Source organism: Bombyx mori, chromosome 24, assembly GCF_030269925.1.
Source record: "Bombyx mori chromosome 24, ASM3026992v2".
Classification (NCBI taxonomy): Eukaryota; Metazoa; Arthropoda; class Insecta; order Lepidoptera; family Bombycidae; genus Bombyx; species Bombyx mori.
The window spans coordinates 12803128-12854024 of NC_085130.1; the positions used below are offsets into that span (position 1 = coordinate 12803128).

The following is a 50897-nucleotide window of genomic DNA, read 5'->3' on the forward strand; positions in this document are numbered from 1 at the left end:
ATATCGGGGAGAATAACCTCACCCAGAAGGATGCCGAAAATCGGGCAAAGCGGAGAAGTTGTAAGTAGGAAAGCATACTTTGGCATTAGACCGCGAAATCGCTAAGAAGAATAAGAAGAAATAAATGGCAAATAGCTATATTGGTCCACGAAGAAGCCAGTAATTAGTTATGTGTTAACTTGTTAATGATTCTTTTAATTAAACTTAAACCGCTATCGAACAGGGAAGATAATTTAAATAAGAACTCGCCTTCAATCTGTCTGTCTTTGAATTGTGTTTTAATCTAACAAGTTTTCTTGTGTTCCCAATATTTACTTACTTTACAAACGCTTGGCAAGACCTTTAAATATACCTTATTGCGTTTCCTGGCGGATCTTCTCAGTGGTACGCGATTCCGATCCGGTGGTAAATACAGCGAAGCAATGCTCTTGCTAGGATTGGTCTTTGCAAATTCTCTCAAGTTCACCTATCCGTCCGCGCGTAGTTCGAACAGCCCCTTATACTACCAGCGAATAGGTGGGGGTTTTTTTTAAGATCCAAAAAAATTCCCAGTAATACCGATTTCACAACGTCCGCCATAGATAGCGGAGAATAGCAACAAAAAAAAACAAAAAAAAAAACACGACCCTGAAACTTCGTTTACAATACAAATAGAAACTTTCAAATCGAAATCTTATTTTATTGCGTCACTCTTCGTTTTTGTACGACGACCCAGTGCCTGTGCGATGTTTTTTTCCGTTGAGTCGACGCGGAGGCCCGGGCGACTAGTGGAAAATTTTTGGTTCGCGCCCAAAGGACGCGTGCACAATGAGAGCTATCTATTAGTCTTCTCGGATTAAAACTGGTTAATCTCAAAACTTACTAATTTTACGGGAGAGTTTTTTAAATGTTTAACATGTGATATCTATCTATATACACATAAAAATGAATTGCTGTTCGTTAGTCTCGCTAAAACTCCAGAACGGCTGGACCGATTTGGCAAATTTTGGTCTTGAATTAGTTATGGAAGTCCAGACAAGGTTTAAAAGGTAGATAAATATAAAGTGCTTGGAATTAAATAAAAATAACAATTTTGTTTTTCCTTTGATATCTCGGACGGATTCCTTTTGTTTGTTTTAAGTTTATTTTATACAACAGTTTAGGTCTTTTATTTATCGATTGAGGCACTACGAAGTCTGCCGGGTCAGCTAGTTTTTAATATTAATCATCTTTGCAAACATTAATTTTTATTTTTTTACCAGTCACATTATCTGCCTTTTAAAGTAAGATAAAATTATGTATGAATTTTGTTAATAGTATTCAAAACATAGACAACTAAAAAAAAAAACTAAAACTAAACTACGCTCTTTTGACAATATTTATGAGAAAAATACTGGTGATACCAAATGATTCCGCATATTAACTCAATTTCGAATATTTTTGCAAGTTGTACACTTTTTATGCGAAAAGACGTATTGTGTTGTGTCTGGTTTTTTTCCTACGTATTCTAGTAACCTTGGGGGCTTAGAATTGGTGGCTCAATCCAAAATTGTTTTTTTTTTTTTAAAAACGCAAAAAATTTAATTGAAAAATTGTAATTTTTAATTTTCGATTACAATACTATAAAGCTTTAACGCTTTTAAGCCACGCTTTTTTACAATAAAATCATTTTTTCTTACACTATTTTTAATTAAAATTTATTAAAATTTATTTTCTATTTTTTAGTTGGATTTTCTATAAAAGCGTATTTTGTTAGTTTTTTTTAACTATTATTTATTTAGCTAAGCTACTTCAATTCTAAATGTGCGATATGCCAACGTTTGACATAAATAATAATTTGATCTGCGGAAATGATGTTCTATTTTATTATTATTAGTCCTACAATAATCTTTTTTTTTTCCTCTTACCTACGCTGATAGCCTTGAGAGGCTTGAGAGCCTTGAGAGCCTTGAGAGGCTATCAGCGTTACCGAGCGAGTAGGTGAGCTCACGGGCCTCAAACCTGACGTTGTTGCTAACACTGGCCCTAGCAAGAGCAGTGCTTCGCAGAATCTACCACCGGATCGGAAACGCGACACACTGAGAAGAGCCGGCGAGAAACTCAGTGGGCTGTGTCTGTGGATTGATTTACTCGCCGAGCCCTTTGTCGCAAGCAACGGATTCGACGAGAACGGTGACCGGCGCTTGAGGTACCTAAAAGCACCGTTAGTGGATCGGGAGGATCCGTAATGACGTGTTTTGGGCGACGTCGACTGCTTGCCATTCTGTTCGCAGGATCGGGAATGTAGTTACCGGCGGCCACGATGAGTGGGTTCTCGTGTCGTGAAATGACGCACTGATGTCGACTGCATATACTTACAGATGGAATCTAGATCCAACAATCTATATACATATCTTTATATATAACATCAAGTCGGGTTTGTTCGCACAACTCGAGAACAGCTGGACCGATTTTCATGGTTTTTGATTTGTTTTATATTTCTCCGTCCCGAACAGCAGACTAACTATTGAAAACATTGGAAAATTTATGAAAAAAATAGATAAAAAAATAAACATTTTCTCATACAAAATGTTTTTGGATTTCGTAATTGTCAAACATTTCATGTTCAATCCGTTGATACGGTAAACTCTCCCCTCAAATTAAAGAACGTATTCAAATTAAGTTTTCGACTCGACAAGATATATCCACAATATTGGGATAATGGCGTATTTTAGAATTTAAAAATGTAGAATAATGTCGGTAGGCAATGAAAAAGGATTGACTTAAATGTATTCATACTGGCTGTTAAATATTTATGCGTTCGTTCAGACATTTATTTTATGTAAACTAAGGAAAATATATCAAGCTACTTAATTAAAGAGAAAATGATATAATTAAAAAATGAAAAAAATAGTCAAATCGATTGCTCTCACACAACTATTACTATTTTTTGGCAGGAACGCGAGGAGCGAAGTTTTGTGATTTGTTTTATTTTGTCTCTTTAGTGTTTTTTCAGGTTTAAATGTGTAATAACGGTGGTTTATTAACTGTTTAATATCTGTGAAAGTGCACAAATGTGGGAAAATGAAACAAATCCGCTGGACGTAACTTCTCGAGAGTCGAGATCCTCCAAAATGTCCACTGAAAAAGTCTCAGTAAATGACCCCCATTTTGCTGAGATTATATTTCATCCCATTTCATTTCATTTAATTTCATCCCGGTTGATTAATGTCTCTAATCTTCTACATTTCATTTCATTTAACTCCTTAATATAATTTTTCATAAAAATAAGAATATAAATTAAAATATGACATGCCTTAAAAAAAAAACACAATCATGACAGATTATTCCGTCAGTCCAGTCAGACTCAGTATATATAAATGTTTAAATGAATTGCTGTTCGTTTGTCTCCCTAAAACTCAAGTTAGAGTGACCAAAATGATTTGCATAATCATGATCTTGTAATATTTATTGATGTCCAGGGAAGATTTAAGCGGTGCGAAACATAAATAACAATTATAGGAAAATACTAAAAACGACAATTTAATTTTCCAAAACAAATCGCCAAAACATACTGTTTTTTTTTTCCACACCAGAAAATCGCCGGATCCCCATCCGCGCAGCGGGTGGTGTATGTGGGAGTTGAACCTCACTGAAAAGTCCTGCCGCTCACAGTCGACGCAATACCCCAGACCGGACCGGAGCCCAGTCGGGGCTGGTGAGACGGCGGGACAGGGTTGACGCAGAGCATATTACATCCATCCTGCCGTCCCACGGTCGACGGGCGGGAGCCCAACTTGATGGCGCCACGCTGCACCTTCCCCCAGAGCGGTCGGGAGAACGCGGTTTACCATCACCCGGCTTCCTATTACGGGCGTGGTGTAAGCCACCCCTGCCCGCATAAAGCGGGTGGAGCCCAAAGCTCTTAGGGGGCCGGGTCACGGATGGGACCCCGGTTCCGCACCCCTGCTCGGCGGCGGCGGGTTTCTGCGTAGTGAGGAGAGCTTTGCCTCACCCGCCCCGCCGCCTCCTTCTGCAAGATGGTGCACTCGCAGAAGTCGAGCATAGCTTTCCAGGAATCGTCGCCGCGACGCCAGGCAGGGACAAGTCCGGTCCTATCTTTGCGACCAGGACACGGCGCTGCACCTCCCAAGCGGGGCAGACAGCGAGCGTATGCTCCGCCGTGTCCAGGTCCCGAAGCATCCGTGCCCGGTCAGTACCTGCACCAGACGAAAGGTGAGGCGTCCTGCGCCATGATTCACCCAATCATCAAAGACCGGGTAAGCCGCCTCGACGGTCCGTAGACCCCACGTGGGGTTGACCAACCGCCTCGACCACGATTCGAGCACGGACCGCCGAGAATGGACCTTCCGCGCCCGCAGCTCACTTTTGGCGGGACGCGCCACGCCCAGAGCACGCAGCTCGCTGCGCCACCGATAGTCGGCCGCGAGCGACTCCGCCTCCAGCTCCCATGGCGGTGTCCTCGCCAACACACGCGCCACCTCGAAGGAGACGGTGTGATATCCGCGTGAAACATTTGAATTCTTTCTTTTATTACTTGGTTGTCCAATAATTATAAATTATATTTATACTTACGTAAGTTCAGAAACTTGTTTGTTTCATAGCTGTAGTTATGAGGTTCGATAATTTTGGTGAGTGTTGAATATCTTTTTTTTCTTTTTCAAAACAGTTTTGTTTCATTTCGTTTCATTAATTTGTCAGTACGCGAAAGCTTTATTTACTGTTATATCGCTTTAAAAGGCCAAGGAGAAGAAGACGCGTTACGTCTAGTGGAATTTAGTTCCTTGATGCTCCCGGGGGACATGGAAAAACGTTCCTAATTTCATTATCGGTGGCAAAGATGATATCGCGACATGAAGCACTACCGTTGGCTTCATCAGGAATAGCTGCAACATTGGTAGAAGGACCCTCAGACACAGCCCACTGAGTTTCTGAGTTCTCAGTGGGTCGCGATTCCGATCCGGTGGTAGATTCTGCGAAGCACGGCTCTTGCTAGGGCCAGTGTTAACAACGTCGTCAGGTTTGAGCCCCGTGAGCTCACCTACTAGTTAAGGTTCCGCTGATATAGCCTCTTAAAGCTATCATCAGGGAAAAAAAAGGTAGAAGGGGGACAAACTGCACATTCTGCCTTGAAATTATGACTAAACCTGCGAATCAACGAAGCACCAGTGTCTTTAGTGCGAGTTTCATAAATCGAATCGAATGGCTGGAATCGAGTGTACGTTCTTCACGGTGAAAAGTGAAAAATTCTGAGTGCGAGTGGACACAAGTTACTCGATTCGTAGGACGTTTATTCACAGTGAGCAGCGATAATTTTTTCTCGTATATTCTTATAAACGCAGCGTTTTTTCTTTAAGGCGTTCAAATTAAAAACCAAGCTTTCTAACGATATTTATAATTAGTCTGGTAATTGGTAATGTCACTGTGCTTAGTGCCAGTTTTTAATACGCTTTTATTAGCTTCAGACGTATGTACGTACTTATGTAACGGAATCTTTGAACATGATTTTGACCCCCTTCAAAACGTTGGATTAACTCGAAATTTGGTATGCTTATTAAGGACCGATGACAATTCAATATTTAAAAAAAATATTGAAAAAATTTTAAATTCAACTAAAAAATGAAAAATAAATAATAGTTAAAAAAGCTAACAAAATACATTTAATAAATAAAATAATATATAATATATTCAAAATAAATTTGAATTAAAAATAGTGTAAGAAAAAATGATTTTATTGTAAAAAAAGCGTGGGGTGCATGGTATCAGTAGTTATAAATATTTTATGAACAGATATGATATTTTCTATTTTTTAGTTGGATTTTCTATAAAAGCATATTTTGTTAGTTTTTTTAAACTATTATTTATTTTAATTCAGTCGATAATTCATTCCGAGTAGTAACTCAGTCGGTGTTAATGTTTTTTTTAATGTTAATATTAACTTTATTTGTGTGGGGTTGTATTAGCGCCATCTAGTTAGCAACATCACCAAAATAAATGTAGGTACGAGGTGGCAGGTCACTGGAGGCACTGGACAGAACGCTAAAAGATATTTTTTGGTGGAGCCATGATTCTGTTGTCAGGTGATATTCGTCAGACTCTTCCAATCATTCGCCAATCAACTGTTGCTGACGAACTAAAGGCATTTGTGGAGGCATGTAAAGACACTACAATTAACAACGTGCTTTTGCAATAAGATCAGACTGCGATTATGTTGTCGAAGCAGTTATTGGATATTGGAAATGCTAAGGTCGCAGTTCATATCTCGACCGGACTAACTACCCACAGATTTTCGTCACGTTACCGACTCAAAAGAGAAGCTTATTTATCGTGTTTTTACGGATTACAAATTCAGAAACCATAATCGACAGCTTTTTTTCCCCTATTTATTCGCTGACAGCTTAAGAGGCTATTTCAGCTAAATCGATAGCGTGAACGAGCAATATTGGCGGCCAGAAACAAAGATGTCGATCATCACAATGCGACCAGCAGATTTTTTTTTCAGGAGAGTTGTTTCCTTACAAATCAATTGACACAGTTTCAGACCACGATGACGTAGTCAACTATCTGGCAGAATTTTTAAATTTCCTGGATTTGCCTGGACTACCATCTCACAAATTACAAATAAGAGTAATTAACCACTAGTTATTAATATACGTACGTATATCTTTATTTCATTAAAAACAATACCTGTATATTAATAACACGCTGTCTATTGATGGCATGCATTGCTATGCGGATGACAGCACGGGGGATGCGCGATATATCGGCCATCAGAGTCTCTCTTGGAGCGTGGTGCAAGAGAGACGATCTAAACTTGTGTCTGAAGTGGAGAACTCTCTGGGGCGAGTCTCCGAGTGGGGCGAATCGAACTTAGTTCAATTCAACCCGTTGAAGACACAAGTTTGCGCGTTCACTGCGAAGAAGGACCCCTTTGCACTGCAATTCCAAAGAGTATCCCTTCAACCTTCCGTGAGTATCGGGATACTTGGGGTCGACATTTCGAGTGATGTCCAATTTCGGAGTCATTTGGAAGGCAAAACCAAGTTGACGTCCAAAATGCTGGGAGTCCTTAACAGAGCGAAGCGGTATTTCGCGCCTGGACAAAGACTTTTGCTTTATAAAGCACAAGTCCAGCCTCGCGTGGAGTACTGCTCCCATCTCTGGGCCGGGACTCCCAAATACCAGCTTCTTCCATTTGACTCCATACAGAGGAGGGCCGTTCGGATTGTCGATAATCCCATTCTCACGGATCGTTTGGCACCTCTGGGTCTGCGGAGGTACTTTGGTTCCCTCTGTATTTTGTACCGTATGTTCCATGGGGAGTGCTCTGGAATTGTTTGAGATGATGCCCTCATCTTCTTTTTATCATCGCACCTCCCGCCATCGGAGCAGAGTTCATCCATATCACCTGGAACCGCTGCGTTCATGGACAGTGCGTTTCCAGAGGTCTTTTTTGCCACATACCATCCGGCTATAGAATGAGCTCCCCTCCACGGTGTTTCCTGAGCGCTATGACATGTCCTTCTTTAAAAGAGGCTTGTGGAGAGTATTAAGCGGTAGGCAGCGGCTTGGCTCTGCCCCTGGTATTGCTGAAGTCCATGGGCGACGGTAACCACTCACCATCAGCTGAGTCGTAAGCTGGTCTGCCTACAAGGGCAATTAAAAACAAACTTTTTGTTAGAATCACTTATAATCTAAGTTAGTAACTTAAAAACTAAACCATTAGTAGGTATCACACTATTTATTATAATTATTTTTTTTTAGATATTTTTTTCCATATGCAAGGGCAAGTAGCAGTCCCTCGATTTTGCTCGACATGATGTACAGAGGACTGTTCAACTTAAACTTATATAAAAATGGCGTTATATAATAAAACATTAGGTACGTGTATAAAAATATTGTCGCTGTCGCTATAAAGACGCATTACGCGACTACGTCTATGCATTTAAACGTTATCATTCAATATCAGACACGTCTTGTCGGATCCCCCGGATTCACTCTCGGTGCTTTTAGGCGACGACCGCCGGTTCGGCGTCCTGAGGGGGAGGGTGACGGGAGAGATGTGCTCCGCACTAAACGCTTCCCCCCATTTGCCTTTTCATGAGTTCTGTCTCATGCGAGGTTCGGACGTGGGATGTTGTGCGACAGGAGGTTTTAGTCGGTTCGACTCCGACATGCCCCGCCCGCCAACCCCAGTGGAGGGAGGGAGTCCGGCGATTTACTCCTGACAAAAAAAAAACCTAATTCAGCATTCAATATAACGTTTATTTTCTGTGTTGATCAATAGATACGTTTATTACCGAGATTTCCAAACAATACGTGATATCAAAGGATGTAAGGCTATTTGGCTTAAAGCGATTTTTCGCGACATTTATTTTTGTGATTAAACTAGCGTTTTATTTGGTAGTAGCATCAACAATTCAATGTTTTTAATTGAACTTCAATTAAGTTTACTCCATCCAGAAAGCTGAAGAAGTTTTTTTGTTGAGATATGTTTTTAAAATTTTAAATATTGAATAAATGGCTCCCTTCCTGCAAAGTTTCAAAAATGTCGCTTAATCTAAATAGCCTTTCAACCTTCGATATACAGTTGTTCACGATATACAGCCCTCCCTCCACTGAGGATGGCGGGCGGATGTCCGGCGATTTCCTCCTGACCAAAAAAAAATAATCAAATATCCTTTGACCCCTCGATATGTACTAGCTTTTGTCTTTTGTTTTATTCTCTAATATAAAAAAAAATTGGACTATTTTCATAATATTATTTTTAATGATAATAATTGTAGCGAAATTAATTCAGTGAAGTTCTACTCTTGCTAGGGCTGATGTTAGCAAAATTCTCTCTGGCTGAACCCCGTGAGCTCACCCTCCAGGAAAATTGAAGCAAGAATAGCCTCTCGTGGCTACTAGCACTGGCACTTGCGCAGGTAAAAAGATGTGTGGTGTCGCGGGACACCGGATTGGAACGAAGTTCCTTAATATAAAAATATTAATTTTAAGTTCTATTCGAGGTATAAAGAAAATAAAACTGGAGGTTTCGCAACAACCCACGGTCATTCGGTAACGTGCGAACTTATTGTGGTACACTTCATTCACGGTTGCTTGCATAAGAGTTAGTGTATTGCGCAAACGAACGCTCTGAGATCGTGCTCAATGAATGATAAAAAAATGTAATTTTTTTACGTTATTACAAAGGTGAGTCGTACACTGTGTGCATTACTAATTTGTACGTTATTACAAAGTTAAGTCGTACACTGTGTGCATTACTAATAAAAACCTTACGTTACGGACGTTTTTTCCCGGTTAGGGCATCCCTCCGCATTGTCCCATAAGGAACTTCGTTCCAAAAAAACTGTTGCGAAACCGTTGATAAAATCATACTGTTACGCGCTGGGGGTAGTTTTGGTATGCGCTTCTGCTATTCGACGATAGATGGCGTTGCTCTTACCGACGGAACAATACTTTATTGTTATATATTTTTTGAGAAAATAAGTATTTTTTTTTCTTTATTTATTATTGTATTATTAGTATTGATGCAATACTAAGTAACTAAACAAACAAAAAACGCTTAACAAAGAGGAGAAAAGTTATAGAGCATAATTGAAAAGATATCTGTGTGCTAGAAATATTGAAGTGGTATTCTAAGCTTAAATATATATCTGAAATTTATTAAATTGTCCACAACACCAAATATTTTGCCATGTAGTAACTGAATCACAACAACTTTAGAAAAAACAATAAAAATACTAGTAACATACCTACTTAAATATCGACTAAGCGAATCGCGACAACCCTTTATATAAAATCAGTAATAGTGTACATAAATAATTCTCCCGGTATGTCTCCAACTTAACCACGACATGAATTAAGGTCGAACCGAAAAGTACTTGGCTTTTTTTATACCGGCCGTTTCTACAAAATATTTTGAGTGAAGCAATACTTAACGATAAGAAATATATACGTATATTTTTTAACCAGACGATTCATTTTTCCTTATTTGGCCAATTAATTACTTGTTACAAAATGAAACGTTTTTAGTCACGGCTGACGAAAATAGCCTATATTCTTTTTTTTAAGGTATTTCATGACCTGGCAACTAAAACCTTTATGGACAAGTCTTATTTAAATTTATAGTCTTATTTTTATGAAAAATGATAAGATGATTAATTTGAGACATTAATCAACAATATATATCTGAAACAATACTTTATTGTTATATATTTTTTGAGAAAATAAGTATTTTTTTTTCTTTATTTATTATTGTATTATTAGTATTGATGCAATACTAAGTAACTAAACAAACAAAAAACGCTTAACAAAGAGGAGAAAAGTTATAGAGCATAATTGAAAAGATATCTGTGTGCTAGAAATATTGAAGTGGTATTCTAAGCTTAAATATATATCTGAAATTTATTAAATTGTCCACAACACCAAATATTGAGATGAAATTAAATGAAATGAGATGATATGATATGCGATGAAATATAATCTCAGTAAAATGGTGGTTATTTACTGAGACTTTTTCAATGGACTTTTTGGAGGATCTCGAGAAGTTACGTCCAGCGGCTTTGTTTTATTTTCCCACATTTGTGCACTTTCACAGATACTAAAAAGTTAATAAACGACCGTTATTACACATTTAGACCTGAAGAAACACTAAATAGACAAAATAAAACAAATCACACAACTTCACTCCTCGCGTTCCCGCCAAAAAGTCCTAACCTATATTCTATTCCAATTACGAAGTCCCATTTGACAGATGTTATTAATATGTAATTGTGTATTTTTTTTTTATTTTTTTATTGCTTAGATGGGTGGACGAGCTCACAGCCCACCTGGTGTTAAGTGGTTACTGGAGCCCATGGACATCTACAACGTAAATGCGCCACCCACCTTGAGATATAAGTTCTAAGATCTCAGTATAGTTACAACGGCTGCCCCACCCTTCAAACCGAAACGCATTACTGCTTCACGCCAGAAATAGGCAGGACGGTGGTACCTACCCGCGCGGACTCACAAGAGGTCCTACCACCAGTAAAAAATGCATAATGATTTAGATTGATTGTGTATTTTTTAAATGATGTTTGCGACCATGAACAAAAAACTGATTATCATTTCAAAGTATTCGAAGCGTGAAGAGTTACGTTCTAAGAAGTGTCAAAAGGGATTTCGTAATTGGAATAGAGTATAACTTTGTTTATTTATGTTTCGTTGTACGCAACACGAGATAACTATATTAACACCGATCCATTAACGGTGCTTTTAGGTACCACAAGCACCGGTCACCGTCCTCGTCGAACCCGTCGCTTGCGACGAAGGGCTCGACGAGCGAATTAACCCATAGACACAGCCCACTGAGTTTCTCGCCAGATCTTCTCGGTGGGTCGCGTTTCCGATCCGGCGATAGATTCTGCGAAGCACGGCTCTTGCTTCGGCCAGTGTTAGCAACGTCGTCAGGTTTGAGCCCCGTGAGCTCACCTACATGTTAGAGTGAAGCTGAAATAGCCTCTCAAGGTTATCAGCATAGGTAGGAAAAAAATATACTAACAAATTATTTTAGTTAAAAAAAAAATTGTGACTACAGTTATTGACCGTCTTATCGCGTATTGTTCTATTTCGATAAGGCGATTGTGTGAACTCGAAGTTAGAAGTGAAGAATTAGAAGTTATTAGAATGTCACTAGGAATACAGAATCGTTGTTCGCCTCTGCAAAGAGAAAAAATAAATTAGACTAAAAAACAAATGGTGTGAACACTGTTTATCTATACATACAAATAAAATTGGAGTCTGTTTGTAGTATTGAAATAACCGCTTTTTACTACATGCATATGGATATACTAGCCGTATTCGCCCGCTTCGCTGGGCATTTAAAATTAACATTATTAATTATTGTCATTATTATTAGGGAGTCCAACACTCATATATAGCCTATCCATTATTAATCCTCAAATATTAGCCTATCCATTAAGTACATGTATTTTCTACATGGATACCAAGTTTCAAGTCAATCGGATGCATGGTTTAGTAGTTATAACGGAACATCCGTAAAAACCACTGTAGGTTTATATATTAGTATAGCTTAGTATAGAAGTATAGATATATACAGTACATACACCAAAATAACATTTCTTACAATTTTTGCCTGTCTGTCTATTGGTTCCGGATAATCTCTGGAAAGGCTGGATCGATTTTGACGGGACTTTCACTGATAGGTAGTTGATGTATAAGGAGTAACTTAGGCTACTTTTTATAGACTAGATTCGGCTCGCGGCGTCACCCGCGGTACGACAATAACACCGCGGGACTCAGCTAGTGATAAATAATTTTAGCAAGGCTGGTTCCAGTCAATCGTGTTGCTCTATTGTGTTTTTGAGGGTTTTTAAATTTAGTGGCTCTAGCGCGTTCAATCCAGACATGTAGATGTTGAATTTTTTTTTGCATCAAGTTTGAAAACACTCATTGTACACGGTTATTGGTAATTATCTCCGTGTGCTTAGTGCGAGTTTTTTAACGTTCTCGATAGCGTAAAAGTTAACTAAAATTTGTATGCATTAGGAACAGCTCCCACTCCTTACCAATTTGAGTTAACTTTTACGCTATCGCGAACGTTAAAAAACTCGCACTAAGCACACAGTTCCGGCCAGGATGAGACAGAAGAGCAAAAAACATACAAATTTAGACCCCTCAATGTATCGCTGAATTTCATTAGCTAATAGTCGTCGTGGCCTAAAGCCTTGTTCGGACTAGGCGAGTATTTTAGTCGAGTACCGAGTAATTTAGTAGCTAAATGTGTCTGAGCACCAAAAATTTAGTTGAGTAGGTTAGTAAATAATTTAGTCAAGTCAATCCATTTTGTTCTACTTTTTCGGGCGAGTAGCGAGTAGTTTAGCCATAAAATTACTCGGTATCCGACTAAAATACTCGCCTAGTCCGAACAAGGCTTAACGAATAAGACGTCCGGTGCATTCATATGTAGCGATGCACCGGTGTTCGAATCCCGCAGGTGGGTACCAATTTTTCTAATGAAATACGTACTTAACAAATGTTACGATTGACTTCCATCGTGAAGGAATAACATCGTGTAATAAAAATCAAACTCGTAAGATTATAATTTGCGTAATTACTGGTGGTAGGACTTCTTGTGAGTCCGCAGGGGTAGGTACCACCACCCTGCCTATTTCTGTCGTAAAGCAGTTTCGGTGTGAAGGGCGGGGCAGCCGTTGTAGCTATATTGAGACCTTAGAACTTATCTCAAGGTGGGTGGCGCATTTAGATTGTAGATGTCTATGGGCTCCAGTAACCACTTAACACCAGGTGGGCTGTGAGCTCGTCCACTCATCTAAGCAATAAAATAAAAATAAAAATAAAAAAAATCATTGAGATAAGTAAGAAATAACATTTTTTTAACACGTTGACTGCCATATAGGTCACTGGTGCCCTACGCGACGCCCTGAAGTAATTATGTCGATTTCTTTCTTCGATCTTCTTACTAAGGCGCCGGAATACCTAGTAGACTCTGGGAATCTATTTCTAAGAGACCTGAAAGACTAAAACATACTTTAAAAACAATGGAAGACAAAGCTAGACAATTCCGGCGCCTTAGTAACAGAAATCCACATCATTACTTCACTGCGCCGCGTAGGACACCGGTGACCTACACCGCAGTCAAATAGTTAAACACTGTCTATTAGATGTTTAATATAAAAAACTGTTTGATCGAATTTCTGCTATTATTTTTTTATTAGGAGTTATTAACAAACACATCTATCCATATATATGTAAGCTTGAGGGTAGATATTATCTTGTTGAACACCAAGTAAAACGATGTCACTTTTTTTATTCTTGATTTAATCAACAATATGTTATCTTAACAATTCACTTTAACACTTGTCCAACTTTAACCAGTACGTACAACAGTCACTGAATCACACAACGTAACAAGGATATAGTAAGTGCACCAGGCAAGCGCAGTCCAACGAATGTTCATTTCAAGGCACGTTCCGCCTTTTTATACTAGCCGGCGCAGCTGGCTTATGAGTCACCTCTGTTGCAGCTGTTGTTTACGAGTGGAACGACACGGCCGGCGCACCTGGCTTGTGTGAGTCACTCCTATTGCACGTGCTATATAACATAAATATCGTTAACGCCGTCACGGCCATACTGACGTGCGCTCGTCCTCGTGCGCGCATTCTTATGGTATGTCTGTGAACAACAAACGTGTTCGTTCATCCTGACATTAACGGATGCAACTTAAAACGTGGTTTATGATATTAACAATCTAGTACGGTTCGGTTCGCATAATTCTTCAGAAAATCCTATATTGGCTATAAATAACCTTCAGACTGCTTACATACCTGGGCCAGTTCATTTAAAACTCTTCAGGTATGTAAGTATGTCCCTTTTAACTTAGACCGGAATTGTTATCCCTTCAGTTTTTCGAACTGGACCGGATAATGCTAGACCGAATCGCAATCCCTGTAGCTAATTGTCGTGGCTAATCTGGATGAAAATCCCTATAGCCAAGCCATTGGACCGGACAGACCCTTCAATGACTTCACACTTTTTTTTTTTTTTCTCTTTTTTTTTTGCTAGTCCGGATTAACATCTCTCTAGCCACATACAATTCTCTTTTTTTTTTTAATCTGCGTGTACGGTAGCGTTTGTTAAAACATTTCTTAAACCAGAACATTTATACGGAATTTCTTCAGAAATAGTGCGAGACCGACCATCGTTTTCTACATTTCCAACACCTGCACCTGAGTTGCCTCAGCTTACAGACATTGTATCACTACCTACAGACTATGTTTGCTGTATCGCTATTTGCGAACAAAAATGTCGCTTCTATTGTCAGTGATAGAGTCGTCATCATTAAGATCAGTTTCATGAATAAGATTACTTAACCCATCTGTGTACGCCGTCACGTCATCGTCACTATAATTTTCAGAAATTTCTAGTAGGCCTGACGGGCCTCGAGGTACTTCGCGTAAGTTTTCATGGGGAACTTTGTACACTAGAACCATTTACATGTCTCAACTTATACCTATCGTTTTCCAAAACTGCAGATGATTGAAAGATTACTGGTGGCCCGGAGGCCTTTCCCGCTTCACCAGGACGGGTGGGCGAGCAAAGGCTCAGCCAAGAGGGGTGGGATTTGCTAACAACTGCCCGAGCGACTCCGCACAGACCTAACAACTCAAGAGCAATTGCTTCGCGAATGAATCTACTACCGGATCGGAATCGCGACCCACTGAGAAGATCCGGCGAGAAACTCAGTGGGCTGATGCATGGGTTAGGTTGCACGTCGACCTCTTTGTCGAGTTCGACGAGTACGATTACTGGGGTTCCTCAGCCTGCTCCTAGTGTTAGAGCTGAAGGTATCTAATGCAAGAGTTATTGGATCTGATGGATCCGTAAGGACGTGTCTAGGGTGACTACGGTGACTTGTTCATGAAACCGCTTACCATTGAATAAATTACTATGGCTTTGTTTTATAAGACTACATTCTGACCCTGAATGGAACATAAAGGGGGAGCCAAAACCACTTATCTGTAACACACTGAAGCTCTGGAACACACGTTGACGTCTCTGGTTGGACCTGCCACAGCACCTGGAGCAGTGTAGTTTTTCTTCTTGTAGCGCATGGAACACCCAGAAGCTACATGACTCGCATCACCGCACACGTAACAGCTGACTTGCAGGCGAGAGCCGGGCGCCCACGGATGAGGAGGTTGTTCAGGTTTTGCTGGAATATCGAAAAAAGTTTGAGAGCAGTATCTGTCGCAACACCCTTCGGCACGATGCCCAGGTTTTCCGCAGAAATGGCAGCTTCCACGGAAAAAAACTTCGAGAGCGTTTTGGTTCTTTATCAGGATCTTCGTTTTTTTTCTTTTGAGGGTAAAGCCACGTAATGTGTGAAATAGACGATTTTTTGTGGTAATAACGACAGAGTTCAATTCCCGACGGATTCTTTCACCACACTGCGATAGTATTGATATAACAAATCCGGTGGCTATTTGTTCTGGCACATTAGCGTCGGGAATCTTCTTTATAAGTTGCCATAGCCGGATACCGGCTTCAGCTGGTCCCTTTTTGCTTTCCATTTCAAATTTAATAACCAGGTCGAAGTGGTCTTGCATCATTAGATAATTTTGTCAGCATCTCTTTAATAGTAGGCCAGGATATCTTACCAGGCTGTATTTTTGTGAGGCAAGTAGCAGCTCGAGCCTTAAGCGAATGTGTGAGAGTCAAAATTAAATCGACACCATCCAATACTTCAACTACTTTAAACGGCCCTTTAAACTTCGTATCTAATTTCGTTTGATTATGCTCTTCGTATTAATGTGTGGACGAGCTCACAGCCCACCTTGTGTTAAGTGGTTACTGGAACCCATAGACATCCACAGCGTAAACGCACCACACACCTTGAGATAGAAGTTCTAAGGTCTCAGTATAGTTACAACCGCTGCCCCACCCTTCAAACCGAAATACACCACTGCTTCACGGCAGAAATACGCAGGGTGATGGTACCCGTGCGGTCGATGGCACTATACGGAGCACCCGTCTGGTGCCACGTCCTTACCCACGAGAACGTCGCCGCGCTGCGACGCCGGCAGCGCGCGATCGCAGTCAGAGTTATTCAATGATACCTCACAGTCTCCTACGAGGCGGCGCGCCCTAGCGCAAGTGCAGCCGGAGCGCGGGGGCTCTAATATCGGCAGTCCGTGCTGGAGGCGTGGTCTCGTAGTTTGGCGGACCCGTCGGCCGGCCTCCGTACCGTCGAGGCGATCTGCCCGGTTCTCGCGGACTGGGTGGGCCGCGACCGCGGAAGTCTCACCTCCGGCTACCTGTGCAGACTCACAAGACATTTTACCACCATGCAAACTTCTTACCGCAACAAATCTTACCAGCCACCACGCAAACTACAATTTTACGGGTTCCACCTCTCTTACACGATGTTACTCCCACACTGAGGAAGCCAACCGCGAACACTTGTCAAGCACGCACAAGCACGCACTTCACCGGAAAAACCTGCATCCGCCAGCGGAACCCGAACACCGCCGCATCGCCAGACACGAACGCACCGGACGTCTTATCTTACAGGTCACGACGACTTCAGATGTGTCAATTTTTCTTCCCCACGGAAACTTGCTTGCTTTCTTGTTTGCTTGCTTGCTGGAGCCCGAAGTCATCGAACGTGTAGTGTTATTGGTATTGAATCGAGTAGATTCTAAAATTTCAGCGACAATTCACAGTCTCATGTCCTGGTTTACTGTACTAGTGCCATGTAACTCTAGCAGTAGTCATTGGCTTAAAAACGATTCGTGTCGGAACTACCCACTCGTCATGACAGATCCATTATTGCGATCGAAGTTTCACTTAAGATTTGCACTTGCCTTAATTTCTTGCAATAGCTTGTTACGTGTTGTATTTCCGTTAGTAAATGCCATGTGATGAAGTCGACAGTCAAACTGGGAAACATGAGCCAGAACGTAAGATGTGACGATTTCTTCGTGGCTCAGATCTTCCATCGAGGTAATAGAGACGTTATTACACGACTTACGTATGCTGCATTCACGCTCTTGTGGCGTACCACTACTAGTATTCTGATCTGCATCATGTTTTTTTTGCTGTACTTCGAACATGTTCAAACACGTCACGCCAGTGAGAGTAGAGTCCTGATCTCACTTCTGATGTAAGCTTGAGGGTAGATATTATCTTGTTGAACACCAAGTAAAACGATGTCACTTTTTTGATTCTTGATTTAATCAACAATATGTTATCTTAACAATTCACTTTAACACTTGTCCAACTTTAACCAGTACGTACAACAGTCACTGAATCACACAACGTAACAAGGATATAGTAAGTGCACCAGGCAAGCGCAGTCCAACGAATGTTCATTTCAAGGCACGTTCCGCCTTTTTATACTAGCCGGCGCAGCTGGCTTATGAGTCACCTCTGTTGCAGCTGTTGTTTACGAGTGGAACGACACGGCCGGCGCACCTGGCTTGTGTGAGTCACTCCTATTGCACGTGCTATATAACATAAATATCGTTAACGCCGTCATATATAAAAATGAATTGCTGTTCGTTAGTCTCGCTAAAACTCGGGAACAGCTGGACCGATTTGGCTAATTTTGGTCTTGAATTATTTGTGGAAGTCCAGAGAAGGTTTAAAAGGTAGATAAATATGAAAATACTCGGAATTAAATTAAAATAACATTATTTTTTTCCTTTGATGTGTCCCCCGTCTGACGGATTCTTTTTGTTTGTTTTCAGTTTATTTTATACAAAAGTTAAGGTCTTTTATTTATCGATTGAGGCACTACGAAGTCTGCCGGAGTCAGCTAGTGATTAATAAAATATACCAAAACGTTTCGAAGTGCCTACTACGGCCTGTAATCAGGGACGTCTTAAACTAGGATGGGGCCCTTGGGCACACAAGAATTTGAGGCCCTTTTGGAAAGTAAAAAAAGCGAATTATAATAACATTTTTTTATTGAGTGTGAGACCATTTATTATGGGTAATCAAATACAGTATGATATAATGTGTCATTAATGATATTAGAATGCTGCTGGTTTTTTGGTTACGATTTCGATAACGGTTTCTTTCGGGATTTCTGTTGAGCAAAATCTTCTATTATAGGCATAGTATATGCCTTGTAAATACCTTCTGATTACTGATTCGTGAAAAAAGTGTAATGTGCCCGACAAAAATGTTTTGAGAATAAACGTGTGAGAGAAATTGTCGGTCTTTCGGGGCCCCCTGAAAATGGGGGTCCTGGGCACGGGCCCCGTGCGCCCTTATGGTAAAGACGGTATTGCCTGTAATTTTTTTGTATTTATTGCATTCGTTTTCGTTATTTATATAGGTAAGTCAAATTATGCAGTCAAAAAAATACTATTTAACCGAAAGCACAAGCTTCTAGCGAAACTGACTTGTCCTCCTTCAAACGAGGCTTGTTGAGAGTACTTAACGGTAAGCAGCGGCTTGGCTCTGCCCCTGGCATTGCTGAAGTCCATGGGCGACGGTAACCACTCACCGTCAGGTGGGGCGTATGCTCGCTTAATAATAATAAAAAAAACAACTTGCTTGCGTTTCATTGACTATCCAAAAAAGGTTTAATGAGTTACAATTTTTATGAGAGAAACAATTAAAACTCAATTTTTCTGTCTTAAGTAGGATGTATCTCTAATAAAGGATTCAGTACATACATTTGGGAGTACATTTTGACAAATTCTCGCCGGGTGTGTCGCACTGGTGCTGTACCGAAGCAGTAAAGGAATGCAGGTAGACCTCAGGGTCCTAGGTGGTAAACCGCTAGTGAAGAAGAAAAGATACTCCAACATTTTTTTTTACACTAGTTAGTATTTGCTTGTTGAATTTTTTGAACTTATAAAACCAAGGTTTGATAACAATTTATTGACACATCAACGAATATTGTAAGTTCACGAACTTTGTATGTTTTTTTATTCTTTAGATTGGTAGACGAGCTCACAGCCCGTCTTTTAACAGTGTTAAGTGGTTACCGGAGCCCATAAACATCCACGACGTAAATGCGCCACCCACATTGAGATATAAGTTCTAAGGTCTCAAGTATAGTTACAACGGCTGCCCCACCCTTCAAACCGAAACGCGTCACTGCTTCACGGCAGAAATAGGCAGGGTGGTGGTACCTACCCGCGCGGACTCACAACAGGTCCTACCATCAGTAATTACGCAAATTATAATTTTGCGGGTTTGATTTTTATTACACGGTATTATTCCTTCAACGTGGAAGTCATTCGTGAATATTTGTTAAGTACGTATTTCATCAGAAAAATTGGTAACCGCCTGCGGGTTTCGAACATCGTTGCATCGCTCGATACGAATGCACCGGGCGTCTTATCCTTACGACGAATTAAATTAGCGGCGGCCACGATGAAAAGCTTTCAGACACTGCCTTCAGATACTTACTTAACGGTTCTAATTCCAAATCGTCGTGAAGATATACATTCCTCACGTACCCCGGTGCTCTGTGTGCTTAGTGCTAGGAGTGGGTGATATAAATCGTATATAGATTAAATATCTATATATCGCAGCAATATCGTTGAATCCGATATCGCCCCGCACGAAATCTATATATCGATATCGGCCGATACACGATATTGCTCGATGTGATGCGCATCGGCATATCGTACCGATTCGTGAATCGAAATCTATATAACGATATCAGCCGATACACGATATTGCTGGATGTGATGCGCATCGGCATAACGTACCGATTCGTGAATATCAGCAATATTCGTTTGGTTCGTATCGAATCGGCCAGAGTGAGTGAGCGCACGATAGGGATATCATGTGATGAATGAAACAGAAACAGGCATTATCCATACAATTGTAAACCTTATATTTAAGTCCATATGTCTGTAGATTATTCTTAGCGTATCAGCAGGATACAATTAAGGAAAGAAGTTTCAACTTTCGACCCTAACTTGAATGCAGTATAGCCTATTTGCATCGTTGAATTTAATTTCACGCGCTTTGACCTTGAACTAGAATTTTTGGACAAGTGTTTATAAATACTTAAAAGTTTTTTGTGTTTGATTTTTAAAGTACACTTTTTTCTATTTTTAGTTGAATCCAAATAATTGAGTTTATTTCTTGTGTTTGTATTAAACTTTTGAAATTTACACTCTTTTGGTATATTTTGTAATTTTAAATTAAGACACAAAATACTAAAAACTGAAAATAATGTAGCCAGTCCTAAGCCTGGTAAAAGCATAAAGGAAAGTTTTGTTGATATTTTTATTTTCATGTTCTTTTTATTACTTTAAAATCATATCATATATTTTACTGGTGGTAGGACCTCTTGTGAGTCCGCGCGGGTGGGTACCACCACCCTGCTTATTTTCTGCCGTGAAGCAATAATGCGTTTCGGTTTGAAGAGTGGGGCAGCCGTTGTAACTATACTGAGACCTTAGAACTTATATCTCAAGGTGGGTGGCGCATTTACGTTGTGGATGTCTATGGGCTCCAGTAACAACTTAACACCAGGTGGGCTGTGAGCTCGTTCACCCATCCAAGCAATAAAAAAATAAAAAATAAATTGATATCAGAAAACCAACCGTATAACGTTGACTTAAATCTATATCTACTACGATATTATATCAGCGTATCGTTTAAAATCTCAAATATCATGAATCGAGAAAATCTACTAGCATCCATCAATATATACATTCAGAAAATATATAGATTCAATATCCGATATTGATGCTCGATATATAGATACGATTCGATACGCGGCAAAACCGATATTACCCACTCCTACTTAGTGCGAGTTTTTTAACGTTCTCGATAGCGTAAAAGTTAACTCAAATTTGTAAGGAGTGGGAGCTGTTCCTAATGCATACAAATTTTAGTTAGCTTTCAACAACAAACTGTTCTTTTCCGCATATTACTTTTACAAAATAATGTCGATGTTTCACATCTGCCAGGCGTCCCGTGACAGCTCACATTTTTTTTCATAAATTCTACTTTCCGTGAGTCTCTATGCATTGCATTGCACATTGCAAACGAAGTCTCTGCACAATCTTTCTCCAACGAGTATTATTTTATACGGGGTGTGGGAAACAGGTTTTTTTTGACTTACCCTTGAAGTCAGACGAGCATACGCCCCACCGGATGGTGAGTGGTTACCGTCGCCCATGGACGTCAGTAATACCAGAGGTACTACTAAGCCGCTGCCTAGCGTTATATACTATCTACAAGCCTTGTTTGAAGAAGGACATGTCATAGCGCTCGGAACACCGTAGAGGGGAGCTCATTCCAAAGTCGGATGGTACGTGTCAAAAAAGGTATCTGGAAACGCATAGTGGATCTAGATGGTATGTATGGATGGGCCCTACTCCGGGGGCCCAAATAAATACCAGTTACTTACATTCGGGAGCCCCGGTCCAAAGATGGAAGCAGTACTCCACGCGGGACCGGACTTGTGCTTCACCTGGCAGCCATAAGAGATGGACCATCACAAACAATTGCTCAGAGCACTTCCCATGGGACACGTAGAACCGAAATCTCTCCGTTGACCAAGAGATTATTACACGTCATCCCTTCATCGTTCAAGCCATCCATGAACATGTGTTTAGTACTGTTTTCCTTAGAATACCGGGTACTATTATAATACTTATCTGCTAGATTTGAACGCCAAAGTCGCCTTGCTTGATACGAGTACCTATATTGAGAAACTAAGAATTATTGGTGGCCCGGTGTTCTTTTTAGGTTTCACCAGGATATGTGAGCGAGCAAAGGCTCGGCCAGGAGAAAAGGGATATGCTAACAGCTGTCCGTCCGAGCGCCTCCGAAGGAGATCTAACAACTCAAGGCCAGTTGCTTAGCAACTGAATCTACTACCGGATCGGAATCGCGACCTGCTGAGATCCGGTGAGAAACTCAGCAGGCTGATGTATGGGTTGGGTTGCTCGTCGAGTGTCGTGTCGAGCTTTTTCTTACTGTTAGAGCTAAAGGCGTCTAATGCAAGAGTTATAGGATCTGGTGGATTCATAAGGACTTGTTTGAGGCGCCGACGCCGACTGGCTCCTGCGTGGCCAGGAGTTTAGTAGTCAGCGGCGGCAAACAATAAGATTATCATGACGCCTACAATTAATATTGCTTATTTCAGGGTGGTATATATTCGCTGTTCTATTTTCTATTTTGCAACGTAATATAGGTATAAAAAAAAGGTTTCAAAAAAAACTTGCATAGGTTACTTGTACTATTATTTTTATTTAACAAAAAAAAAAAAAAACATTATTTCTGAAATTTCTTTATTTCTTTAGCAGTTTAGTAGTACATTATTCTATCGAAACACAAAATTTATTTATAAATATATAGATAGGGAGTTCTTTCAACAAGTAATCTGTGATGGACGATTTTGGGCCGATTTGAAACAAGGCACCACAATCTCCAATTTGTATTTATTAATATTTTTTCAAACAGAACCAATTTTGTTGATTTTTATTCTCCAATGCGACTTTACAATTTCATTGTGCAACATTTTTGATGGGTAACCCGCATTATTCTAGTACACACAAAGACGAGAACGTTGCCAAATAGTAAAATACACAAAAAATAAATAGTTGATTCCCCGCGACATTCCCTACCTCCTAATTTTCTTAGCTTTGAAAGATTCTCATGTAACTACCGACCTTCTTCGTAACATTTCAATAATTTACATTCATATTTCAAATGGTCGATTTTCATTACTGCGTTGCGACATAATGTGCTCCATTCCTTCTAAATAGGGGGTAGTCATCTTCAAACGAAAGGGCACCATTGCAGGGTCCCCTGTCGATACGCAGAAAAACCCCCAACAATTTTACGCCATTGCCAATCTCAAAAGAGCACCCAAACAAAACAATAGTCGTTCATCTCTAAACCCTGCTAAAATTCTGCTTTATCACGGAGCAGCCTAATGCCAGACTTTTTAAAATATCTATCGGTAATATTTCAATACGATAGAATAGCCTAATTAAGTTTTTATTTCGCCTAATGGTATTACGAAGCTCCATTTTACTAAGTCCTTCACGGTAAAATTCTAACGGCAACTCATTCAAAAAATCACACCCCAGTTTTAGGATAAACAACTCAAACCTTACTGGTCTTAAAACGCATTTTGGGTCTGCAAAAGTGATTAACAGACCCCTACCTATTTCTGCCGCGAACCGTTCATGCATAGCAGTTTCTTTAGGATGTTGACTCTTCCAAAACCTCAAGATTGAGGACAGCTCGGCTCCTGTTACCAAGAGCACTCTCGCTTTACTTAATAGCTCTCTTAGCGTAAACATTGAAATTGACCGGTATTACAAAGAATTTTTCTCCAAAGCTTACAGGGTTTTTGTGTACACTAAAACATTGCAGGTGAGATAGTAACTGCTTCTCGATTGCGCATCGTTTATTTCATAACAAATTTCCGTTTACAACATCATAAAACGGGACGGTGTCCAACAGAAAACACTCAGCCTATCAAAGATCACAATTCATTAAAAAAAATGAAAACTTATTTGATAATCTCTGTACGATCCATTTTCATTCCGAACACATACACACTATTTTGGATAGAGGCATTTTCTGTTGGGCCACGTCAGATTAGACAAAAGCAACACGGTACAGCAATGGAGCGGCGCTTTTGAAGACGCGTGCATTTGTCTCGTTCCTTCAGTGTTGCCAGCTAATAGTCGTCGATGTCGTATAGATTGTCGATTTCCTCGTCGTCGAGCTGCATCGATTGGAAGTCCACTTTGTAACGGAGGAGACCTGAGGGAATCGAAAGAATTGACCATCATTTTTAGTGATCATCGAAATTGCCATCACAGATACACAAATTTTACTCTTTACTTAAAAATAAATTGACTACAAAAAAAATATTCAAATCTACAAACGAAACATTGATCTGTAAATCTCATAATTTTTTTAATACTCATATTGGAGTATAACTCGAAACACAGAGTACTTGTGCAACTACGCGCTTTCATAATTCAGGCGGATTGACACTGCGCGAACGAACCACGCTCTAATAAGGCAGTTTATTTTAATCGTACACATTGTATAGGCTTTATTACGGCCCGTCGATCGTGTACAGTACCTTAATCTATCCCAAGCTCTTTCATTAGTAAACTATTCGATTGACCAAACCAGCGGACGTATCTAACAATCGATACGGAGGCCACGTTAATTATTATTGTAACGCGGACTAATGCAAGCGCCGTCATGACCAACTCGAATGTCAAAGTGAACTTAAATTTATATGGAATTGGAACAGCGCCCCTAACGGCAAAAGTAGTGGCGTTGTACAAACTGCATACAAATTTGAGTTAACTTTTACGTGATCGAGAAGTTAAAAAACTCACATTAAGCACACAGTACATACAAAGACAAGCTCTCGAAGCATTCACAGATACGTTACCGGATAAAATAAAATATTACAGATCATTGTTCCGTGTCCGGTATTTATTTATAATTAAAATAACACATACTTTAAAATTAAAAACAAAAAAAAAACAAAGAATAAAATTATTCTTTTTTGGACCCATTAACGATGAAAAAATCCCAACAAAAACCCAAATATTTGTGGTCAATAATGAAACAAATTCAAGTACTTTCTGGTTCGTCTAGAACGTCTATGATTTTGTGTGAGACACGGAAAAACTTTTACTCATCGTACACAAAAAGCATCAAACGCAAAAATCATAGAGCACTACGGATGTAACCACAAAATTACGAGGATAAATCAATTGTTCTCGTGTCACAAATATAAAAAAATAATTCACTAAACTAATAAAGAAAACATAAATGGTTCTTTATTACATTACCTCATCTCCGATTCGTTAGCATGTAAATTAAGAACGATGATATTAGTGAAATTAACAACGATAAATCAGCCAAACAAACAGTCAATTTCGATCATAAGTTGTTCGGCATTGGCATTTGGTATGTATCTGGTACATACTGCTATATATAATCATATCATGAAAGGTCGTTTGAATTTTATAAACAATCGTAGTTATACTCCTACTTGAGCACTCGTGAGCACATTATCTTGTCTCAGTTCTGAAGAGACAGTAATACCACAGCATCAATCGCTTATTGCTCAGAACGCGAGCATAGCCCACGCATATATCGAAGGAGAGTCAATAAGCTTCTATTTATATAAAAATGAATTGCTGTTCGTTAGTCTGACTAAAACTCGAGAACGGCTGGACCGATTTGGCTAATTTTGGTCTTGAATTATTCGTGGAAGTCCAGAGAGGATTTAAAAGGTGAATAAATATGAAAATGCTCGGAATTATATAAAAACAAACAAATTTGATTTTCCTTTGATGTATCCCCCCGTCGCAAGGATTCCTTTTGTTTGTTTTAAGTTTATTTTATACAAAAGTTTAGGTATTTTATTTATCGATTGAGGAACTACGAAGTCTGCTGGAGACAGCTAGTGACAAATATATTATTTTGTACTGGTTGCAGATAAATCTTTTCATAACGATAACGATGTGGTCTCGAGGGGTGGAAAGTCTCGCAAGTCATCTGTTATTAAGTGGTTATCAAGTCCCAAGCCCCACATCGTATGCCCCGCATGCCGGTAGGGCGCCTTGTGAGCCCGCACGGGTAGGACCACCACCTAGTCCCTTTCTATAGCGAAGCTGTAAGCTGTATTACATTCCAGTTTGAAGGGTGGGGCAGCCGTTGTATTGTAAAACTGAGAGCTCGCGTCTCATGCATGACGCCATGTTATTGACTCCCGTAAGCACATAACACTATCAACTTTTTTTCCCCTACCCAACTAATAGATAGCCTTGAGAGGCTATTTCAGCGTAACCTAACAAGTAGGTGAACTCACGGGGCTCAAACCTGACGATGTTGTTGCTAACACTAACTCTAGCAAGAGCAGTGCTTCGCTAAATTCTACCACCGGATCGGAAACGCGACCCACTGAGAAGATCCGGCGAGAAACTCAGTAAGCTGTGTCTGTGGGTTCATTTACTCATAGTCTTTCGTCGCAAAGCGACGGGTTCGACGAGAACGATGACCGGTGCTTGAGGTACCGTTAGTGGATCGGGAGGATCCGAAATGACGCGTTTTAGGGCGACGTCGACTGTTTATTTACTGTAGATGTCTATGGGCTCCGGTAACCACTTAAAACCGGGTGTCATGTGAGCTCTTCTACCCACATAAGCAATAACAAAAAAAGAATTCCCTCAAAAACTCATCAAATTAATCAGTCAAATGTGATCTTTTAATAAGCGCGGTTGATGATTGAATGCGCGGAATGAATTCCTTCTTCAAAAATCGCATTTAATTTCACGGGTTAACACAGTACATTGAATATTAATATTCACTTTTCTTGCGCAGTCACTACGTAATGACGCATCCCTAAAGGGTACGGTGTGCAAAAAAAAAACAATACTTAGGTATCATCCATCAGACCGGCATATATTTATTCATAATATTCCTGTATATGTTTCAATTGCTTTTCGGATAGACATCGAAAAACAAAACACTATTTACTACTGAAAAGCCATGGGACTAATATTTTATTATAACATCGGACCGTATATATAATTTTTTAAACAAAATTTTGTCTTTAAGCAAACGTGGCAACGAATTTTTATTTGCTAATAATTTGAGTGTGAAAGTTGTGAGGGAACCATTCTCGGAATGAAATATAATTTTCGCGATCAAAACACATTCATTTTGTTTTAACGACTGTCTCGGTGGTCCAATAGTTAACGCGTCTGACTGTTACACTGAGGGTCGTGGGTTCCCATATCGGGCAGCTTCGTGCGATGAACAGGTTTGTTTGCTTTTTGTCTGAATGTTTATTATCTATATAAGTATAGATTTAAACGTATACAAGTCTATCTATATATTAATACGTGAAGCAAAAACTTTGTACCCCTTTTTACGAAAATTGCGCGGACGGAGTAGCATGAAATTTTCCACACTTAGAGAGAATATAGAGGAGTGCAGAATGTTAATATATTTTTAAATTATGCATATAAAACGCTTTAAATCAATAAAAAAAAATATTACACACACTACCATCTAATTGACAAACAGACACATAAATACATGTACACTTTGTTTATGGTCAAACTTTTATTATTTAAAGTCTGTAGTCAAATTGCGAATAGATTAATATGTATTGTTTGTATTTAATATTATTTGTCTATAGTGTATAGTCTTGGTGAAATCTGTGAACGAAGAAGTTTATGTCTTTGTCAATCAATAGAACCATAATAATGTTCAAATGTATAATTTCAATTAATTAAAGTCGAATTTCGACTACTGCAGGACCACTAGTATATGTAAGTATCTAGTTCGTATAACATAGGAAACCGTAATTTGGGGTTCCTTGCGTGATGTGTTACCGATTATAATTAAAATGCCCGAGCCAATTATCTATACCAGTCTTTCCCAAAGTGGGCGATAACGTCCCCTTGTGGGTGCTGTAGGCCTAAAGGGGGGCGGTAACAGACCCAAAAAAAAATGGGGGCGTTGTGTAGAGGCTTGGGAGGCGATTTGTAATTTCATCTAGGAGGAATCTTAGACACCGTCTGAGCTCTCGCTATAGTGGTTATTAAGTAGGTGAAAAAATGGGAGCGCTAAAAAAATATTTATTCTCAAAGTGGGCAGTAGACAAAATAAATTTGGGAGCCCCTGCTCTATACGAAGCGATGCTCACCAAAGACTTATTGGCTTAAATCGATTAGTGGTCTAATCGATTTATCTAATCAGGTTCTAAATTAAACATTACCCAAGCTTCTCCCGAGAAGAATTTACAGCTCAAGCAGATGCAGGTCTTAAATACCCAATAATCGAACCAACACCGCCTAGTATAGCTGTCAGCGTATACGTAACCAGAATTACATTAAAGAATGAATATAGATTCTCAGTTTGTATCAAGTAGGTATTATTAGATCTTATATTTTAACTATAAATCGATAAGCAAAATCCTGTCTAAGCTTTTTGGTATTGATGCAAAATTACCATTGGCAGGACACGATTGAAGCTATAATGCGCACGGAACTAGTTGGCCACGCCTTAAGTGGCGACGGGGGTGAGGGGGCGCGTTGCCTCCCTACTCGTAATGCAGATGAGATTTAGACAATGATAGACTAAATAAAATAAATAAATGAATAAATGAAATAATAAATAAATAAATAAAGCAATTGAACTTTTAGAAGTTTATATTGTACCTATCTAATTAATAGTAAAATAAACCAAAAACAAATTAAGTATATGAAATTATTCTGACATATCCTCTGAATCACTTGATTCAGAATCATTTTGTAAGTTTAAAATGACTTCGTCCATCATAGTATCAAAGCTCATATCAATAATGACAGCAAGCGCCCCGCCCCTCCGTCCCACCCCTCACATACCTAAGGCGCGGCCAACTAGTTCCGCGCGCACTATAGTGGTGCTAGCGAGGTCACCGACCCCAGTGTTTTGTACGCTTTCTATTGCTTCGCGACAAACATTGCCACTAAATCGTTCGATTTTAGTAAATAAGTATTATTTAAAAAGATTCCAAATTATATTTTAACCGTTCAAACTACAAGTACGGTTCCCTCACGGCTTCCCCCCACAGCAGTACACAATATTTTTTTGTCAATCCTACTAAAAAAACTCAACAACAACAAAAATTCTAACGCACTGATATCTAATGCTACGGTATATGGAGAATCAAAAAAGCATTTCGTATTACTAACGCAGTAAATCACATAAAATTTATTTAATTCGTTTCAAAGACAATCCGAAAAAAAAAAAGTATCTCCCCGCATACACGATCAAGTAAACTGTCAAATTCCGAGCCAACGTCAAATGTCATCGATGACAACACTAATAATCGGATCTCAATTCGAATCTCCTCGTCCCTAATCACATTTTACACGTAAGCCGTTAAGGATAAATCTGGACACGCGACCAACATCGAAAATAACTTTACTATTGTTACTGGTAACACTCGACTAACAGAATTCAAACAATTAGCAATTTTTTTTAAAGTACGTGTATAAAGCAAGTCAGTCCAAATTATGGAGGGTAAGGAGAACCGTCTCTGTGTGTGAAAAAGTGTCCGTTAAAATCTGCTAAATAAGGGTGGCGCTACAGTAGCAACCGGGTAAATTTTAAAAAAGGCGCTGAAAGTTATTAGAATAAGATCGAGAAATAAAAAAAGACGAAAGAACTGTAAGCACTACAAAATCACAAAAGTACTTTATTTAAAGCTGATAAGAAAATGCAATCGATGTCTCCACGTTTTACCACAGCAATAATTTTAGATTATATTGACGAAATTAGTTTGGACTACGTAACCATGTGAGGTCTTGTATATTACACTGTCACTAACTACTCTAGTCATTAAATATATTATAAATTTCCTAACTTGGCATACTTCAATCAGTTAACAACTGCTCAATTCATATCATACCCTGTGCCTATGCTAGCGCCATTCTGGAGGATTTTTGAACTGTTATTTAGTGACGAAAGTGGACTGTTATTTAGTGACGAAGGTGGAAGTTTAGTGAAGGACCTTTTCAAGCTTCTCCCATATGAGACGGTTCTCCTTACCTCTGGCCCCCATAGTCCAAACATACTGCATCTGAGGCAGAATCGTGTACAAAGCCGCCCGGACCAGGGAAGCGATAAGAGGGGGGATTACGAAAAGTCTTGCCATCCCTTTCACACTTGGCGAATCACGTCCGCGATTGCAATACATCCTTTTCTTGTCATATAAAAAAAAAAAAACTCAGAACTAGATTTAAAAGACAACCAAGGTCATTTCTGAACGATTTCTATTTTTTAATTTTATACAAACTAAAGACAATCTCCCCTATAGTTTAATCTATCAATCTTAAAATCTGTTTAAATCCCAAACTTGATCGTGTACGGCAGACGTAAGGGAAATAATCCGTTCTTTTAATATAATTTTTTTCATTTACCCCCCATTTACAAGAAATATTCGCAAAACACACACACCTAAAAGTCGACATTCGACTACAAACTTAATATTAAAAATAAATTGCACAAAATCAGATACATCACTTAGAAAACACATTAATTCGTAAATAAATTACTTGCTACTGCTACACAATTAAGCTTAGGGGTGGCACACTGGCGACATTTATTCGTTTTTTTTAATATATAGCAACATCCTTAGGGTTGTCGGGAAACACATTAAAAATGAAGCGTGAGAAGGAGGAAAAAGGATAAATCTATAAATTTTAAGAAATCATATCGTATTGGGGCTCTTAATCTAGGAAATTGCGTAAGCGACAGTTCGTCGGCCGCAAGCGAGCGTTTAAAAAGCCGCGTTTCTGACGCAGCTGTACTTTTGCCAATAATTAAGTATAATGAAAGATATGTTCAGTAAAATTGACAAACGGATAAGGTGTTAAATATTTTCATAGTGCAATCTTTAATATAACAAGCGTAGTAGCACATTTTCGTTAATCTACAATAAGGACTCTTTATTAGGCCCAGACATCGGCACGAGAACTTCCCTGAGGCAAGATCCAGACATCGGATCGGGGCTTCGATTGCAATTAGACATGGCCGTGAAACACACGATTGCTTCACAGCAGAAATGGGCACGGTAGCGACGAATTAAGAGTTCTCGGAAATTTTCTCGCCGAAAAATAAATCTTAATGCATTTTGTACATCGACCAATTATAATATCGAGGAAGGAAAAGCTATTTTTATTAGGTTTAAGCGACATTTTTAGAACTTTACAGAAGTTAAAAATTTGGACAAAATATCATGACAAAAAAACTTCTTCAGCTATTTGAATGGAGTAAACTTAATTGAAGTTCAATTAACATCAAACTTTTGATGCTAATACCAAATAAAACGCACCTTTAATTGCAAAGATAAATGTCGTGTATTGATCGATATGATTCAATAAGCAACAAAAGCACTTTTTTTTTAACTTAACGTCATCATTTCAAACGCCCGCCTGCAACCCACAGCACAATTCAAACAATGAAAGCAAGCTTAACTTCTAAATAACATTTGTTGCTTTTTCGTTTTTTTTTGTTATTATTATTATTATTTTTTATATTATTATTAATAATCATCTAGATCTACGTCGTCGAGGGGCTCGTCCAATTGAAGTGACTGAAAATCAACTTTGTATCGAAGAATTCCTAGATACGTTTTATTTTTTTTTTTCAAAATTTTTTACCCATCAATCCGCGTCGCGATCAGAGCAGCAGTGAAAAGAAATTTGTAGGTTAGTTCAAAGAATTTTCAGGAAAAAAAAAAGTTTTTTTTTTCCGCCCAAAGCCCACGAGCTGATGACGCAATTAGTGTTGTGTTCCCATCGACACTCGGGGCTTCGGGGCAAAGCCAATTTACTGAAGCAGCTAACTTCAAACGGGCGATTTAAAACATCGGACGGCAGCTGATCATGCCTGATGGTGGTCATCGTCGCATGGACACCAACAATACCAGAGTCAAAGCCTAAGCCACCTAAAGCTATGGCGGCATAAGACACAAACCGTGCCAATCGTTACCATTATTATCATTTCATTTATTAACATATAGAATTCGCGGAGCATTAACGATCAAACCCTTATAAAAAAATTACATTATTCTTTATATTAATATTCTCAAATGAAAAATATGTGTACAGAAAAATATATGTAAAATAAAAAGGCATATGTGCAAACACCGACCAAAATACCCAAAAAAAAAGGATTCTAGAAAAATCTACACTTTTAATTAAACAAATAAATAAAACTTATAAACACATCATTGGCACATCTAAAACTACATTTACGGTTTCACTGAGCTTCTCGCCGGATCTTCTCAACGGGTCGCGATTCCGATCCGGTGGTAGATTCAGCGAAGCACCGCTCTTGCTAGGGCCGGTGTTAGAAATAGAGATGAAACGGATATCCGGTCTATCCGGCTATGTTTTCACATTCCGGCCGGATTTCGAATAGTAAAAGAGGTCATGGACAACTTTAATTTTTATAATCGCGCGTCAGAAGTGATTGTTTTATTAATTAGTTTGTTTAATTCTCAAAATTAACAAGTGGCAAATTGTGGTGAATGAATACCAAATTTTCGTCGTACCGAGTCGTCGCGATCTCCGCTCACGTGCGACAACACTCGAACGCGCACGAATATTTCCGAAAGGGCCGAAGATCCGGCGGTCCGGCCTCGCAATTTGCCGAATATTCGGTATCCGGTATCCGGCCAAACCACTATCCGTTTCATCTCTAATTAGAAACGTGCTTGATAATCGCTGACTACCGTCAAATTTTACATCAGATTCGACCGCAAATGTATTTTAAATTTAAATTACATCTACGCCTGCCATAAGCCTAAGGCCGCGACAGGACATCATTGGAGCAAGCATTGTAATGATCACTACTGAAAAAAATAATCAATCAGTGCAAGCCTACTGTTAACAGACTCATAGGAACGTTGTGCACTATTACACAAACTATTATTGTGCACTATTACACATTACACAAACTATTATTGAGAGTTTTCTTATGTACCAAGATGTTAACATTACGCGTTTTCGTGATATTTGTTGTTTAAATATGGTAAACTATTATATATTTGTCTGCTCCTAAAATCCTACCCGCAGATTTTAGTCTACCCACAATCATGGGTAGTTTGCAAAAACCTATATGTCGGGAACTTAACGTGAAAATGTGGTAAGAACCCGTTCAAGAATAGTGTTTTTAATGTAGATTACCGCGATAATTTAAGAGAACATTTAACTTAGTTTCAAAGAATAGACCTAGCTAATGATTTTTGATAGATTAACTTAAAGTGCTGTAATGTAGATTACCGCGATAATTTAAGAGAACATTTAACTTAGTTTCAAAGAATAGACCTAGCTAATGATTTTTGATACGTTAACTTAAAGTGCTGTAATGTAGATTACCGCGATAATTTAAGAGAACATTTAAGTTAGTTTCAGTAAGACTTAGTAAGACTAGACCTAGCTAATGATTTTTCATAGATTAACTTAAAGTGCCCTTGTAGGCAGACGAGCATACGGCCCACCTGATGTTGAGTGGTTACCGTCGCCCATGGACTTCAGCAATGCCAGGGGCAGAGCCAAGCCGCTGCCTACCTCTATCCTCTGAATCACTTGATTCTGAAATCTGAACTTGATTCAGAATCATCTTGTAAGTTTATAATGATTTCGACTATCATAGTATCAAATAATTATAAATAATCATATAATTTGTTTTGTGCATCAATAAAGGAGAAAAAACAAAGTAATATCAGTAATGACAGCAAGCGCCCCCGCCCCTCCGTCCCATCCCTCACATACCTAAGGCGCGTCAAACTATTTCCGCGCGCACTATAGTTGATGTTGCATACGAAAGTTTATTTAAACAGAGTGCACTATAAGCCTTTGCCGAAACCGAAGACTGATAGTGCTGATGGCTCGACAGACGACAACAGGCAAAAAGGCATGATACAAAAATCGTATTTTACTAATCTATAGACAGTGCGCAATGTAACACAAACATCGGGTGGCTGTTCGCTTTTCATTGCCGGTTCACGAGATATTAATTTAGAAAAATATAAACTTTTATACACTTTGTTGGAGTATATTTTTTTTCGGTTGTATATATGAGTCGACTATTATCAAAGCCGGCAATCTGACTTTTGGACAATGATTGGTAAATCAGAAAAACGAATTATTGACTTTGTATTCCATTGGCAGTCACAAAACTCTTCGGAACGACATCTTAGATAAATAACAGGTTAACTATTAACCTTTATTTAATGCAGGTTTTGAACCGTATTCTTTGAAGGAGACGATTATATTCAAATCAATCTGTATTGACATATCAATAATTTTTTTTTGTCGCCACCTTTGATAATAGACGACTCATATATACTTTCATGTAACTGAAAGCAAAGTGTAAGGAAAGAGGCCAAGGGGGCGTAGTCCCATGCGCTGAGTTCAATCAAATTAAGACGACATCGGACTCCAGCATCAATGTCTCTATATACTGCGCAGAGGCCAGGTAAGAATGCAGGAACATAGTCCGACTTAAAATGCTCCCTAAATGTCACGACCCTCAAGGACTGAGGAGCACGATGTAAGGAGAAGGATACTAAAGTATGAATATCGCAAGACAGACACTAGTTGCTACAGAAGTTGTCCTATCAAAGCTAACGGCATTAAGAAACACTGATTCGGCGGTGGTTAATTACCGCCTCTGACTGCTGAGCCGAGGGTCGTGGGTTCGATACCCGCATCGCGAAATCATACGTGTTATGAACAGATTTCTTTGTTTAATATCTACACATATATACATTTAGATTTGATGCGAGCCCTACACCCCAGCAGAGGGTAATAGGAAATAATGATGATGATGATACATTTAGATATGTTATTATATGAATATGTGCATCAGTCTCCTATTCCTATAGTACAGGAGATCCTAATTCGAGACTAAATGATCATATGTGACTTGATCCTGGGTTATTATTATAATGGTTCCCCAAAGAAATCGGTAGTGGTACCTAGCTGATTTGCAATAAACTCTAAAACATTGTTAATTAGGCTTTACTTAAATTCAAACTACAAACCTATCTGTTGATTTGTTAAAAGCCTCGTAAAGATATTGTATTCTTATATTATTTTACAACTCGACTAACATGTCACATTTATATATCTTCATAAAAGAACAAAATTATACGCCTAATTTTCCATTAGGCGACACATCGTCTTTGCGCATTAAAAAGTGTACAATATCCAAAAATATTCGAAATTGAGTTAATATGCGGGAATAATTTGGTATCACCAGTATTTTTCTCATAAATACTGTCAAAAGAGCGTAGTTTAGTTTTTTTTGTTTTTTAGTTTATCTATATTTTGACTATTATTAACAAAATTAATACACAATTTTATCTTATTTTAAAAGACAGATAATGTAACTGATAAAAAAATAAATGTTGCAAAGACGATTAATATTAGAAATATCATATTTTATGTTAAAACTTTAAAGCACTCTATTGTAAAATTAGTAAGTTTTGAGATTATACAGTTTTAATGCGAGAAGAAGATATATGTCTACTCATCATCATCATCATTATCCTGCCCTTCTCCCAGTCACCTGAGGTCGGGGCAACATGTTTTCTCCTTCCATACTCTTCTATCATATACCATTTCTTCGCTCACTCCCCTCTTACAAATATCGTCTTTCACGCAATCCATCCATTTCTTCTTGGGTCTACCTCTTCCTCTATATCCTTCCACATTCATAGTCAACACTCTCTTACCAACCTCATTTTCATCTCCACTCATCACATGTCCATACCATCCAAACGCGCACTTCTCAGCTTCTATATCGTCGGCTTATTGCAAGAAGTCATTAAGTGACATTTTCATTATTTTGGGAAAACGGCATTTTAGTTGGAATTAGTTAGTGGTTATGTTGATTAGCCCATATTATCCTTAATACATTATTAAAGTGAGAAAAATTGAATGTTTTGGATTTGCTTAATATGTATATTAATTAAAACAAGTGAGAGTCGGTAGTCATATAAAATTATATATTATTTATAAATCAAAACTAAAAGTTAATGACTTCTGGCTACTGTAAGTCGGTTTGATATGTGAATTAATTATTTCTTAAATTAAAATAAAACAACAAAATACTTATCAAACCTTATTGAAACAAACAAAAACGAATAATTACATAACAATCAATAACAATTCTTTCATAACAGTTGACGTAAAAACTTGTAATAGCTAATATTGGCAAGTACTCACAACAACTTCGCAGTCTCAAGTTTTCGATAATATTTTTTTTTATTTTATTGCTCAGATGGGTGTACGAGCTCACAGCCCACCTGGTGTTAAGTGGTTACTGGAGCCCATAGACATCTACAACGCAAATGCGCCTTGAGATATAAGTTCTAAGTTTGAAGTCGTCGTGGCCTAAAGGATAAGACGTCCAGTGCATTCGTGTTGAGCGATGCACCGGTATTTGAATCTCAGGCGGGTACTAATTTTTCTAATGAAATTCGTACTCAACAAATCTTCACGATTGACTTCCACGGTGAAGAAATAACATCGTGTATAAAAATCAAACCCGCCGGTCTCAAGTATAGTTACAACGGCTGCCCCACCCTTCAAGCCGAAACACATTACTGCTTCACGGCAGAAATAGGCGGGGTGGTGGTACCCACCCGTATGGACTCACAAGAGGTCCTACCACCAGTAATTACGCAAATTATAATTTTGCGTGTTTGATTTTTATTACATGATGTTATTCCTTCACCGTGGAAGACGATCGTGAACATATTTGGTTTAGTACGTATTTCGTCAGAAAAATTGATACCCGCCTGCGGGATTGGAACACCGGTGCATCGCTATATACGAATGCACCGGACGTCTGATCCTTTAGGCCTCGACGGCTTCAATAATAAACTAAAAATAATTTTCTTCTCCCTGTTAGTCAATCAATTAATCATGTATTTTTTAATGAAAATTAGGAACTGAGCTTAAACACCATACAAAAATATAAAACAAATAAAAAAACATCTAGGTAAAAAAATATATGTATCAAAGGTTTCTTCTTCATTAAGATAATTTGGACCTTCTTTATCAGGTATATTATTATACCAATGGTGTAGCTCTGCAGGCTAGGTCTTTAAAATTGGAAACGTAGTCATACCTAAATTGAACAATGTTAGGCCGGTTTTTCCAAACTTGAAGCATTTAACTTTCAACGACTGTAGCTTCTGTCCTACAATTGACTTATTAAGCATTAATTTGTTTCTCAACTCTTTTAGGTTCAAGATATCAAGGTGGCTCATTACATAGGTTCATACGGCTTCATTGCTGTTTTTTTCTTGTTTAGGTTTCTGTTCAATCTAGCCAATCTTAAAACATTACAGAGGTCTATCAGAGAAAAAATTAGCATAAGACGCATTTGATTCTCGATAGCACTATGCATAATATCGACCTCCATAATAATATGTGTGTGGCCCAATTCTAAATACTTATGTTCAATCACCTCAAGGTGGATAATTTGAACTAAGTATAGCATTAAGCATAACAGAAACTGATTACGCTTTTGCATCAGCTCGTTGAGTTTCTCGCCGGATCTTCTTAGTGGGTCGTGATTCCGATCGGGTAGTAGATTTATTCGCGAAGCAGCTGCTCTTGAGTTGTTAGTTCTTCTTCGGAGGCGCTTGGCCGGCTGTTAGCAAATCCCACCCCTCTTGGCTGAGCCTTTGCTACCCCACATGTCCTGGTGAAACTGGAAAGGCCTCCGGGCCACCAGTAACCCTTCAATTCTAAAAAAATATAAAAAAGGCTGGTGTTAATGTGAATGCCACCACCTATCTTGAGACCCGAAATCTAAATCTAAATTGTTCCATATAACGGCTGCTCCACGCTTCAAACCAAACCGCACGGCTGCTTCTCTTCGATGGTGGTACCAACTCGTACGGGCTTGCCCTACGCCATACCAACCATCCTATCAGTAAATACAAGTTGGCAATCGTAGTCCATTGGTATGATTCTCAGATAACGATGTTGCCCGTTCTCCAGTGTATCATTTAACGTCTTTTACAGGTGTGGAAAGAATGATACTATTGTAGGTCAGGCGTTTGCTTGCTAGGTTGTGCGAAGGTTGTTCGGAACTTCAATTGCTCCAACATCTTGTTTCCTCGTCCTTGTTTGAAACATTGATTTCGTTGCATTTTGTCAGAAATCATTAACTTCTATAACAGGCGTGGTAATCAACGTATCTCGCCGCAAACTGACCGAGCGAAGCAGTACTCTTTCGTCCCGCGCAAACCCACCCTCACCCGGGTTCGTCCTATGCCCCATGTTCCCTAGACAAGCTCTTTTGTCGCATTTCAACAAACCCTATATAACTCACTAAACTACAATCGAGGAACCACGTAGCCTGCAAGAAGTTACTATGTTATTTTAATCGATGTTAACTTATTAAAATCATGCCATCAACAAAATGAAAAAATAATGTAAAAGAATAAATGATTTTATGGAAATCTTAACATTATGATTGAAATTATATTAATATCGATAAAAATCATTAAGATTACTTATTGTGCATTTGTGATGAAATGATTCATAACAGAAACTAACTAAATGTAAATAATGAATTTTATCGAAATACAATTTTAGGCTATATTATACTACACTTGTTTTGATAAAATTAATGAGATGCTGAAAATGAGTTCTGTAATGTAATGTATGCTGTTTACAAATAATTATCCATTTAATAAAAATAACTAGTGCTGCTTAGTGAATCTTTGTAAATGCCTGACTTCCAAAGTTGCAATTATTAATTTTCTACCAAAGACGTAACGGCTAAAATTGGCCAGCTAGGAATTAATGTGTTTTTGCATTTTGTAGAATATGCAAAAATAAGCCCATTATAGATAAAAACGCATTTAGTGATTTTTTGCAATTAATGAGTTCTTGCAATAAGCCGACGATATATGCTTATATATGTCTACTATGAAGATAATTTCATAAATATCCAATGTGCATTTCAAAACATTAATAAATCATGTTATACTGACCGCCGATCCCTCCGAAGCCGCGAACGAACTGGCTTCCCTCCTGGCTCTTGTCCGTGATGATCTCTAAGGTGGCACCAAACGACTTGTAGTTATTGGCCAGCCACTCCAACAGCGGCTGGCACTCCACAAGCTCCAGCTCCACTCCGCTCTGATGAAAATAATAATCGACATCAAGATTCGGTTGGACGTCGTCGTGGGTGGACGAGCTCACAGCCCACCTGGTGTTAAGTGGTTACTGGAGCCCATGGACATCTACAACGTAAATGCGCCACCCACCTTGAGATATAAGTTCTAAGATCTCAGTATATTTACAACGGCTGCCCTACTCTTTAAACCGAAACGCGTTACTGCTTCTTGGCAGAAATAGGCAGGGCGGTGGTACCTACCCGTGCGGACTCACAAGCCGTACCTGTACCCGTCCGCTTCGCTGGGCATTTAATATTAACATTATTATTTCTCACCCCCCACAAAGATTCTCAACATTAACGCCCCCGCAACTGGTGTAGGAAGTCCAACACTCATATACATATAAGCCTATTCATTAAGTACACGATTTTCTACATGGATACCAAGTTTCAAGTCAATCCGATGCACGGTTCAGTAGTTATAACGGAACATCCATAAAAACGACTGTAGATTTATATATTACTATAGATTTTTTACTTTTTAAAGACAAAAGGATCGCATTTAAAAACAAAAAATAAAAAAAAATGATTAGCTCAGCTGATGACGTCTCTTTTTTTTCCCTACCTACGCTGATAGCCTTGAGAGGCTATTTCAGCTTCACCTTAGCATGTAGGTGAGCTCACGGGGCTCAAACCGGAGTGTCACTAACACTGAACTAACTTCAAACCACTTAAAATTATTCATCAGTGGATCAGAAACGCGACCCACTGAGAAACTCAGTGGGCTGTGTCTGAGGGTTAATTTACTCGCCGAGCCCTTCGTCGCAAGCGACGGGTTCGACGAGAACGGTGACCGGTGCTTGAGATAAGCTGTCTGCAGTGAGTGCATCCAACAATACTGATTTTTAGTCATCTCACATAATAGTTATTGAGTAATGTAAGATTTGGAATCAGCTCTTAAAATTCAAAAGTTAACCTCTTTGTCGGTGAAATGTGATTTGTCCTTCTCTTGTTCAGGCGTCAGGTGGAGAATTGTTTCCTGGTTGGTGGCATGCGACTTCAATACGTATCTGTAATTATAATCATCAAATAATATATCTCATAAAAAATTAAGTCATATTTAATTTTTTATTTCAAACCAATAAATATAATTTATTTTATACCTTTTCTTCCCTACCTATTAGCTGGTAGCCTAAGTGTGCCTGTCCACCGGAGCGGAGAAACAGAGAAATATTAACCAACAAGATTGCACAAAATCAAAATCTACAATCAGTATCCATAAACACAATAAGATTGAAAAGGATTTTGTGTAATCTTATTGGTTAATATTTCTCCATTTCTCCGCTCCGCTCCAGTGGACAGGCACCCTAAGAGGCTATTTCAGCTACGCGCGGATGGGTAGGTGAGCTCACGGGCTCAATTAGGGAGAATTTGCTTACACTAGCCCTAGCAAGAGCAGTGCTTCGCAGAACCACTGAGAAGATCCGGCAAGAAACTCAGAGGGTATTTTATACTATTTTAGACGATAAGGCCCAATTCCCCCTTAGTCTTAACGGCCATCTATTTGTCAACAGTGGTATGTATGGTCCAAGGGCTACTTAACCCTTCAAACTGAAAGGTATAACTGCTTCATAGCAGAAACAGGGGGGGTGGGTACACCATGTTCTGTACCATGTTAAACAGTGATGTTACATGTGATTCCTTTATTCATAAGGACTCAAACATTGAGGAATGGGTCATAAACTGACACTACCAGTACGAGTTCCCCTTTGATGAACACTTAACACCGGATGAGCGTGAGAGCTCGTGTCTGTATCGATATTTAAAAAAAACACACAACTAAAGGATGAAAAGAATTGTAGAGTAAACATTAACAGAACAGGACCCAGTTATTAATTAAAGTAGATTTAAAAAATCATAAATGAAAATGAGGATGGTAAGGGAGTGTTAACTATGAATGTAGAATATAGAGGAAAAGGTAGACCCAAGAAGAAATGGATGGATTGCGTGAAAGACGATATGGGTAAGAGGGGAGTGAGCGAAGAAATGGTATATGATAGAGGAGTATATAAGGAGAAAACATGTTGCCCCGACCCCAGGTGACTGGGAGAAGGCCAGGAGAATGATGATGCGAGTCAAAAAATCAAAATTTCAGCCAAACCTTTGTATGTCGAGGTTCTCCCAGCAGATCAACGTCTCGACGGATCCGAGTTCGAGAGCGCGCAGTGTATCATCGACACCGAAGCAATACTTTCCTGTGTCCTATAAAATAAGTACAATAAATCGTCGTGGCCTAAGGGATAAGATGTCCGGTGCATTCGTATCCAGAGATGCACCAGTGTTCGAATCCCACAGGCGGGTACCAATTTTTTTAATGAAATACCATGAGTTAACCAATGTTCACGATTCACTTCCATAGTGAAAAATAACACTGTGTAATAAAAATTCAACCCGCAAAATTATAATTGCGTAATTCCTGGTGATAGGACGTCTTGTGAGTCCGCGCGGGTAGGTACCACCGTCCTGCCTATTTCTGCCGTGAAGCAGTAATGCGTTTCGGTCTGAAGGACGGGGTAGCCGTTGTAACTATACTTAAGACCTTAGAACTGATATCTCAAGGTGGGTCGCGCATTTACGTCGTAGATTTCTGTGGGCTCCAGTAACCACTTAAAACCAGGTGGGCTGTGAGCTCGTCCACAAATCTAAGCAATAAAAAAAAGTTGAGAAAATCAGCCGATCTCATAAAATAAAACATTTTAGAACATTTAGTAATCTTTTTTTTAAACATTTATCCACTTTATCTGTATTTTTTTTTTTGATGTGTGGACGAGTTCACGGCGTCCATGGTGTAAAGTGGTTACTGGAGCCCATAGACATCTACAACGTAAATGCGCCACCCACCTTGAGATAAAAGTTCTAAGGTCTCAAGTATAGTTACAACGGCTGCCCCACCCTTCAAACCGAAACGCATTACTGCTTCTCCGCGCAGACTCACAAGAGCTCCTACCACCAGTTCAGTGTTATTTCCTATATACTATCTGTGACCCAGAATCTTTCAATGTAATTTTTACCAACTATGAGATATCAGGCTAACTTGAAAATTTGCACAAATATAAAGAATCTATGACAATATAACACTTTAGTCTGACTTCTTCACCAAGAATAAAAAGCTTTTATTTTTACTTTGACTTTTAATTTAGTTAAGTCATTTTTCTTACTTTTTTAAAGGATATTCAGTAGTTGCAACTGGAACAAACCTGTGAGATCTCATCAAAGTAGCGTCCAATTAGTTTCTTCTCCTGTATAAACTTGACATTCTGCAAGGATTCCGCAGCCAGCTCTATAGCCTGATTGAAACCGTTTTCGCCTCCATATGATACGTCCACCAGTTTTATGATCTTGGCTTGGAGACGCTGAAAAAATACAAATTTATTTATTTGCAACTAGCTTTTACACATTTGCTTTGCTTGGGTTGCACTTTCGCATTTATAACTTTTTTACTATCTAATTTTAGATACCTCAGGGCTATTCAAGATGCTCACGGACCGGTAGGCGAGCTCATGGACTCAACTTGATACAATCGCTAACACTAGCCACAGCAAGATATATTAAAATTTAACTTGTAACAGTTTGGTGCTAATTTTTTTTCTTAGATGGGTAGACGAACTCACGGCTCACCTGGCGTCAAGTGGTTACCGGAACTCATTTTTTTTATTTTTTTTTATTGCTTAGACCGGTGGACGAGCTCACAGCCCACCTGGTGTTAAGTGGTTACTGGAGCCCATAGACATCTATAACGTAGACGCGCCACCCACCTTGAGATACAAGTTCTAAAGTCTCAGTATAGTTACAACGGCTGCCCCACCCTTCAAACCGAAACGCATTACTGCTTCACGGCAGAAATAGGCAGGGCGGTGGTACCTATCCGCGCGGACTCACAAGTGGTCCTACCACCGGTAATTACGCAAATTATAATTATGCGGGTTTGATTTTTATTACACGATGTTATTCCTTCACTGTGGAAGTCAATCGTGAACATTTGTTGAGTACGTATTTCATTAGAAAAATTGGTACCCGCCAGCGGGATTCGAACACCGTTGCATCGCTTCAACACGAATGCACCGGACGTCTTATCCTTTAGGCCACGACGACTTCCAAATCTAAAACGAAAAAGGTAAATACCGCAAGCCACTTCTATACATCGGGCCTAAGGCTTCCGTGTTTACAGTACAATGGCTGCCCCACCCTCAAACCGAAACTCATTACTGCTTCACGGCAGAAAAAGGCTGGGTGATGGTACACACCTACCCGTTCTGACTCACAGAAATTATAATTTGAGGGTTTGATTTTTATTACATGATGTTATTCTTTCACCATGGAAGTCAATCGTGGACATTAGTCATAAATGTTTGTGATCAGCAAAATTGGTATGTGCCTGTGGGATTCAAACACCAGCAGTCGCATCACTTAATACGACTGCACCGTGCGTCTTATCATATTTTAAGCTACAACAATTTCAAACATATATTATAGTTTGGATGAGACTGGTTTACTCACAAGGCTTAGTTCGCCCATTGTAATTTTTTTATATTCACAAGAAGCGCATAACGAAATAAAATCTAGTATAAGATAATGAAAGAGAATGCTTCATTTCACTGAATTACAATTTCCATTTTAAAGGATTTCAATCTCATTGGGAGAACATTTTAATGAATATACCAAAAATAGGTATACAAAAACTGTTGGTAGGTTTAGTATTAGAGAAAATAAAATTATTGGAATAAATACATGCTGTATTGAAAATGAAGGCAGGTGGGAATGTTAGTATTTGCAACATTTGATACTTTTTGGGGGCGTTCTTTGGATAACACACATCTGGAAATCATTGAAATTTAAAAAAATTTTTTAAATCTGGTTATTGTTCGAAATTTATAGTATCGAGGTAAGGTGGGTGTAAAAATCAGTAGGTATCAGTAGTTATAAATATTTTATTTTATGAACAGATATGAGTAGAAGGGTTATTTTGATAATATCCTGAAAAGCACCCCACGCTTTTTTACAATAAAATCATTTTTTCTTACACTATTTTTAATTCAATTTATTAAAATTTATTTTCTAGTTTTTAGTTGGATTTTCTATAAAAGCGTATTTTGTTAGTTTTTTTTATACTAGCTGACCCGGCAGACTTCGTAGTGCCTCAATCGATAAATAAAAGACCTAAACTTTTGTACCTAGTCAGGTCATAAGTATTGTCACACAGTAAAAACTTTTCTTTTAGAATGCTGGCCACAAAAAAGTTTATTGAATTCGAATTTCGAATTGTTCATGAAAATAAAAATGTATACTTTTAGAATTTTTACTAATTTTTAAATATGGAGTGGACGCTTAAAGAAGACCGCGTTGCAGTTATTGCGTTGCATCGTTGCGGTTACGCGCCAATTCAAATTTTTAACATACTGAAAAATTTGAATATAACCAAAAGATTCGTTTATCGTACCATCAAACGATACAATGAAGACTCTAGTGTAGATGACAGGTCAAGAAGTGGTCGCCCTCGGTCTGTTAGGACTCCAGCAGTGATAAAAGCTGTGAAGGCGCGAATTCAAAGAAATCCCAAACGTAAGCAGAAACTGTTGGCCCTTCAGATGGGGTTAAGCAGAACCACGGTGAAAAGGGTGTTAAATGAAGACTTAGGGCTTCGGGCATATCGAAGAAAAACAGGACATCGTTTGAATGCTCGTCTAATGGACCTGAGACTGAAGAGATGCCGCGCTTTGTTGAAGCGGTACGCGGGAAAAAAATATCGGGAAATTCTTTTTTCGGATGAAAAAATTTTTACCGTAGAAGAGAGCTACAACAAACAAAATGATAAGGTGTACGCACACAGTAGTGAAGAAGCGAGCAACCGTATTCCGCGTGTCCAACGAGGTCATTTTCCATCCTCGCTCATGGTATGGTTGGGAGTTTCTTATTGGGGCTTAACAGAGGTAGGTACATTTTTGTGAGAAAGGTGTAAAAACGAATGCAGTTGTGTATCAAAATACAGTCCTGACGAACCTTGTGGAACCTGTTTCTCATACCATGTTCAATAACAGGCACTGGGTATTCCAACAAGATTCGGCGCCAGCTCATAGAGCGAAGAGCACACAAGACTGGCTGGCGGCGCGTGAAATCGACTTCATCCGGCACGAAGACTGGCCCTCCTCCAGTCCAGATTTGAATCCGTTAGATTACAAGATATGGCAACACTTGGAGGAAAAGGCGTGCTCAAAGCCTCATCCCAATTTGAAGTCACTCAAGACATCCTTGATTAAGGCAGCCGCCGATATTGACATGGACCTCGTTCGTGCTGCGATAGACGACTGGCCGCGCAGATTGAAGGCCTGTATTCAAAATCACGGAGGTCATTTTGAATAAACTTTAGTGTCATAAGAATCTATGTTTTGTTAAGTTCATTTTGGTATATGAATGGTTACATAATGAATAAACTTATTTCAATTATTTTATATTAAACATGTGACAGAATTTATAACCTGACTAGGTATAAAATAAACTTGAAACAAACAAAAGAAATCCGTCGACGGGGGACATATCAAAGGAAAAACAGAATTGTTATTTTTATTTAATTCTGATCATTTTCATATTTATCTACCTTTTAAACCTTCTCTGGACTTCCACAAATAATTCAAGACCAAAATTAGCCAAATCAGTCCAACCATTCTCGAGTTTTAGCGAGACTAACAAACAGCAATTCATTTTTATATATATGAACTTTTATTTATTATAGCTACCACTCACCGGATCAAACATATCGGACTGGGACAGTTCAGTCTTAAAATCAGCAGAACCCGCAAGGATGAGGCCAGCAACGTTCGGCCGGTCAGCACTGATGAACAGCTGGGTGGCTACCTCGGCAACCTTACGGACGTAATTGTGACGTTTCTCCATACGGAGACGAGCGAAACGCAGCGCTGACTGACCACCGCGACCGTGCTTCTTAGGGAGATCGACAGTAAACTTGTGGAGTACCTGCAATATTCATTGAATATCTTGGATAAAATTTCAATTGTCAATCGAGAATTCATATTATAATTCGTTTCCAAATGATTCTTGTCCATGGTTGTCTGGAAGAGATCGCTTTTAGCGATAAGACCGTCAATTGTACTTTTTTTTTAATTTAATGTATCACATTGTTTATTTTTTGGTGTGCAATAAAGAATACTCTCTCTCTCTCTCTCTCTCTCATTCATAAAGGCGAAACAGTCACAATAACATAATTATGTGCTCCAATATTAGCTAATGCAAAGTTAGTTTCAGATCTATACCTAATTCTATTAGTTAAAACGGATAGAGGGCAGCATTAAAATAACCTTGATACAATTAGTTAAACACTATGAAATTGTTTCATCTGCACCACTGTTCTTATTCAAAAACTTTATTCAGTATGTTGATCATCAATCTAGTTTCATGGACTATATATAGTAGTTTAGTTAGAATTATTTACTTTTTATGATAATTTATAACTATGCACATGTTACTAAATATTTATAAGTTAATTTACAACACAAGTGTGTGAAAGTATGTTCCAATATACGTGTTACATCACATCACATTGACATACCTCTCTAGTGTTTCCTTGAAGGGTACCGAATAATGCACCGTTACCATCCATAACAATGAAACCAAACTTGTTATCATCAGCCAGCAGTGCCGTTAGAGCCTCGGTGTGGAACTTGTTGTCGCAGAGATAAAGAGATGTGTTGATAGGCTTGAACGGCTCAAAATCAATGTTCACTTTCTTCTCCTTACCTTCTTCTGTCACGATAGTACCACAGTATATAACTAGGCCGTTTGGTGGCACTGAAATTAAACAAATGATTAAATACACCAACCGCCAATTGTACTTTTTTATGTGTTTAATGTTTCGCATTGTTTTTTTTTTGATATACAATAAAGAATACACTCTCTTTCTCTCTCTAAGCCTTGGACAGCAATATTTGGATAGCAAAAAAAAACCTAACAGATCCTGACTTATCGCATCATTCATACAAAATCTGGTGGTAGGACCTCATGTGAGTCCGCACGGGTAGGTACCACTACTCCGCCTATATCTGCCGTGAAGCAGTAATGCGTTTCGGCTTGGAGGGTGGGGCAGCCGTTGTAACTATACTGAGACATTACAACTAATATCTCAAGGTGGGTGGCGCATTTGCGTTGTAGATATATGGGCTCCAATAACCACTTAACACCAGGTGGGCTATGAGCTCGTCCACCCATCTAAGCTTTAAAAAAAAACTGTCAAACATTGTAGACTGTCAACAGATTTTTATAATTAATCTAGTTTCAGTTGCAAAAATCATACACATAATTTGATGTATAATTCATAGATTCAAATATATGAACAGAATTACGTTATTACTGAATATATTATACTCGATATTAAACTCGACTGTGACAATTCATATTTGATTGGTGCTGTGACAGATAGTTTTGTTCAACCAAAGCTATTTAAAAGCGTTTTAAATCACAAACCTTTAGTGTACAGCTTGAGTCGGTGCTGTACAGAAGTAATTGCGCCAAGCACTGAGAGACGATTCACACGTGACTTGATATTGGAAGCTGTACCAAATTCATCAGCCAACATCTTTGATACTCTCGAGATTTGATCCTTAGGTGGAATGATCAGGGATATCATAGATGTTCCATTTCTGAAAAGTGAACAATACATTCTTTAATTAAACATTCTGACTTATTATACTGTAAATGGTTTCAGACTTTCAGGTGTGCACAATTCAAACAATAAGAACAAACAACTGAAGAATTGACAATTACAAAAAAAAAAATGATTGTTAATTATTTCATTATTTAATTAATGAGTAAAACTAATGAAGTACTTAATTATTATAATATGTAGGGTGAATTTTTTTTGTTATACTTTCATATCGTAACCACTATACAATCATACATACGCCCATCAACATCAGCAATGACAGGGGCAGAGCCATGCCGTTGCAGATTATTTCGTAAAATCGAGGCATTATAAAATTTCATTACAAGCTATGAGTACATAGGTCACAAAAATCATTTTGATCATAAATTAATGTTGTAACATATGGCATATACTTTCTTTGTGGGCAGACAAGCATACAGTCCATGTAAGCACTGTATATGAACTTTTGTAAGTAATCGTAAGGAATTTGTGAAAGCAAGAAAAAGAATGTACTCCAAAAGGAAAATATTAATCTATTTATTTGTCTGAGATAAATGAAAACAGTTGCATTTAAAATATATAAATGAAAATAAATCAATATGTGATGTTAAACAGGCCTATCCAGTCAAGTACCACTATTGTACTTGTGCTACAAAGAAATCATATTGACGCTTGAAAGGCAAACGTGACTAAGCGACAATAACTGCTTTGTACATAAATGATAGGCAATAACCATATTCGATGAGCAAAAAATATATATTTCTAGATCTATTAAAATCATTTCAATCCTACAGCTACTAGCTAAATTCTACTACAGCTAGATTCGTTAAAATAAATTTTGTTTTCAGGTATTTCAAATTTAAATTAGTCTACTGTAAAGTTCACGCATTGTCGATTAGTCACTTTTGCCTTTCAAGCGTCAATATATTCCTGTTTGTAAGACGGTAAGCAGAAATACAAATGAGACTGCTTGATATACAACAGAAAACTAAGCAGTGATTTATTATGTTAATTGAGTTTAAAAAATAAAAAAAAGTAAAAAGGTTGAAGTTATAATGTGATTATGAAAATCTGAAAACAGTTCTGAGTATTTTTTTTAATTTTTGGTTCGTTACGATAATGCAAAATTGTCAGTTTCTACATTTAAGTTGTGGACTGCGACATTTACCACTTTTGGGTGTGAAAAAAAAAAATTATATGCATTTTGAAATTATTTCGTAATAGGTTACGAATATCCTTACAACAAAGAACTGCTAAATATACGAATGAATCGAGAAAAAAAAACCGCTAAATTTCCACGTACAAGGCATGATCGATCTTTACTAACGATGAACTCATAAATCAAACTCTGTTACATATTTAGGGAAAATTACTAGAGATGTGTAAATGAGCTACGAAAACTGAATAACACTTCCGTTTTGAAATGAATCATGTTATTATGGTCGTAATGTAGGCGTTGGAAGCTTTCTTTAGGGTCAGCATCATTGTAGAATGCGCATTCCTGACCGTAGCGTGTTTGCAAGGTTATGCCTCGCGCACCAGCGCATGTCGACAATGACGCAGCCTCGTTGGCAATTACATTCCGTCATGTGGCAATAACAAAGATCACTGAACATTTTCTGTGAACTGAAGAGAGACTAAAACGGAACAAAACTTACCCTCTGGCCATTTCCAAGCTCTTTATAAGTTTCTTTATCTTCCATATTTCGACATTTCGATCGGCCGACGATTCTTCAGACATTTTGTTTCGCTTTTTATTTAACTAATTAACCACAAACACTATATTTGTATAAATAACTAAAATAATGTCTTTGCACAACACCAAAACTTTAAATAAACGAATACTATGGAAAGGGAGCCCGAATTCCAGTTTCAAACTGCCCTAATCTAGTTTGAACCGGACGGACGAGACACCTCGCGACTCCGATCACACTTTCTAGTTTACATTTACGTCTGCGGTTGCTCGGACTTTTCTTCTTGTGCGGGGATTCTTGGATTTTTTCTTATTTCGGTTACCCCTAAGCATGTGGAACACAAAATTCAGACATTACAGGAATAAAAGATGACGTTGAACAAACGATCGAACGAACGCCCCGCCGTCCGACGGAAAAATGAAAGAAAATAGAGATGTATCATGACGATATTATCAGATACTAGGATACCTTGGACATCAAGATACTACAGACATATTATTATGGTATTAAATTCAATCAATCGGGATCACTGTTGTTGTTGGAATTTTAGAAACTCACCTACCTACTTCAAAATGTTCGTTGAATATTGCTTTTGTAAACATTTTTTAAGGACGTAAGGTTACTTGAGTGAGTATAGCTAATTTTTTTTTTCTACTGTCCCAGCTTTTATGTCCTATTATTAAAAATTACATAAATTTAGAAATTTCAATACTTTAATTGTATTGGACAGTGAGTTTTTGTGACTTTCAATAACTTTGATCGTTCCTTCATTTTTACTTCAGTTGCCTAAGATAATATTTCCCTGTCAATCTGCTCCGAATTTAGATACGTGAGTCTGTCTTGCAAAGTGACGGCAAGATTAGTCCAATAAATGGTGGATGGATGAAATGGCGTTAGGTCTAGAGAATAAACTTGTACCGACATTACCCCTTAAATTTAAAGGAAAAAATCCAGGTCAGCTATGAGATCTATTGTATTGTGTGAATCAGAAGGCTGTGCTACCAAACTGGTGGACAAAAGAACAATGCTTGCAGCAGAAATGCTAATGTTGAGATAGATGTATGGAGCATCAAACCTAAATAGTTAAAATCAGAAATTAATATAGGGGAATAAGGAATTAGTCTAAAAATTGCTCTGTTGAACAAGTTGAAGAGTCGTAGGTTATCGTGGTATGGCCATGCTATGCATAAAGAGATAACGTTCATAAATCTGTTCTCAAAAAAATTAAAATATTTTATATTCTATTATATTCGAATTTAATTGGAATATTGAAATACAAAAGCTTATGGTGACTATCAAGT

General features: G+C 38.5%; 1 protein-coding gene and 2 long non-coding RNA genes across 5 annotated transcripts; all 3 read right to left on the minus strand.

Moving 5' to 3' along the window:
• Nucleotides 1–14790: 14790 nt before the first annotated feature.
• On the minus strand, nucleotides 14791–18016 carry LOC134201290 (uncharacterized). The gene is made up of 2 exons (XR_009976514.1): nucleotides 16167–18016; nucleotides 14791–15721 (listed from the first exon to the last, which is right to left on the minus strand). It is a non-coding gene; the product is annotated as an uncharacterized LOC134201290 (long non-coding RNA).
• Nucleotides 18017–18479: 463 nt separating this feature from the next.
• On the minus strand, nucleotides 18480–20013 carry LOC105841271 (uncharacterized). Its single transcript, XR_009976513.1, has 3 exons — nucleotides 19936–20013; nucleotides 19194–19299; nucleotides 18480–18598 (listed from the first exon to the last, which is right to left on the minus strand). It is a non-coding gene; the product is annotated as an uncharacterized LOC105841271 (long non-coding RNA).
• A 2754-nt stretch (nucleotides 20014–22767) lies between these two features.
• Nucleotides 22768–50122, minus strand: LOC692937 (eukaryotic translation termination factor 1). 3 transcript variants are annotated; one of them, XR_009976393.1, is made up of 10 exons: nucleotides 49561–50122; nucleotides 47725–47900; nucleotides 46814–47052; nucleotides 45991–46221; nucleotides 42450–42605; nucleotides 41354–41454; nucleotides 40169–40262; nucleotides 39068–39215; nucleotides 23584–24273; nucleotides 22768–23539 (listed from the first exon to the last, which is right to left on the minus strand). XR_009976393.1 is itself a non-coding variant. In NM_001046778.1 (10 exon segments), coding segments are annotated over 9 exon segments (1314 nt in total). In that variant the 5' UTR covers nucleotides 49644–49992; the 3' UTR covers nucleotides 22768–23541; nucleotides 23585–24187.
• Nucleotides 50123–50897: the final 775 nt, after the last annotated feature.

Coding starts and splice junctions, on each gene's coding strand:
- LOC692937 (XM_062675536.1), bottom strand. CDS start 49,643: ATGTCTGAAGAATCGTCGGCCGATCGAAATGTCGAAATATGGAAGATA. Junction 47,053..47,724: donor ACTCAAGCTGTACACTAAAG/GTTTGTGATTTA, acceptor GTTTAATTTCAG/TGCCACCAAACGGCCTAGTT. Junction 24,274..39,067: donor CGGCTTCGGAGGGATCGGCG/GTCAGTATAACA, acceptor CGATTCCCTCAG/GTCTCCTCCGTTACAAAGTG.